Source organism: Gavia stellata, chromosome 3, assembly GCF_030936135.1.
Source record: "Gavia stellata isolate bGavSte3 chromosome 3, bGavSte3.hap2, whole genome shotgun sequence".
Classification (NCBI taxonomy): Eukaryota; Metazoa; Chordata; class Aves; order Gaviiformes; family Gaviidae; genus Gavia; species Gavia stellata.
The window spans coordinates 28,615,914-28,688,002 of NC_082596.1; the positions used below are offsets into that span (position 1 = coordinate 28,615,914).

Sequence of the window (72,089 nt, forward strand, 5' to 3'; positions counted from 1 at the left end):
GAAGGCCCTAAAGCGGGCCAGTGACAGACTAGGGACCTCGCCTAAGCCTGGCAGGCGCGGGAGCCCGCCCCGCCGCGCATGCGCGCCGCGCCGCAGCTGCCCTGGCTTCCCGCCGCCAGTAGCCGGCGCTCTCCCTTCCGCTCCGCTCCCATCACGCGGCCGCAGCCGGAGGCGTGGGCCGGGTCGCGCAGGGACGCGGCGGTCCCGGCAGCGGGCGAGGGGTTTTTTTCTCCTCTTCCCTTCCCAGCCTTGCCCCTAGCTCGCCGGGGGGCGCTGGCGGAGCCGGCCTCCAGCGCTGAGGTGCCCCTCGCTGCCCTCCGTGATGTGGAAGCTCGTGCCCGCCGCAGGAAAAGGTGAGGGAGCGCCACACCCCGCCGTCGCTCGGGCGGACTGGGCCCGGGCACCGCGGGCCCCTGGCCCTGCCCTGCCCCGCCCCAGCCTGCGCCTGCGCGGATCCCTGGGGCGGGGGCCGGCGCCGGCCCGCGGCCCGCGGAGGCCCGTGAGTGCCTGCGGCGGGTGAGGCTGGAACCGGCCGGTCCGGCCGTTACCTTCCGATGCCGAGGTGTGCCGGGGCCAGGAGCTGTAGTTTCGGCTTCCTCTGGGGTCTCCAGGCGGGCTTGCTTGCCCGTGCTTCTCGGGCAAAGCTGCGTTGGTCCGGTGTGGACAAGTGGTGACTGAAGGCCTCGTCGCTCTGGGTGCTCGTCCACGGCTGAGCCCCCGTTCTTCCCTTGAGCCCTGAGCACTGCAGACCACAGCTCCTCTTAAATTTAATAGGCCTTTTTGCTTTGATGTTTTATACATCTGGGATGTCTTCGGGTGCTGTTGCAGCCAGTGAAGCAGGTCGCAGAGTGCTGCTTTAAAATACCTGAAGAATTGAGCTTAGATGCAGAAGTCAACCTTGGGAGTCTCTCCTTTCAGAAAAGATGTCTAATTATTATATTGATGCTTTGAGGATCAAGTGTTGAATTCAGGACATCACGTTGTTTCTTGGATGCACAGTTTTGAAACTGAACTGTCACTGTACCTTTCTTCATCAGTTTCCTTATCTATAGGAGCTTTGCTACATTGATAACGGGTATCATAATATATAAATTTCTTCTTGACTTACATGTTTTCTTTTCTATATACAGGCAGTCCTATCACAACTGCATCTGCTCTTTATTTCCTAAATCATTGGGAATGAGTTTTGGATGTTTGGTTTATCTCCTAGTGGCAACAGTACCTAATCCTATTGAAATGAACTGAGTTATCTCTAACTGCCTGGAAAACTCTTGAGCAAGAGCCAAAACACTGGTGTTACGTTGTATTCAGGACAATTGTTTCTGCGCAGTTCATATTTGGAAAGTTATTTGCCCAGCGTTGATAACTAGAATTTAATCTGTAATCATTCATTTTCATTGAGAAATACTTCTGGTTTTGTTGACCAGTAGGTAACACACACTTTTTCGATGTAGTCAAGCCATTCACTGAAAAGCCACCACATGGTCTAGATGATAGATATAAAGAATGAGCTAAAGCATAGGTCAGAGACTGAACTTACTAAGTATCAGTTTGATTTACATTGTAGATCTTCTGACACTCATTAGGAGGACGTTTTCCTCTGAACCTCTTAATAAGTTTTGTAAGTAAATTATGTACCCTTAAAACTTGTGTTTTGGAAAAAGCTATCTTACATAGTAATCTTCTTTTTCTTCTATATGTAACACTTCAAGAAGTAATACAAGAGAAAAGTTAAGAAGCAAGGTATTAGTAAAAATATATTGTCCTTGAAAAAGGTGTGCTGCCACTTTTGGAACTGCTTTGTTTATCATAAAATGTATTCTTTTATAATGGACACAGCAAGGAAGAAAGAGATTTTGTCTATAAACTAAATGCATAATTCTAGTCAGCCTAATAAATAATGCATGACAAAGCTGAGTTTCAGATATACTGCAAACTTCTGAATGTTTCCTAGGTGCTTTGAGTGTTTTGGAGTTTTTTGTAAATTTATATTTTTCTGTCTCTTGTTTATTTTCAGGAGAGCCATATCGGCTTTTAAGTGGTACAGAATATGTTGTTGGACGCAAAAACTGTGCAATTTTAATTCAGGATGATCAGTCCATCAGTCGAAGTCATGCAGTTCTTACAGTAAGTCGTCCTGAAACAATCCCTGTAAGTAGCCAGCATTTTACTGTATTATCAATACACTATGTGGATAATTCAGTCTGCTATGACCGTACATACTCTCATTTTGCTCTCACTGGTGTTTTATGCCTGGAGTAGAACCATTGATCACCTGTCTTTTCTTACTCTTGACTTTTTTTTTTCTTGTCTGGGTTGCTTGCCTGTGTTGAGAAATATAGTGGCATAATTCTACTGGTCCAAGCTCCTATTTGAGCATTCCTTTTATCCTAGGGTGAAGATTCACTAGGAATTTGTATTAAAATAATCATAGCAGGAAATTGATGCCATTAAATTTCATTACATAGACAAGTTTTAGGTCTTGGTTCTCGAAAGTGCTTCAGTTGTCTTACTGCAGTCTTAGTTTGTGTTTCATTCCATATCATTAATTCTGTATTTGCTTAAGGGACTGAAAATAAAAGTGTCCTAAGGAGAATTAGCAAGGAGCAATTCACCATCACTTACGCGTTGCAATGTTTACTGACGTTTTGAAGCCAGTTAGCAGGAATTTCATTTACGTACCTGTACGTAGAGTTTGAAATGAAATACAAAAATGTATTTGTCCTTTTAATACTGCAAATAGTGTATAACTACATGGCAAAACTTCATAAAAAACAGGCTGACAGTGTTCTCATTGGCTTGTGAACCATTTGGGAAACATAACAGTGTCTAACCTCTTCTCAAGACATGTTGGTGTCACCATGCCCTGCAGTTTGTGGAAGACTAGCAGTGCTTGTGGAAGGAAGTGAGGGAAAGTGACTTGGGCACCTGTGCCAGGGCTGAATGGTAGGTAAGAGCATCAATAATAAATCAGAGCCTTGCTAAATTGCACTAGCAGAGGCTTTGGGCCAGTGAATGATTGCCTTGCACAGCCTCCAAAAAGACTGAGTGTAAGAAGCACAAAAGTTTTGAAGGCAAAAATATGTATGTTTTCTCTCATTCCTTCACAGTGAAAATCAGAAGATGAATAACTACATGTAGTCAGCCTCATTGTCTAAAGTCTTTGTTTAGGATGGTATTTTGTGGGCTTTTTATTATTTATCTACTGCTTTGATCCATAATGGTAGTAACCTGTTTCTGAAAAACTATGATGGCTTATTTGTGTTTATTTTCAGAGCCAGTCTCTCTCAGTCCCTGTATTAACAGTAACAGATACATCTAAGTATGGTACCTTTGTTAATGGATCAAAACTCAATGGCACTTCAGTGTCTTTGCAGTCTGGTGACAGAATCAACTTTGGAGTCTTTGAGAGCAAGTTTAGGTAAGTGCTTTGATTATAAAATAACAGGTAGAAAATCGCAGTTTTGGAAAAGAGTATTTTTGCACATCGTACAACTTGGCAAGCGATACAGCAATGATGAGTTTTTTAGAAAGCAAAGGAGATGAGTAGTATTTTTTCCTGTGTTCCATACCTGCTTCTGCAACAGTTTTCCATTCCATATTTTTATAAGATAATTTATTTTGGCACTAAGTGATTAAAATTGTTCATAGTAAAGCATTGGCATTTTAGAAGATGTTGTATCATGTACAGTGAATGTTTTCAGGTTATCTTAGGCAAAGAACAAAGTCCTAAAACATAAATGGTTCTAAAGAAGGGAGGGAAGTTTAGGGTAGGGAGAGAGCTTGTCTGAGCCCTTGTTAGCTGTTGATAATATAGCGAGAAAAGAACTGAGCTAGCTGGAGGATGCTTTGTGCAGCACTAGCCATTGAATGCTTGGTGCTGTGATGTATGCCTGCATTCTCATCAGTGAATCCAACTTGCTAATTTTTCAAATTTAACAGGGTAGTCAGTGCTGTCTGTTTGAGTATATGAAGCTCTCCCTGAAGTAAAGTGGCAGGTAAATAGAAGAAATTCTAATTACCATTAAAATGAACATTAAAGCAACCAGAAGTTGGCTTTGTTCCTTAAAATTTGACTCTGTTTTGTTACTGCAGCTGGTATTATTTGATAGAAAAAACGCCATTCTCGTCCACTTATTACAATAAATTATTTCTGATATTTTAGATAAACATACCTGAAATGTGGTATAGGAATCATGCTGTGAGACCAGATACATCATGACTGTTGTACCAGAAAGATTATTTAAATTTCTTTCTGCTTTGTATACTAAACCAAATCAAATCATGGAATTTGATACACTGTAATTCCATATGGAAGATGTACAAATATAAATAGGCTTGTGGCCAAGTGTAATGGCAGTGTTTTGAAAAAAAGTTACTTGAGCTTGCATTCTACGATGCTTACATTTTTTAAATACTAGTCTGTTTGTGGACTGTTCTGTTGAGTGTATTTTTGCCTTTGGAAGCACGTGCTCAGTTTCTTCTGATATTCCCTGACTTTGCAGTATTCTTGAAGCACTAATTCTATGTGATGTCTGTGAAAGACCTAAAAGTCCTTAGAAATATTTCAGACGTCAAGTCAAAATGTTGTTAATTTTTCTGAATAAAAATCAATATTTACTTTCTTCAGGAAATTTTAAAGCACAGTCTTTGATCCAGGTAAGAGTTATGTGTCTTCTCCCCTCAGATTTCCCTGAGACACAAACAAGACGGTTAAGTCAGCTCTGTTCATCGTAACAATTGGCTGAAGTAACTAAAGCAATTCTCTTTTACTTGTTCTTTTCAGAGTAGAGTACGAACCTTTGGTTGTCTGCTCCTCATGTTTAGATGTTGCTCAGAAAACTGCTTTAAATCAAGCCATCCAGCAGCTTGGAGGCCTTATAGTGAATGAATGGACAAAAGAGTGTACTCACCTTGTCATGGTATCAGTAAAAGTTACTGTTAAGGTATGTTGAGCTTTTGCATATTGATGGTGTCACTTTGTGGTTTTCCCACAAATGCAAGTTAAATTATAGACCTATTCAAGGTTTTCCTCTACAAAGCAATGAAGTCAACTCTTCCAAGTTCAGAAAGAGATGTGTGTTGATGGGAGGTTGGAGGGAAAGAAAATGAAAAAAGCCAGTTTTGAAGACCGTTACTGATTTTCATCAGTTGCCTTGTATATTTTCCTAACTATGGTCAAGACAGCAATTAAAAGCCAGGCTGTTAGAAGCAAAACTATCCTGGTTTTCAGTAGCAAAATCCAGTATTGTTCTATTTGTTTGTGTGACGTTTTCCACGTCTAAGATCTTAAAAATCTAATGTCAGTTGAACCATATTGTAGCTGAACCTTTTCCAAACAGTAAATATATATTTTCTGTCTTTTCAGACTATATGTGCTTTGATTTGTGGTCGACCAATTATAAAACCAGAGTTTTTTGTTGAATTAATCAAAGCTATTCAGTCCAGGCAACAGCTGCCAAATTATGAAAGGTAAGTATGTTTTCAGTGTCACAGAATTAAATTTATGGGATTTAATTATAAAATAACTACACATTTATCTGATGATATTTGACAGAATATGTGAATTACAGTAACTTTATTTGTGGAGGAATGCTTAATATGACACACATTTTAATATTTAGGCAATTTGTTTGCTCTCATCCCTAGAGTTATAAAATGAGCCCTTGGAATTGACTATATGCTTAGAGATGTTACTAGCTCTTAAATAAGAACTTGTTTTGTTGATATGTTTGAAGCAACATTTAAACTCTTTTGGGAGTTGATACATTAAAATAAAATTGTATTTTTATAAAAGAAATTATATCAAATATATTTTGTTACGTAGACGTATTTTCCCAGTATGCAGTTAGTTACTGAGTTTACTGTAAACTTTGGTCAAAACAGAGTTAGCCTGACCATTGAATTCTCTGAAATAGCAGGGGTTTTTAATTATCTGGTAGGAGATAAAGTGAAACTGCTGTGCATTGGTCTTCACTATGTGAGAATAAAATAATCATTGTTTTCATGGTCAAATTAACTTGAAAAGGGAATTCTTACTTTGGAATAAATAAGTACTGTAGAATAGCCTTTTCAGTTATTTTACGCTTTTCTACGTGGGGAAAATAATTCCATTACTGTATGAGAGAATTTCATCTGAGCCTGTATTGCTACTATTTTTACCTTGAAAAGGGAGACCGTTGTTTTTTGTTTGGGGTTTTTTTATGAACACGTGATTTATATATGGTGGAGATTTCTCACCTATATTTTTAAAAGGTAAACTGCATGGGTACTTGTGTTTTTATCGCTTCTACTCTTTGTATGCTTTGGAAGATACTGTGAAATGAAATACATAACGAATGGAAATAGTAAGAATACTTGGCATTTGAAAAAGAACGTGTTGAACATTTAATGTCAGTTAACAGGGAGAAAAATTTGTGAAATTACTTTAAATGCATTCAGGGCATTATGATTTTTCTGGATGTGTTGTTTTAAGCAGGTGAATGCTGGACACCAGACATTTGAGTTGGGGGAAGTAAGTGGTGAAGAAGAGAAGTCACTTTGATGCTTTTACATATGTATGGATATACATACATACATTATGTGTTAGGACATAGCAATTTAATCTATTTTCTTTAGTGGGTCTGATGATAGCCATTGGTAGAATGGTTTGAAGAACAGGGGGGGAAAAAGGGCAGCTAAATAAACCTTGGTGGTGCACATATGGTAATGGAAGCAAAGCTGCAGAGGATCCACAGTAAGCTGCACTTGCTACATCTTAAAATATATTTCACAGAATGTGACAGTACCTTGTTACAACAATACAGATGCCAATCTGGAGCAATTGGTAGTAAATACTCTTTAGTTTCTAGATGCTGTTTTACATTTGCAGGGGTTTATGTAATATGTCAAATCAGTCATCTGTGAGTGGTTTAAAGCTTATTTGGTCTTCAGTTTCAGAAGAAAGGGGGAAACTTAATGAATTGTAACTTTTTCTTCTACTTACACTTCTACATTGTTTTGTAAGGGCATGAGAAAACTAAACAAGCTATTTGGAGTCCTTTCTGAAATATTGGACATAAGGTTTTCTGGCAGATTTATTTTTTTTATTACAGGTAGTACAAGGCATGAAAAGCTAGCAGTCGGTTGTGAAATCTGAAATTTGCTTGGTCTAATGTTACCTAGCTGTAAGACTGCTGTTACCGTCTCTTACACTAACAAGCTGACAGACGTTTGGGCTCTTGAAACGAGGTGCATGTTGTCCATTCCTTTAATAGAGAAGTGACAGTATAATTGAGCTGTTAAGTGTTCCCTAAAATAGAATCGGATGGATATGTTTCCCTTTTTTTAACATTTTTGTGAACTTTTGAGACCCTCAGAGGAATTGAGTTCACTAAATGTGATTGACACTAGCAGTATATCCATTATTTAGCTTTCACAGAGAGAGTTCGGCATCAAGCAAAATGAGACAGCTGGTATAATACGCAGATCTATTTTTAAAATAATTACAGTATCTTAAATAGGTGATATTTTTAAGATGAAGCTTGTGGGAAGATACTGAAAAATTACTTAGCAACTGTTTGCATTCAGTTTTCAAAAATGCTTCTTACTTTCACAGGAACCTCTACATTGTGCACTGTAGCTAGAGCTGACCTGAGGTGGTACATCCACAAGACACTAAACAACCTGGATATGAAATAAGTTTGGGTATGAAATAAGAAAGGCATGTTGATGTGTTAGTACAGGGTGACACTGTTAATTAATTAGATCTACTGTAGATCTGATTAAAAAAAAAATCGTAGGGAAGTAAAATCTTAAAGTTAAAATAAATTATTTCTTTTTGTTTATACTAAGACTTCATAGAATTGCAAACCTGCAGTTCACATAATGAATGTGGCTTCTTACTTGAAGCTTTTTATGCAAGGAAGAAAAATAACTGAAGACTTCACTAATAGTTGCATAAGTGCAGCCCTATTTTAAGTAACATGTTTTATTACAGCAGTCCAGTGTAAATAGTGCAGGGCTTTGAAAAAGAAGGAAAGTAACTGAGCCTTTAACAGAAATCTATCAAGAATCAAAATCTATTTATGGAAAGATTCAAGACTGTATAAGGTCTTTTCTGGATAATGGTGTTACTGTTCAAAGCTTATGGGAAGAGACTACAAGGAGCGCTTCAGAATCATAAAATGGAAGAAGATTATGTTGCCTTTGAGCTTACATCAGGATTGGGTAGGAGTTTCAAAGGAAGATCAAAGGTTTCTTTGAGGATGAAATGATCAGTTGAAGGTTCCTGATGAAATTAAAAAATGTAGATTTGAAACGTATTTCTAGAGAAACTATAGTCCAGTTCTGAAGTAATGGAAACTGTCGTTTCTCCCTTTCTACTCATCCTTTGGTTTTTAAAAATAACTTTGTCCCCTGTATTTATCTTAGGTTAGTAACTGTCTCTGTGGGGCTCAGTATCAGAAGTCTTTTGGCTTGGTAACTAAAATCTGAGTTGCCCTATTTCTTAAAATTAGTAGAATTTATAATATTTATTTCAACTTCAGTGGAATGGTATTTTTGTAAACAGACTTGAACAGGTTGCTGAAACTTATCAAGTACTCATTTTTTTGAAACCTGATGGGTTTATGCTGGTTAATTTCCATTGCATACATAAAACTTCAGGAACTGATTGTGAAGAACACAAAAGAACAAAGATTATTTAAAATTAACTGTAACTGTATAGTACGTTTTAGACTATCATAATTGAATTATATATTTGGATGCAGTAGGAAATGTACATCCTTATCTTTGTGTTCAGTTGTAAGTATGTGAATACTTGAAGTGTCTGAAGAATGTTTGTATGTTTACAGATGGTGAAATTACCTATGTAATAAATGCATTTTTTTCAGAAACTTCAATATGTCAGCATTTCATGGAGTATGTTTCTTGATTAGAATCTGCTAATCTTTGCATAAATGAAGAAAAAAATAATTAAAAAGCATATCCATGTGTATGTATGTATATATGTAATGTATTGGGCTGTTAAATCAGATTTTGGGAGTGTGTTTCAGCATCTTTTTCTTCCTGCGTAGTAGTATGAGAAGGATGTATAATCTGCAGTCAAAATAAAGATAGGTAGTTCTTTGTTCAGCCAGAGTACATACATAAACTGCTGTTTAGGTACAGACATAGTATAGCACAGTTGAAATCAACCTATAGTTTCCCTCCTTTCTAGCATGTGCTTTCACCTTGCTCTGTCGGAACTGCTGTAGTAGTGAATATGTGGCTCGAAGATCCTGTAAATACTATTCTGAAATTATCAGTTAGATGCTTGTCTTAACTCTAGAGGCTTTTTATGACGTGGCCATGCTCTCATTAACTAGAGCTGGCATCACAAGCCATCACAAAAATTAGAGCTTCAGGATACAGTTTCACTTCTATCTTATCTGTACCCCAGCTGAACTCTTGCTCACTTTTCTTGTATTGGACAAAACAATTGAGAATCTGCAGGGTGAATCAGTTCAGTTCTCTAGCCCACCAGCAAGAAAAGTGTACTTATTTGCTGTCATCTAGTGTGGTGGTACACAATTTCTTGATCCACTAGAAGAGAAGGAGGGGTGATTGTCCCCACCTGAAGGGTAGAGGAAGCAAGATGGCTAACTTTGTGTGGAGTTTGACTATTAGCTAGAGCAAGTATAGAATGAGATTGAAGACTCATTTGTCGGTATTGTTAGTGGAGAATGTAGATATGTGTCCAGCAGATGCTTAGAGTGAATAGGTTGAATACATTCCTAAAAGTGTTGTGCTCTTAGTTACTGAGGTTGAAACTCTTGATCTTAGCTTAGATATTGAGAAATTAGAGGCTCTGTTTCTTCTTAACACTCTCTTGAAAAAATATTTATATAAATAGTTTTAAGAGAGCAATACAGTATTTTAACTTCAGAGCTTTACTCTAAACCAGAAAGGACTATGACTCAGTACTGATAGGTAAATCTCAATTTTGTAACTTTAATTTTCTGTTCTTGCAGCTTTTATCCTCCAGTTGATGAGCCTTCCATTGGTACTGAAAAACTGGATTTATCTGAGCATCATGAAAGGAAAAAAATATTCACTGGAAAAACTTTTGTATTTCTAACTGCCAAGCAGGTAATTAGGCTTTACATTGCAAAAATGTTGCAGGGGTACGTAAGCACGGATTCTGTTCCCTGTGAATTCGTACTCATTCTGGGTTCATCAGGAAAGAAGCATTTCTGTGTGTTTATCTTCTTACGATACGATGGCCTAAGCAAGATGAAATACAGGGGGAGAAACAGAACACATCACATCTGCATTAGTGGATCAGTGATAAGCATTATGCTGACAGTTTGTTATGCTGATACTTCTAAACTGACTGTATTTTAAGATTTTTTTTATTTTTTTTTAATTTGCATTCTCTTTTTAGCACAAGAAACTGGGTCCAGCAGTTATTCTTGGAGGAGGGGAAGCAAAATTGATGACGGAGGAAAGAAAAGAAACATCTTTACTGGTTTCTCCTGAAGTTTGTGTTGTTGATGCAGGGTTGACAAACTCTCAAATCCCAGGATCTGACTCCATCAGAAACTGGACTGATTCTATTCTGACTGTCTTGCAAAGGTGCAGCATTGTTCTCTTGTAATGCGGTATGGTAATTTCAGAATTTCTGCAGAGAATTGGTCATGGTGTTTGCATACATATTTAAGCAGTAGAATGCTTATAAAGAGGCTATTTTCGTCATTTCTCTAAGTATTTAGCATAGTAACTAAAATTTCTTAAAGCAGGAAAGAAAGGGATTGGCAGTTCTGTGGGGATTTGGTGGGGTTTTTCTTTGGGTGGGTGTGGTTTGGGTTTTTTTGTTGTGTTTTTTTTTTTTTTCTGAAGGATCCAATTCAGTGTAATGAAGCTGCTTTGAAATTACAGACAGCAAGTGTTTTTTCTTCTACTATTTAAAAGAAGTTGCAAATTAGTATATTCTAAGAATGGAAAATAGATCATCTATGATTTTCCAGTAAATATACGTATTTATTTAATGGAAAACAGGTGAGATGGCACTTTGAGGTCATGTGGTTCATTGCCATCTAGTTATTTGCATACGTTTTGAAGAGCAGCTTCTGTTTGATAAAAATCAGTTTTTGTTTGGATGGTGGGTTTTTTTGTTTCAGAAGGCAGATTGCATATTTTTATAGATGTCAGGATTTTCATGATGCTAAACAATTAAAACAATGAAAGAAAACAAAATCCCAGCCCTTCACCTAATACTTAAACCTAGTTCCTCTGAATTTTCCTGCTAAACAGAGAAAACTGTATTCAAGCTCTTATGGCTGTAGTACAGAAGAGGGGTGGGGGTGTGTGTGCGCGCCTTACTGACTTGTAAGAAGTGTTCAAATCTTTCAAGTCACTTTCCATTCACACACATTTTTTTAATCAGAGGTAGTGCACAGTTGGTTGAACACCAAGAAATCAGGTAGGGAGAGATGCATTGGCCATATTACTGGGACTATACAATGGCTAAAGCAGTAGGAAACATGGAAGTTCATATGTATGGAACATGGGTATAATGATGAATAATTATGCTGACTTACTGTGTTGTGAAAAATTGTAGTCTAGACTGGTGTTTTTTGGAAGGACCGGAACATTTTGTACTTTGTCATATCTGTGCCCATTCCTCTATTCACCTTTGAATCTGTATTGAGAAACATTTTTTATTTTTTCGTCTTTATTTTATTTGTATATTAACAGCAAGGATCTCAGGGCTATTCCCGAAGCAGAAATTGGATTGGCAGTTATCTTCATGTCTACGGAAAAATATTGCAACCCTCAAAAGCAGCCTGGTAACAAAGGTAATTGGAAGAAGGGTAGTAATAAGTTAACAGCATTAAAGAGGCAGTGTTTCTTTTTGTACAGGGGCATCAATGGCTAATGTTCAAGTTCTTTTGTTTTGCAAGACCACTAAAATAGAATGACACTGTATGAAAAATGTATACAAGTCTGAAGAGCTAATTGTTTTTAATGGTCTTGCAGTAAACTGCAATGAAAATTATATGACTGTTAGATGTAAATAAAAAAGTAGCAGATCTAAAATTAGCATGAAGATCAATGTACTATGTGTCTGCTTTTTAAAGGAAACGTAATTTAAAATAATCTTCTGAAGTTTGCATTTTTAGTGGCTAAAGTAATAGTTTGGGGGTGGACATTTCAAGTCTCAACTTGAAACTTAACTTGTATTTGCTAATACAATAGTAATAAAAATATTTTGAGAGACAGAGTTTTTGTTTGTCTAATTCTCTTTTCATGCTTCTTCCAAAATTGTCAGTCTATATTTTGTTTCTATAAAATTTTCAGAGTTATATGTATAATTCTAGGGTCTATTATGTTCTACAAAGTGTTGTATTAGGTAGCAAATCCTACAATTTTTAAAAAAATTAAAAACCCCATAAATTTGTCTTTACATATAGGAACATTACTTATTCAAAAATGTGTTTTGAAGAGAGAAAGATACACATGCAGTACTAGCAGAGGTCTTAAAAATATTTTGGTTGACTGGTATTCTTACATGATTAACTTGTATGTGATCTGTTGTTTATTCAGTTTAGAAAACAATACAAAATAATTTGGTTCTCAGATTAAATTTAAAGATACTGACCCTGCAGGCAACTGGATAAATCAGAAATGCTGATTCTTGTTTCCAGTCTGGATGATTCAATTAGATAAAAATTAAATTGTCTCATTGAATTGTATAAAAGGACTGTATATCAGGCTTTTAAAGGTAGCTATGTTTACAGTTTGTTTGCTGAGAGGGAACAAATGCTGTTGTTTGGGAGTTACAAAAAACTTTCGTGTGTGTTGTGAATCAAAGGGATTGTTAACAAGACTTCTTCCTCTAATCTTGTCTCAGAACAATGAATAACAACATACATAACATGGTAGTTGCTCAAGGAGGAGACCTAGGTGTCTTTATAGGTTATTCCTATCTAGGTTACAGTGGTAGGAAAAAATGAATGAATGAATGAATGTATAAAGAAGGGGTTATCTGAAAGGATAACGCTGTCATCGTATTCTCAATTTGAATGAGATGCAGGATGAATGTAAAGGGCTGAGATATGAGTAGTAATTAAAAAAAGTATCTAGAAGCACGATGAGGCGTATGTTAAAATAACAAATGTTAGTATCCATTGACTTGGAGAAGACATAAGTATATGAAGACAAGGACAAGTGAAAGGGCAGACAATATAAAAGATGTTGTGTATGCTGTTCTTTCTGTTTTACAGAGAAATAATGTGAGTAACTAAATAGAGAGCAGCAAATGATATTTTAAGCCAATCCCCTGACTATGGGGATTATGAAAAATTGGCTGTAGAAGACATTTATTCTAAGGTTTTTTGATAGCAAATATTGGTTCTGTATTAATAGAAATAATCCCCAATATAATAATCACATTAGAGATAATCATAAAGCAGTAAATGTAAGGAATTTTGTGTTCTGACAGTTTTGCATAAAATGTAATTAATAATTCATACAATATATATTATGTCCATATTAATATATGATTTCCCATTGTTCTTAATTTTTATTTAAGCAAAATTCCATTACTTAATTTAGTGGAATATTTAACTAAAACTGAGTCCCAGAATATGATATTTTAGAACTGTTTCTTTCAGATTTTTTTAATTATTAAATCTGCTTATTTTTTTGATTAAAATTGCATTAAGACCATTTTACAGAAATTTCACCTGATCAGTTACCGATGTGTGATAACACATGCAAAGAAACACAGATTTGATATTAACCTTTTAATTCTTCTCTTGTGTTGATCTTGCAGCTGTAACTAAGAGTAGTCCTGCATCAGCTATTGTAGGGCGAGCCATTTCTCAGAGTTTGGCTGTGGATGAAACTGTAATGCCAACTGCTGCAGATAACAGCACAGTATATGTAGCTGATACAGAAATAGAAGAGCAGACATGGTAAAGTATTAATGGAAATAGCTTTATTTGCGAGTATTAGCTTAGAAACTATCTTTTGTGGCAGAGGAACTGTGTCATTGCCATGGACAAAGATATACAGTGTTTGAAATGGTACTTACTAAGTTGCTGTCACTTGTCTGCAGTGAGATAATTTCTGCTTTTGAGGGGTAGATTATAGAAAACATCACATAGGACTTATAACTCTTTCAGATACAAATGTGCTGCATATTTGATTTGACTGTCTTAACTATTAAAAATTTTCAAGCCATTTCACAGTTACAAAAATACATTTGTCGTAGTGGAATTTACAATTTGTTTTTAGCACACCTACATTGTTTATAAGTATGTTCAAAGTACAGGTACAGCTTTTTTAAAAAGTGGTATTCTACAGTGTATCTCTGTGGTAATTTCTTGTGTGTTCACTTAATGTTTTTTCTTTCTATTATAGTATGGAGATAGAGAACACTCCCCAGATGGACAGAAGAGGGAAAATGGCTTTCCAGGATATAACCACTGTAAAGAAAAACCCTAGCACAAGTGGCAATGTAAATGCAGGAACATCAATATCTAGAGTGAACAGAATGTCTGGGTTTAGTCAAAAAAGTCATGCTGTCTCACCATCTAAAATTTCAGAAGCTGGTAAACCTAGTGAGTGCGCTTCACGTCACCAGTCTAACTCAATTACAAATTACTTCCAGGTAGCTAGAAAAAGGTATGTTGAAATGTTCTTGATATGACTTCCCTTACTGTTATGTTGGTGCTGTTTCTGGAAAATAATTTTAACTCAAGGGGTGTACATTTAATTCAAAACATACTTAAAAAGGTAATTTTTAGATCACCTTCCTAGAACGGCAAGTTTTTTCTCAAGGGTGCTTAACGTTCAAATTTCACAGCGCAGTCACTAAAACCCCAGGAAGCTGTTATGTTGCAGATGCAGCTAGTCAAATCACAAAAGCATTTTTTAACATATTTCTTTTGTAATTACTTTCTGGCTAAGGGAAAGAGATGAAGAAGAAGAAAAAACCTCTATACCCAAACTAGCAAAACTGGAGGAAAGGTCATCGCCTGTTTCCAAATGCACCGAACCCACAGCTTCATCAGTGCAGAACAGTGAAGCAGAACAGCATCAAAAGGAAAATAACATCCTGGACCCAAACCCAAATTTTGCATTAGAAGATATGGGTATAAAGCTTATGAGGGAAAGTGGTAAACTAGTAAGTGATAAAACAGACACTAAAATTACTTCTAGTGAAAAGCATGCGCCAAAGAAGAGAAAGAAGTTAGATGATTTATCTGAAGATACAGAGGCTCTAGAAATTGTGTTTGGAAGCAGAGACCTAGACTGGGAAGATCAAATGGTAGATCATGACCAGGAAGCTCAAGGAAATACACGCAAAAAAAGATGTTCAGAAGCCAAAGGAAGCCAGATTCAAGAAGTAAATGTAAAGCAGAGAGAGGAGAATAAAATATTGGTAAGTTATATTCTTCTCGTGTGCCTGATCTTGAAATTTACAGCTGTGTTAGAAGGATGCAGATAGCTTCTTTAAGGATGAGGCTGCCTGCATACAGAAAGTGGCTTTGTAAAGTTTGTTTGCTTCAACCTCTCAAATCACTCTAAAAATTGATATGATGTATCTATTACATGTGAACATTGCAGTGTTACACCTATCTAAACATTTTTTTCATTCTTCAGGACATTGTTTCGTTGTGAATTGAAAGCTGCTTGTATTCTGAAAGTTTTTCTCTCTTTTTGCTTGAAGTACTGTAGGTAGAACAGCGGAATATATCCCTGGTCCAAGAAAAACTTCTCATATTGTATGTCGTTGTGTTAATTATAATGTTGATATTTATACTAAAATAATACTATCTTTATGTAATGAATTTTCTGAAGAAACCTTTAGTTGACGTCTTCTGTTGAATACCACAATAGTGTTCAATGTTTTTCAGGTCAGAATCTCTAGATGTCATGTGAAAGATTATTACAATTCCTGTATAAGGCAAATCAAATCACTAATGTCCTCTTAAAAAAAAAAACCCTAAACAAAAAAACCCCAACAAAAAAGCAACCCACAGCTTGTGATTAGTTTTCTTGATTATTTCTCTTGGTTTTGTTTTTGAGAATAAGGCAATTTTCTAAGAGAAATAAAGAAAACAATGGATTTTGAGTTAACAGTAGCCACTTCATTGGAAAAAAACAAAAGCAGGTCTGTAGAGGAAAACTATGTTGAGAGCTCTAGCAAAGTAGACTATTAATAGTGAAGAGAAGGAACAGGATTAATTTTTGTTTATTTAAAAATATATATATATTAAAGCTTACTGTCCAGTCAATTCTTATACAGTGTAGGCACTGTTTAAATGCTGTAATAATAAAGTTTGAATGTATGATGGAGTAACTGGAATTTGCAAGATCCCTTGGATCAGATGAGAATTAGTAATTGTCTGTGCATCCTTAGCTCAGACCAGCTTAACACTCTTCTGTTGATACTTTACTGGAGCTTGCTTCTGACAAAGTGCAAATTTTGAACTCCATTATAATGCTTTTTTTCTTTGTGTTAGTAACAGGGAAGTTTTAAAAGACAAGTAAGTCTTGTAATTGTAGAGAATCTTTGTTTCTTGCTCTTTATACTATCAGAGAGGAGGTACTTTCTATGAGGTCTAACTGTACTGAGATACTAAAATGGCTGCTTGGAATAGTCTTTCAAATTTTGTCATGGCTTGGGAAATTTTGTTAGTCTAACTTCTTGTCAGGATCATGAAAACAAATTCTTATATAAAACTAAATTGTTATTTTATCAGATGATCACTTAGAAGACTTTTTGTGAGCAGAAATCTTTAATAGTTTAATAATGACCTATTTTATTAATGTAAATTTTATTTCCAGTGGGATAGGAAGGAGATTTCATGATAAAGCTCCACAAGCATATTTATGTTACCTATTTTCTTTTAAGTACAGATGCACCTTGTGTATCTGGCAAAATGGAGAATGTGAGTAATTGACTCAAAATCTACAGGGTGCATAAAGCTGATCTGATTTTTTTTTTTTTTTTTCCCCAACCATTGAAAATAATTTATTAAAGGCAAATATAGTTTTAAACTATGGGAGGAAAGCAACGTGCACAATACTTTCCTATCCTAGTAACGAAATGTCCATTCTGCACACATGCACACGTATATGAAATTGAAAATGCTACTTTTTATATTTAAAAGCTTTTACAGTATTTTCCAGAACCTGGCAGGATTTTGAAGATTGTACACATGGACAAAACTTGCTACTGGTATAAGAAAAAAAAAAAAAAGTGAGAAAATAATGGTGATTTTTTTTAACAGAAAAAAACCCAACAATTGTTACAGTGTACATAAAATCACATAAATTTAAAAGTACAGTGCAGTTTCTGTCTAAATACTTCTATTGATTTGAAAATGCTTATTCCACTGTAAAGAGCAGAAAACAATTTTATGTAATTAAATTTGCATTTAATTTCAGTGTTACATTTTAAATAATTTTTAAACAAATAGAAAGAAGATGAACTTGGATCAGTTCTAACTTCAGAAATGAAAAGTGAGATCAAGCAAGAGTCGCCATTCTTGGTAAGAAACCAGTTAATTGTAAGCTTGAACAGCAAACTTTGAAATAGGATCCACAAATACTATGTTCTTAAAAGCAGAATTTTGATGCATTTTCTTAATGCTTCTCAGAGTAAAGGAGGTTCTGAAGATTGTATTTGTTAAAATAATCACGTGTAAATTTGAATAGTACAGTCCAACTTGCTGACTGTGAAAAGACGGAACTGTAGTTCATCTGCATGCTTTTGTAATGGCATTTGGATGGATACTTAAGATAATTAAACTACAGAAACCTAATGTAACTGTATTAACCCTTCAATGCGATTAATACTTGTACTGATATTTTCATTAGGTTACTGCTTAAAGACCAGACACGTAATCTCCTTGTCTGCTCTAAGGAGATCACAACTAGGATGGAAGAGATGGACCATTGAGAAAATAGATGTAACATACACTGATTAACAGTAAATAGCATGCTAACTTTGTTATAGGCGAGGTGAGGGAAGGAAGGGGGGGAGAAATTCTGGGAATGGTAGTGAAGCAGAGGAAAAGGAGATGAGGCTAAATGAAACTGAAATGGAAAGATTCTGAAGAGATTAAGGAGAATGTAGCCAGTCAACAAGGGGCGGGATAAAACCTTTTCACAATCGTATAGGAAAGAGTCCAAGAAGAGGGAACACTGTGCAGGTGTACCAAAGTGCAGGGTCAGCTCAGATTAAGGGACTTTTAATTTATACTTTGCTATAAAACAACCGTACTCCATGTGGCCTGGAGCTGTCCATGAAGAAAGTTTAATGTTCCTCGTGAACTTGTCATGCACATAGACTTCCTTTTTAATCCACATAGGTCTAGTCTCAAGCAACAAAGTATGCATGCAAACTTTCTGACACATGAGCATTCTCGTGTACAAGAAAAAGTTGCTTCATTGATCAGATCCAGCTTACAGCTGTAAAATTAACCTAAATGGTAAATCTGTAGGCTAGAATTGAGCTGAAGATGCTCAACTTTGTCTTCCTTGGAGTTAACTGGAGTTTCTATTAGAGTAAGCATGCTTGATTAAATTAGTTCTGGTAAGAGGCAAGGTGGAGGAGAGGAGAGAAGTAATTCTTAAATATTAGCTATACTGAAAAAAAAAATTTACTTGAAGTTTCATCTTGAAGTAAAATCCTAGTGAAATGAGGTACACTGACTTAATTGTTATTACTGCAGTTCTTAAATGATCCTGTCTTTTCAACAGATGTAAATACCAGCTCTATTGGTAGTGGAGGCCGAGAAGTATGTCCATCTTCTTGGCTTCTAGCACTGCTTCTGCTTCCCCTCTCCCTTTCGTAATCCTAACTTTTGACTTGGCTGTGCTCATGATAATTTCTTTCTCCGAAGTTTATGCTGTTATATATACTGTATGTCTGTTTACACTTGAAGTGCTCCTTCCTTTTTCTTCCACATAAGAACCACAACAAACTTCAAGGTGACTCCAGCAATCTTCCTAGCAGACTTCTGTTGACTGAGTTTAGATCGTTGGTTGTCAGCCATCCAAGACCGAACAGTCAGCTTACTGGAAATACCAGCTCCGGGGGAAAGAAAAATTTCAAAATGTTCAAAAAGGTTAGTGTGTATTTGAAATGGTCACAAGATGGCACTGTTTAAAAATACTAAAAAATACTGCCTTAAGATTGTAGAAATATGTTATGAATTATTTTTTTAAATTGATAGTAACTACAGAAAGAAACAATTTAAATGCCATAATATACTGTTAACAAATATTTTGCTAATTGACTAAAGAAGTACCAGGCTGACAAAGGCTTACCTCGTGCTAGGTTATTTAGATGCTTGTACTTTCTATTCCAAGCTGTTACTTGGAATAAGTCGTTAAGTGAGCCTACCATAACTTCCAGTTGTATCTCCAAAAGCTAGCAATTTGACTTCTCCAAAGACCTATGTATAAAGCATATGCTGATTCAGAATCTTGCATTTTATCTAGTATCTTAAAAAGTAAAATAATTGCTGAGGATAATTGCTGAGGGTCCTGAGGATAATTTCAAGAAGATTCTTAGTGTTCAGTGTAAAAATACCACTTCAGCTTATATTAAAAAGATACATATATGGTGTAAGATTACTAGAAATGTATTTCAGTAAAATATTATGTAGAGAATGCGAGTCACATAATGCAACTTCCAGCTTTCTGGGAGTATACTCTCACTTTTAGATAACATTTAAAATTTCTGGCAGTATTTTCTTTTCCACTGTTTTGTAATAGATTCTTATGCATTCTGATGATAAAATAGATTCTATCAATAAAAATCTGTTTATAGTGTTTTCAAACTCCATTTAAAGTACTGTTGGATTTATTTAGCATATGTAACTTCTCAGCTTTTTTTTTTGTTTGTTTCCTTTGGTAAAAGGAGGAAGTTAATAGCTTTCTGTAAATGTTTTTTTCACTTCAATCTCTTTTAAATATGAACTCTGATAAATGTTATTCAAAGAAAGCCTGACTGACTTTCTTCTGTGATATCTGAGTAGACTTTTCTGAATTTGTTAAAACAGACCTTTTACTTGCAGTGTGCTTGCCTTGTATTGTAATTGTAGGAATTTATTGTCTGATAGGTAGCTTATCTAGGGGCAGGACAACTTCCATACATTATTGGAGGATCAGATTTGATTGCTCACCATGCTAAAAAGAATTCAGAATTAGAAGACTGGTTAAGGCAAGAAATGGAGGTAAGGAATTCTTTCTCAAAGACGAGCAAACAGAAACTTGATTCATGTAAGTGGTCATACCAACCTGCGGTCATTTCTGAGATACTTCAGCATTTTATTTTTAAAATAAAACCTCAGCCAATTACCTGTCCACACATGCTCAGAGGAACATACACATTAGGGAAGTTACTGGAATTCAGAGGTCAGTGGTAAGGCTCTTCTTTTTTTTTGCTGATTATTTGCATTCATTTCACATACAACATTCATGTAATCAGAAACTGATTTAAAAAAAATCAATAACCTAAAACAGAATGATGTTTTTTTAATAAGCAAAAGAAGCATTATGGACATTTGTGACTTCTAAAAATGTGACAGAGAACTCGGAAGAACTTCTGTGTGGTAATCTGTGTTCAAATTGTTATGCGGTACAATTGATATTCTACCTTGAACAGAACAGAAAATACCTGAGTAAAATTCTGTTGCAGTAGACTGAAGAGAGAGAGTAAAAATAAATTCAGGTTTTTTTCTATTATAAAAATCTTCACCTTTGTATGTAAAAGTTCTAAAAAATATTATATTTTATCATAGCCATTCTCTAGCACTTTCATTTTCCAGTAATTTCTTTAAAAATACATGCTAATGAGCCATATTCTGTTTCCACAGCCTGATCGAGATCCTGTTACATCAACGTTTTTTGATTATCTCTTTCTTTTTTTTTTTTTTGTCCCTTGGTATAGATAATGCAAATTAAAATTCCCTTTACACACTAATAATCAGATAAAAATGTCCCCATTTCTATAATGATGCTTAAAAACAAAAAACATATTTCTGACCAAAATTGATATCTTGCACAAATTAATCTATTCTGTTGGTTGGTAGCAGTAGCCAAACTTGAGTAGTGCAATATGTTACCTAGTGTGAATATGCACTGAATGGAGAACTTAAAGAAAACTTATTTCTTTGGGGAAAAACTGTGTTAGTGCAGGAATATATTATTCTTCTGTATTGTTTATTAGCTTCACCCTTAACATCAAATATTGAATAAACTTACTTTCTCAGGAACAGAACCGACATGCAAGAGAAGAATCGCTTGCTGATGATCTCTTTAGGTAAGAGTTTTATGTTTGGACTTAAAAAATGTGTATAACTTGCATCACATCTTTTTTTTTTTTTGACAAATTCCAATTTTGTAGAAAGACTTCTTTGACATTCTTTTGAAAATTCCATGTATTCCCATGTATGGAATATACCCCAAATGACTCATCAACTTCTCTCAAATTTTTTTATGCCTTAAACTTTCAATTTAGTTCAGACGTGCGACAATTTTTAATAAGAACATTCTCAAACAAAAATATTGCTATTTCCTGTTTCATATGCACAAGCTTGATTGTTCACAAAGGCTGGAAGAGATTCTGCAGTCAGGCTTTGTGCCATTAGTGGTTGCTAGAGCCTAATGAAGTGTTTTGGTCTTACAGTTAAGTCAGTCATCTGAACTCCCAAGAAAAAGTGATGGGGTCTGCTACTTTTTCATTCTGGCCATAGCACTTGTTTGTCCCTGTGCTGAGTCACTTGAGGGAGGTAAAGCAACAGAGTACTAATTCCGTGAAAAAGTGATTGGCAGGACTGGTTTCTTTTTTTATCTTTGAAGTAATAATTCCCAGAATTTAAAACAAAAATTAAAAAAAAAAAAAAAGCTCAGTAAATCCTTCAGTGTAGCCCCTCTTTGTCCCTTATCTTTGAGACCTTAAGCTGCTTTCAAGCCCATTCACAATGAAAGAGCTTCTACCTTTTTTTGTTAGAATCTCCCTACCGTCTTTCCAGTTCTCAGACTGAGGACAGGAGGCATTTTCACACCAATCATTCTATGCTCCTGACAGTGTAGTAGAGTCATTAATTTCTGCCTCAAACAGTGCTTTTGTCACAGGAGTTTGGGAGATTTCTTTGGTAGGTCCAGGTTCACCTTGGCTGTTTGTCATTGCTTTTTGCCATAACTCGTTACATTTGCCTACAAACTATGGTCTGTTTCAGCAGTTTTCTTCAATAACCCTCACTTCATCTGTCTACCACTTCCCCTAATCTCTTTTTTGAAAGAGAGAATCATCCTATTCAGTTGGCTTCCTGTCCAGTTACTTTCAGCTGTAATCCTAATTTAATGATTTATAACCACGTTCTAATTAAAAGAAGTTCTAAGCCAAATTTGCCATTTTATCCAGTTTTTATATACAACCTTTAAATGTATGTCAATTATGAAGACATTTACAAAAACATGGTGCAGCTTGATTACTGTGCTGGAATATTAACTGGTCCAAAATATCTTGATTAATTTTAGCCTTTCAAAACACAGCAATGGAAACTTAGATAATTCGCATGCATTCATGCTTAGAAAAGTTTTTACCTCCACTCCAATTTATTTAGGATAGTTGTACTTAAAGAAGTTTTCACAGTCAAAAATATTAAAACACGCAATTTAATGTTCAGCAGTTTGTAACCTACTTCTAATTTTGTCCTTAATCCTGACTAAAGCTACTTGGCATAATGCTAACATTAACAGCTGCAATTTCCCATGAAAATTGCATTTGAAGATGTCATTAGAAAAAGTCATGCAGTGCTCCAAGGTAAAGATGAGCTGGAAAGAAGAGCTGTACCCTCAACTGCTGCTGTACATACTAAGATACAGGAGGAAGGGAAGGCGTATCATACTATCTACTAAGACTACAGATAAATGGATTATGTTCATTAATAGCCCTTTGTATCCTTCACTCCCTGTTCCCAGCAAGGTCTTTTGTTTCTTTGTGCATTCACTCGCAGTAGTGGAATCTCTGTAATCCTTTTTCCATTTCAGGCCACAGGCACTGTACAGTTTCCTTTCATTGATAATGTTGTTTGATTGCTTTCTGTCTGGAAAGCATCATCCAGGCTTCATTTAACATGGAAAATGGCTGGAGGTGAGGTGGGGGAGATTGCATAAAAAGATGTTCATGACTGTCAGTGTCAGCATCTCCATAGACAGTCATAGACAGGGTTGAAGCTGTTGGTGTCCTGATGGCAGGCTTCCATCATGTTTCATCCCCTTCTCCTATCTGCTATCTCCTGTCTTCCCTCCCTCTCCATCCCCACCCCACCCCCAAAATAGGATTTGGTGTCCAGGACATATTTAAATGTTAGAAGTGATGTGTTACAATGCTATAGCAATAAATTCAAAGAAATGCTTCGAGATTTAATATAAGGATCTCATTTTGTTTAGCAAAGATTTCATTATTTTCTTAGTTTTTATGTGAAGAAACAAGCAACCACTGTTTGACTTCTCACCTGCCATGTGTTTGACTAAGACTAAAAATTGTACATTTAGGTAGAAAAACGTGTATGGTGAAGAAGTATGTTTTTTGTCCAAATCACTATCAAAGAAACATGATACCGCATATCAACATGTGTTAAGAGTAATTCAGAAAATCTTACTTCATTAACAGCTTGTGTTGTTAATTAACAGTTAATAATAGAGCATTTCTTTCAAAGGGTACACATTTCATTTTTGCCAGAAGTCTAAGTTGTATAGCAACAGCAGTGACTTCTCATACCTTTCTAGTTATGTGGTGATGTAATTTGGCTCACAAATTGCCACGTTTTCCTGTCTAAGCAAAAAAAAAAGTCTTGATGAATGAGGACAGAATTAGTGGAAGTAAAACTGCCTGATCATTCAGTTGTGTCCATAAGTTATTCATGCATGAATACAAAACACATCAGAATTTCAAAGAAGTGATATGGGATTTTGGGAGATGAAGCACAAATGGACAGAAAGAGAAGGCCAAGGGATAGCGGTGTCAAGCAAAGGCAAACTAGAAGCATATTGCAGTAAATCAGGTAACTGTTCAGTATATACAGAAAGTAGATATAAATTAAAAATCAATCAGAAGCTATGTAAACGGGAAAGTAGGGCAAGGAACTGCTTTATGTGGGAGCAGGATGCACCAAAAGCATTTTGTCCAAGTGAGTTGTGGCCAAATGTACGTTGCTGTGAATATACAGTACCCCTTTCCCCTCCCTCGTTTTTGTTTGGTTTTGGGACATTAAAGGCTTGGGTTCATGCATCAGATTTAAAGATTTTATTTTTTTTTTATTGCAGATATGATCCTAATGTGAAAAGGAGAAGATAAATTGTGACCTGAATTTACAGTGATCCTCTAGCAAAATTTGCTTTCTGTTCCTTAGGTTTGCTAGTTACAGCAATATATACCTACGTATGACATCTTGAGCTGTCTGTTATTGTAAGACTTGTTTTTAAGTCTTGCTTTTAGTAAAGGAAAATAAAAGTTTCTTTCACTGCTTGGTACTTACAGATTGCACATTTTCAAGACCTTAACATTATTTGCTTCAGAGTAATGCTGAGTAAAATACCATAGATAATTACGATTTCATTTTAGGCTGTTTATTTCTAATGTTTGCTTGTCAGTACTATTTTGGGGAAAAAAGGAAATTAGCATCAGGCTTTTTTCTTTTCAGAAAGGCTTTGTTAATTAGATTTTTGTATATTGTCAATTTTGTCTTGAGGTGGAGGTTCTTGAAGACTTTGTAAATAAGTTAGACCAAACTTTAAATTTGTATCTGAGTAAACAAAGTATTTAATATTGATAAGGTCAAGCTTCTTCCTATTTTTGAAGTTGGTGACATCAAATTATCTGTAGCCAACCACCAATTTTGTGTGATGGCAGATTTGAAACAAATGTTTAAATTCTGAAATTCAGTGATTCTTGCCCTATTATGTCTTCAAATCTTCGATATTTGTTTGAACAGCCTACAGTTAGACTAGAAACACTCTTATAAACTCAGAAAAAGATACCAAAAAATTTTGCAGCAGCAACAAGCAGTTTAATTTTGGTTTCTGGGAAGAGAGAGGGAGGCAAGTGCAGTTTCTTTTTCTGCACATTTCCTTTCCTTTGCAGATAGGAGAGAGCAGTGTTTGAAAATTGCTGTTTAAGGAAAAAAGTTGTATATGGAAAGCCCAAAAGCTGCATGATGAGAACCATCAGGTTATGAGAGTCTGTGCACTTTGCTGTAGTATTAAATGAGAAATAACCTTGTACATTTCTCAGAAGTGTAAATTCTAATGATGTCTCATATTCTGTAATTTGTTTTTATTTGTAATGAGACTCAAGGTAGAGGGTGAGAAGACTGAATTTGATAGTTTCCAGAAGTTGGAGGGGGAACACCCCAAAAATAAGACTTAAAAAGAAAAACTGGTTGCGGGGTGGGGGGAGTTTCCCTGGAAAATAAAGAAAGAGAAACTTCAAAGCTCCTTATCAGGGAGTGGCAGAGAAGCCAAATGAATCCCCTTGCTATTGGAAATAATGTTTGTTATCTGTGCCTTTACTTTTTTCAATCACTGTGTAAAAACTCTGCCTTTCAAAATGATTCCATCATCTATATCAACAGTGGAAGCTATGAAACAGCTACCTCATTTTGGGTTAGGAGAGCTCATTTTAATGATTTGGCATTTGAAGGATTACCCTGGAAGTACAGTGAGAAAAGCCTTCCAGATTTTCTGCTCAGCTGTATGAAGCCATCACATACAGATGAAGATGGACAGTAGCTCCATCATATCATGTTTCAAGAGGCAGGATGGTGGTAGGATCTCCTTCCTTATGTGAGGAAGTAATTTGTTTGATATAACTGGATTTAAGTACTCGGTAAGAAAGCTACTTCCTCTGGTGAGAGCTCAAAACATGCAAGCAAGATGAGCTGAGCTGTTTCAAGCCACTTTGTCATACCGGATTTGAAGAACAGCATCCTGAGATCTATGTATATCAAGATAACAGATATGCTGAAGTCAACATAGTTGCGTGGACTCAGAAAATACTTGGTTTTCAAAAACCAGTCTTCCCTCTGGTCTATTTTGGCATCATCTTGATCAGTTGGTCAGGGCTGTCCAGAGTGAACACAGGGTGCAAGACTAGTACCTCTGAATTCAGCAACAGAATAGCCATGAGAGTGGTTTGGTATTGTAACTTGCGTCTGGGCACATCAAGTCTTGTCTACCAAATACCTTTAAAAAGACTGTTCTTCAGCAGCTGAAATATTTCTGGGAGGAGATGTACTGACTGCTGTTTGTTGCACCCTCAGGTGAATTTTGCTACGGTCACAATGAGAATCACCAGGTTTTCCTGTTGAAGACCCACTGGTCCAGTGGGGCAGCTCTTGTAGACTGTTGAGGATCACCTTTTTGATTGTTACTGAATTCAAGCAAATAGCTTCGATAGCAGACTATCAATGGACAAGATCCTTCAGAAGGGTTGTGTTTACAGTTGTAAAAAACAAACATCATTTCACCTTAGAAATTCTCAAAAGATACAATGTACAGGGGGCCTTTCACAAGAGAGTAAAGGCTGACTCCTTTGCTGCTCAGACTGCAGTTTGCTAGGTTCAAGCAACCCTGGTGACACATCTGAGACCACTCTTCTATTCACATGATATGACTAAGGACTCTTCAAACCCAATTCTCCAGACAGTTGAATTTAGCAGCTTTGATACTGGGGGAGCACCCACAAACACTGGGAGATTTCTTTATAGATCTTGTTTGAGATACCTGTATCAGCACTTCCAACATCATCTTCAGATTTCTTTGTAGTCTTTCACAGGCAGCTGTGTGCTTTCAAGAGGAGAGGGTATTGTGGGGATTTCCACACTAGTGCTGAGAAAAAAAAAAGTTAGGATCAGCACTTGGCTAAAGATACACCCAGTGTATGTTCCTGTTTTGGGTCTAACTTGAGGGTGCCTAATAGGTGATAGTTTGGTTTCTAATTCAGTTGCATCTGCTGTCTGGTTGATGAGATTAGTGAACCTGAGCCTTTTGCTGTTTCAACATGAAGTTATGCTTGCATTAAAACAGAATCGTAGACATCTAAACCTCCACCCCTTACCCATGGGTTGAATTACAATTCGAAACTCATGTCACATGAAACTTTTCTTCCATTTTAGCATAATTTTGTCATGATTTTCAGCTCCAGACATTAGAGGAAACATGCTTGTTGGCTTACTGTTTTGGACCTTCTGTTACTGAAGTTTCTGAGGTAGATGATAAAGAACATGATTCCCTGATCCAAGTTTTGAGAGCCTGAGCATCCAGTAAATGACATCAGTATTTGCCTTACCCCTGGAACTATGACATTAACTTGATCTGAAGTTTCCTTTATTTTAGGAAGGATACTATTGTGGGATAACCCCAGAGGCAGCTAAGCCCTCTGCAGCTGCTCACTTGCCTGCCCCCTACCAGCCCCCACCCAGCAGGATGGGGGAGAGAGAATCAGGGTAAAAGCAGGAAAACTTACAGGTTGAGATAAAGACAGTTTTACAGGTAAAGCAAAAGCTGTGAGCACAAGCAAAGGCAACTTCACATTCTGCAGTTAGAACTTTTGCTGCATGCTCCATTTTCATTCTGTGGGTCTTCCGCCCTGTGGTTTCAACGTGCAGTTCACCAGTTTTCTGAGTGTGGTATTGATTTTCTTTAGAAGGTTAAAAAAAGTTCAGTAACTCAGACATGACATCTAAGGTTTCTCTTATCTGCTTCAACCCACAATCTGGCAAGCATACCCACCTTTTTGATAAAATGCTGCTCTTCACCTAAAAATAAATCTAAGTGGAAACTTATCTTCAGATCTTGGTTCTTGCATTTTTCTGTGTAACACAAAGTTTGTTTAAGAGTTTGTTAGACTTGCTTTTTTATAGCATGCATTGTTTTTGTTCACACTGCTCACAGGAAGGAGATGCACACAATACATAAACTAAATATACTTTTTATTAGCAAGGCTTTTAAAATACAGTCTTGCATTCAGCAGCTTAGCTGAACACAGTTTAAAGCAGATTGAATTACTTCATGCACCACTAAAATAGAAGATGAGTGCTGTATCCCTGCAGGAACAACATGCTGTTTTCAGTTTACCAGTTTCAGCTGATTTCCCATCTTTCCTACATCAGCTGGGAAAGCCACTGCCTTTTTTGGCAAAACTACCAAGATATTCTTACTGTTGAAGTTTGTTTTCGATTTACATCCATTCACATCTGTGACTGTCTGCCCCTTTTTCTCCTACCCTTACTCCCCATTTCCTCCCAGAATGCAGGGGCTGGTGCAGCAAGGCTGGCCTCTCCGGTGTCATTCCACCAGTTCCTATATTCCGAAAGTGTGTTTGCAGTCAGCTTCAGCTTCCTCCCTCCACTGACCTCCCCATCAACTTCCTCCAGAGTACTAAGCCACCTTCATTACCTTCATTCCTGATGTGTCTGAGAGGCTCTATTCCACGTGTTTACCATCAAACAACAGTTCTTAACTGATACGCCAGCTGAAGTCTCTGCTATAGACCTACCTCCAACCCACTCCTATTACCAGTTTGTTTTGTACAGGTGTTTTCTCAGTCCTCATTCTCATCCTGTCTTTTCCCCCCTGCCCATGCAACCAGCCCTTCTCTTGCTGTGTTCCATTTCTTGAATCTATACACAGTCACATTTGGTCACATCTGGTGTTTGATTCACAAATTAGCTACTTCCGATTGTGTTCTGGTATCTCCTTAGAACTTAAGCCAAACATGGCAAAACCTGAACTGTCTTGCTTACCATTATTCCTCACTCTTCCTCTTGCAATGTTTTGATAACCACCATCACCACATTCCAGTGAGATAGTTATAAGAATGCTAGACAAAATCAGATCTCCCTAAGTAGCAACTTTCCCTGCTATTTGCTTTAGCACTCTGCTCGTATTGCTCTATCCCAGCTTTGACTATCAGAATCTCTCTCAAGCATCAGCTGCAGCACCCGATCCACGCAAAACAATGCCTTTTCCCTCTTCCTGAACACTACAGCTCTCCAAATGCCTCTTCCTTCCTAGTTTGTTTTTTGCTCTGATTTAAGAGTTCCCCACTTCTCCAAACCAAAATAATTCGCTTCTAGGTGAAACTGGTTTAGTATTATTCCTTTAGCCTTCCGTCATCCGTTTTCAAACATGAAACTAAAACAAGCTTTGCATGCAAGCCTCAGGTAGGTTTATCATCTAATCATAGCTGAGGTTTTGCTCACAAGTTGCCTGCAGCTCAGAAGAAGAATATATTTCAGCTGACAGCAGATGTTCTATACACGTTTACATTGCTCATCTAAAAAAAATAAAGATTATGACCCAAGTATACTCCAGCAAAAGCAGAAATACTGAGGAATCACACATAGAAGCTGGTCCTAGAATCCAAACTGATGAAAAATGAAACATTTCCCTCTCCTCAGAGTATCCCCTGGATACACCTTGTCTCTAGCTTTAGATTTGTGGACAACTATTTTTTCTTTATATACCTAGTTTAAAAAGGATGTAAAAATGCCAGGATTCTATAATATTTTGTGAATACTGAACAAACCTAGCTGTTAATTTTCTTTATGCTGGCATGTAAGTCTACAGAGGGTGTCCAGGAACACGAAGCTGAATTTATCGAAGCATCCACTGCAGGCAATGTACGCTGATACCTGCACATTGCCAGTGATCTCAGAACGAAGAGATGGAGGAGGAAAGTGCAAATTAGGTTAACTTAGTCTCCAGAACAAGTTGTTTCAAAAGGATAGGAGAGCTAAGAATACAAAGTATATTTTTTTCCTGGTTTTGATGACTACTGATGACCACTAGGTTATAAAAGTTGGCTTAATATGCCCTTAAGTACAAAATTATCATTGTTAGAAAATCAGCTAGCATGCAGACAGGTGTAATGTCAACTCGAGTTCAGGGTTTGTTTAAGCTGAAATGTTCCATAGTGTCGGCAAAGACAAAACCATCCTTAAAACAGTGCTTAGCTTTACTATAATTACTAAATTATACTGTAACACTTTTTTCCCCATAATCTTTGTTCCTTACACCAAATTCATCCCTGTCCTCACACTTCCTTGTGTAATTCAAGCTTCAAAAATTAGCTAAATTCAAACACCTTAAGTGTATCATATTCCCTAAAATATAGTCTTTTCAGAAAGAAAGAGGTGTTTATAATTCAATATCCTAGCTCCAAATTTGTACCCCTAATGTCACCAAAGCCTTCCTTTCTCTGTCAAAGAATGTTTCAGTTTCCATTGTTTTTGCTAAATAGAATCAGGTATTATGGTTATTTCAAACAAAGCATGACTTTTCCTTCAGGCTGGGCAAGGGGGGGAAGGGGGAAGTAAATGTCTAAAAAGCCATCAGTTGGGGTACTGGGCTCCCATCTTGCTCTCACGTCAAAAAAATAATCCAAAATTATGACAAAACATTGTTATTGTAAGGTTCTAAAACACTACCTAAATTAAAATCTAACAGTATAAACCTTCTAGCATTTTTTGTTCCATAACTTCTTCAAAATGAAATCATTACTATACGGACAATAAGAAAATCAAAAAACCAGATGCCTAAAGCATATGTGTGTTACCTCTTGTTGTTTAGAAACATTTGGGAGCTAGCACTGTTACAACACAGATTCTGCTATTACATGAAAATACCTTCTTGTCTTCTCAGAAGTAGAAATATGGTACCAGAGCAACCAAGCCTCATCTCTTGGCACATCACCTTACTGATCCAGTTCTACAGCTTCTGGAGCAAATACAATTGCTTCTAGTTCATACGTATGTGTTGCACTTCAGTGTAACTTCAGTTAATAGCCAATTAAAAAAATATGGCAACATGTTAGACTAACAGCTCCAGCACAGAACTCTAAAGTTACAGTATTCAGTTCTTGACACAACACGATGGGAGACCACCAGCCTGTCAACGCTGCAAAAAGAAAATACAGTATACCTCAATAGTTCCCCAAGTGCTGAGGACTAGGAACCTACAGCTATGGGATGCACTTTGGTGTCCCTTACTCAGTGTATAGGCGCTGTTTCTGGGACCTATACTCCGGGACCTATACTGGGACCTATACATGCATTCACTGGCAAGCCCAGGTTGCCAGCCCAAGGGAATGCATTTTCCTAAGAGACAGAAGAATCCAATGATCCAATGTTATTGTCACCACCCTCTCTGGATTACTTGCAGAAAGGATTTCTGCATTTACTCACCAGGGTAAAACTTAGCCTTACTCTTTTGTGGAAAATGTTTTAAGTGGAAGTCTATTATCTACTGGAACCCAAAAGAAAGGCTGTGCTGTTTCCTATCACCCCATCAGGTGCCTTCATTAACAAACACCTATTGTTAAATACTCACTTAAGAGGCAGATTGTTAGGGAAATCTATTATGACAAATCTTAATCACAGTTCAACAGCTGCATACTACTTAAAATAATCTTAGCAATAATTTAGCTAGGAGACACATTCAGCATCAAGAATCAAACCCAAATGTAAGAGACATTTTTCCACTAGCCTATTAGAAAATACACAGCATGGGTTAACAGACCTTTACAAATTCTATAAACCCAAATTAAATTCTTTTAGCCAAAAACTGTGTTTTTCCTGTCTGTATTTTAGTAATAAAGCTTAAGTAGTAAGCATCCTTTTTAAATCCATGATGTCTAAAAGCTTATCTTTCTCACAGAAAGAAGAGCTGAAAGAAGCAAACAGTATCTCTTCTGGGAACTATTAAAACATAGAGGAAATTCAAATGGTGGGGTTTTTTTTACATCTGAGAAACAAAAGTATCTCCCCAAAAGACAACTATTCAGTGCCAACATCTAATCCACAATAAATGCAGTAAGTATGATATAATGCTTCAGGTAAAACTGTCCTAAAGCAAAGCTTGAATTTTTACATCTCTTAATTGTCTCAAAATACCAAAGAGGAAACAGAAACTTCTTTCAAAACCAGAAACCCAAAAATGAGAAAGTCCAGCTACAACTTTAAAACTAGCAATTCCTAGAAGAAACAGGATTACTTTTTAGTAAAGCTTTGGTTGAAAAAAGTATTTCTATACTGACTTAATAAAAATGACCACTGAGAAAAATTCTCTGCCCGACTAAGGGGTCTCATATGCGATTTTTAATCTCAAAAATACTGGCAAGATTGATAAAAGAAAAAAGCAGTTAAAGCTCAAGGTGCTGTAATACTGCAGTGAAAGACACCTGTGCAATAACACGATAAAAATCTCTGCTACGAATTTGTCACTACAACACACACAGCCTGTAAGCCGCTGCAGCAGCTGAGGCTAGAGATTTGGCTGTTTGAAGCTTTTCTCCCCTTTTTGCAAAACAACTGTTCAAGTAAATTGCCTCCTTTGTTTTGCTGGCATTTTAAAAGTTTCTCGTGGCAAATGAAAATGCAGTAACATGCCATGATCTGTTGTATTTGGACATTTATATTGACACAAAACTGAAGGAATGTGATCACAGTGCAGATGTATTCCCAATATATTAACTGCAATAAAGTTCTATAATCAAGTATTTAGCACTTCTAACACTGATTCTCAGTTAAAATTATTAGGTATCACAGGTTTAGGATAGATCTATATATACACAATTTCTACCAAAGAAGGCAAATTATAGAATCTCAATTCAATTATGAAGAAAATAAGCCTAGAATTTAGCATAATTAAAAACAGCTCAGATACAAGTATAAAAAAGTTTTTTAACTAGTATTGACAATGCATGGTTAAATCCAACCATGTAGGCAATGCAGAAATAAACACAAATGAGGCAAAATTTATGTTAACTTTTATGCAATTAAGTTGGCTCTAAACTAAAATTTGTTATTATTAGTAGCATCATTTCATAAATTACTTTGGACTTCCACTGAAAATACTGTCATTTTAATCCTTGCATACTTTACCTTTTCAACTTCTATGTCCAAAGTCTGAGTAACTTACTCAGATGCATAAAGGCCTGCAGTAGCCACAGAACCCCATAATTCAGTAGGCACAGAAAACAGGCATTTATTGCATATAGGTATCTGCGACTTACTTAAAAAATTAGACAGCTGGGACACCAGCAAGCATTAGCAGTTTCACAAAGTCTAAGCCTAAATTCCTTTTTAAAATCTGTTCAAGTTCTAATATGGAGATTTTAATCATGCAAATGCAATACCTTAAACTAACATGACGTTCTTCAACACAACAAAAGCCCCAAACAAAAAATTAATTAACATCTATTCCATCACACTGGACCTGAATTAAAATGTTTGGTAATAAATCAGTTAAAACCAAGCACTTGGTCTATTGAGAGTTCTGGAAGATAACTTAAGTTTTCTAACTAGCTGTTGCTTACCTCACTATGGTGAATAACCCATGAGTGTGTTTAGGTAAACTAACTACTCTAAAACGCAGCAAATGAAATCTAGGTCTTACTTTATGGAGCAGAAAGGTGAAACTTCAATTCAGAGGTAGGTACAAGTTAAGTCTTTGTCTTTTATAACAAGTTTAAGATTTATAGGAACTACGGCATGTTTGTTTTGGGTTTGGTTTGTTTATTTTTTAGCTGGCTGTGAGATTTAAGCCTTTTTCAAGTTTCAGAAACTGCAGGCTAAAATAGTTTTAGTGTTATGTGCTGCTCTAGAAAAAAAAAAAGAGAAGTAACCAATACTTGGTCAAATGGGAGATGAGAATATCTATCACCCACCTTCATCAGTCAAGTGATCCCATTCAGTCTTCCTGAGCTAGGAAGCAAAAAACTTTGTTTTCTCCTGTACTTAATTTTTCAGTAGTACACTAGATATTCATTATATTGACACTGTAATAAGAGCACTTATATCAGTACTTTATTGTTTATGTTAATGAGTATTCTCAGAATGTACATATCACTGTAGGGGAACATCTCAGGTTAGTCTTTCTGCGCTCACCCAACTCTAGGCATAGTGTGAAAAAACATTAATGGATTGTGTCAAATCATGCGTTAAAGATTAAATGGGAATGCTTATTCTTTTATTGCAATTATCAAATAGGATAATTTATAACTGTTGAGGAATACTTCTTGCTTACAGAAATCCTTCCTATAGTAAAAACCATTCTACTAAGTGCTCATTCCAAGTATTACTGTATTACTATGGCAAATAAATAAAATCCTTGTTTCAAGCAGAAGGCTACAAATTTGCTTTGCGACCAAGAATCACTTTGTGTCTAAGCAACCTTTCTGCTTTTAAAAGTTATTTTAATTCATGGTAAAAATATTTTGTCACATTTGACACTAAAATGTAAAGCCACTCTGGTAGGCATTGCTTTTCCCAGAGGAAGTCTGCTCTATTAGCTGAGCAAGAGATGACAGGCAGGTCAATGTAAGTTAGTCTCATTTTCTGTTTATCTGGAAGTAATTCCAGTTGAGTAGAGATCCGTTGTAATAGTAGATCAATTTTTTGTATTTTGAAAAGGTGAAGTATTGTAGTATCAGCATCCTTTACCAAGCAATACAAGCGCAGGTTACTTGTATACAACAGAAATGGGACTGCTATCAACTTTCGCTGTCAGTGAGTGTTCTGTTAGACTACATCTGTAATCCTATATGTGAAAGTTTCTGATGTCTCATTTATGGTACCCCATCACCTCCTCCATCTCCACTTTCAATCAATTCATGTTTCTTCTTTTGTCTTATTGCCAAGCATCGTGCAATGCCCAATGCACCTCCTTTTAAAAACCGTACAAAGTTGTCTCCCACCAGAGGACCTAAAGCAAAGAGGTTAGCTTCTTTAGTGCATTCGTAAGTGTATGGATCAATCTCTATAGGATTCCCCTTGCATGTGATGGGCTGATTAGAGTGATGACCTATGCTATGTCCTTGGTCCTTTAGAAAGAACAGATTTGGGTGAGAACCTATCAGAACTAAGGCTACAGAAAACTTCAAAATTTTCTTCAGTCCAGAGGCACTCTGAAGAACACACTTCATTTCAGGCTTGAAGGAAAGTACATTGTGTTCAGGGAAACTAGTGTAAGCAGAATGTAGATTAGAGTCCACAGTATGAGACTGAGTACACATCATATGATAGACCTTATGGTATTCAGGGTAAAGCTTTTTAGGTAACTGTTTGAAAATTAGACTTGTATCGGTAACTCTTCTACGAAACACATGGATTACTGGGATGTTGTTGTTGTAGGCACACAGTACTGCATCAGCTGCTGTAAGTCCAGCACCCACAATTAACACAGGGTCTGCCTTCCCACGTAACTTTCCTTTGCTGATAGCAGCTCCGAAGTCAGACATGGAATGAAGCACGAAAGGAAAGTCTTCTCCTTCAACTTGTAGTCGTCCAGGAGAATCAAAGGTTCCTGTGGCAAGAGCCACATTCTCAGCGAAGAGGCAGAAGGGCACATGAGAACCATCCGTTGCTCGGTGATAACCTCTGACTTCCCAGTTTCTCTTAATCAATGATTTCTGTCCATCTTCCATTTCCAAATGCTGTGTTGAAATATTTTCATTTAGTCGACTTCTATCTTCATCGTCCTTTCCTCGGTAAAGCCTGGATACTGATGTTATATAAACATTGTCTCTGAAATTCTTTTGGAGGCCCATGACTTTAACATAGTGTTTATAATAACAAGCTATTTCCTCTGGCATTACTCGATCACTCTTTATATTTCTGAAACAAAATTGAATGATTCCAGTTAGTATTTAGACCTTATCGGTAATGTGAATATCATGTATGACATACCACATGACAGTCAAATTTAAGAGGATTGAATCTGCTCGGTGTAACTGACACTTTAAATGCACTCAATTTGTTTTATTTGTTCTCTTGATTTCTGATATACAAGACAAGCTAGCTTTTTTTTTTAATAGTTGTAAATCTTTACAGTGTAAAGTGCTACGGTGATTAACAAATCAAGCATAACAAAACTCTGCAGTATCACAGTAGGTCTGTATGGAAGTGTTTTACAAAGCCAGTTTAGCATCACAACTGTCAACAATACAATACTGGCTAAACTTGTACTCAGTAAGAATACACTTACTTAGGTATAATTAAATATCATAGTGATTGTTAAGTGCTTATTTTGAGACTCTAGGTTCGATATATTACTTGAGTCGTATTCTTCATTATACTTTGCAAAAGATGTCTCCCTTGGGTACAGGTAAGTTCAGTAAGTATCAAATTAAGTAGTTCCATATCACAGGAATGAACAAAGCAAGTATGACACAGAACTTTAATCCAACTATGTAAATAGGATCATGATGTCCAATTGTCCAATAAAAAACATTTTTGCACTGCAATCCTGATATTACATCTATGCTTTTTTCATGTTTATTGCATTCTCCTTTATAAAAAACATAAGCTGAAAATGTAATTATTTTGAACAGGTGCATGAATTTTACTGCTTTTTTAGAAGCAAGCTCTAGGAAGAAGGCAAAAGAAACAGTAGTGAACTTCAGGATTGACACTGCTTAAAAGCATATTTACAAGAAATTGGGCGACTCATTCTCATAGATTAACAAGATAATAGCATATGTACTTTTAAATGTTCAGGTTACTACTCTGAAAATACTGATGAGATATTTATTGATGAGGATAATGCAACAGTGTGACACCTCTTACAAGGAAACTTAGGAAACTATTTTACATGACTACAAGTCTTCATTATCATAAATACTTTTAAATATGTTTGTTTAATTGTAGTATAACATGTCAGCATTTCTGTTTTTAGTATTGTTGAAAACTGTAATATAAACAAATTAGCTTCAGATAATAAGCAGCTTATGGGATTTCAGTTAATAAGGAGGTAAGATTACTGTGGTTATCTAAGAAAGCGATTAAATAACAAAGGTACAGTTTCTTCACTGTAAGTGCTGTTTTGAAACGAGTAACCGTCTGTCCTTAAAGACATATGCCCAAGTAATTCTACTTCTTCTTTTGCCATATGTGGTAGAACAACAACTTCCTTTAATTTTGCTAAAACAAAGTCAGGAAAATTAAAGTTTTAGAAAAAGCTTATGTAGAGCATTCCTAGGTTCATCTGCTGACACAGACCTTTGTGAACTCGTTGTATAATGAAGTAAAAACAGTGAGCTTGTACAAGACAGTAATTTTTCTTCTCTAAAATTTTTCCAGGAAACTTACTACTAGAAAATAACATAGGGAAATACTGAATTATGCTCTTAAAATTAAAATTCATAGATAGCAACATTTCAGATGCTGCAGTTTTGCCTGTAAAAACAAATACTGAAATATATAACTTCCTGATTTACAAGAAAGCTACTGTGCACAGCAACTTAAGTTGCACCCATGCTGAAAGAGGAACTTCCAATACTTCCGCAGATTTTAAATACTTCCCTCAATCTTCCTTCAAATCTGATCAAAACTGCTTATAGTAACAGCGCTTCTTTGTGAAATACTGCTAAAACACACCACTGCTTGTATGTATGCTTTCGATACACTCAAAGCAATTACTCCATCCATTCTTTTCCATCAGAGTACACACAGCAAAATAATTTCCAGTGCCATCAGGCACTTTAATAAAGAAAACAAGGAGCCGTCTTGTGAACAATGAACTTTGAATGTTTTCCAGTTCTTAAAATAATGTTACCTGGATTCTTACAGCAACTACATTTCCCAAATACATTATGCAATAACTTTACCTGCGTTTGCTAGCTGCCCACTCCTTAAAGGTGAGGCCAGGTAATTCCATCCAGTCTCCAAAACTGATTGTTAGCATAGAGCCTTCCATGGACTATGGAGAAAAAAAACCAAGATGCATGACCAGATACATTTCAAATGGATACATTTATGTAAAACATTGTGAAGTTCTTCTCATTGTACTCATTTAGAGCAATAAAATACCAGAACATAACATAATATCAGGACATTACATGAAGTGCTGATGAACTGCTTTTCATGTTACAGTTAGGTACTATTTTAAGGAGCAACTACATGATCTAATAAAGCAGAAGGTGAAGAGAGAACAAGTGAAAGGGAAACTAAAAGCAAGTTATTTTAAATACAAAACAAGAAGAAAAAAAGTCTGAAACCAACAGGATATGAACACTAAGATTTAAGATTTTGTATGAACAGCACCTGGAAACAATGCAAAGACAGGAGAAAAAAGTAATAGAAAATATTCTTCATTATAATTCATTAAATTAAACCTAATAAAAAACCACATAAGACAGCAGCCATGGTCACAAATCCCCAAATTAAGGACAACTTTTTCCTTCCTTTCACATCTCTCTACTGTATTTAGGCTTTGGTACCTGACCAGTTGAAACTGCAATTGCCATTACTATCTAAACTAACCTTAGATAGTAAGAAAACCCCCAAACCACAAAATTATCAAGTTACCCCAGCAGTGATACGAAATTTTTACTCACATGCCAAGCCCCACCAGGGGGTCCTTTACCAAGCACTATATGGGGAATATAATTATGTTGTTCTAGCTTCCAGTGCAAAACCGGTGGGTAGTCATACCCAAAGTCAGCATCAGGATGAAGCAGTGTATCAAAAAGCACTGCAACGGGGTTTGAAGAGCGTCCTTCGAGGCCTTCAGACAGGTACTCCAGATCCTAAAGTATGAAAGAAAGTTTGATTTGTTCATGCAGCTTTTACTGTTCATCATGCTGTTCTGATATAGAGAAGTTGAATTTCAAAAGAAAAGACAATTAGTTCAAGTTGCATTTAAGTAGAGGTACATATTTAATGTAGAGATTCAATCACAACACTTTTCAGAAGTAACTGCCATGATTCAGTTCTTCTGTAACTCTGAATAATACTTTTCACTCATTTAAAAATTGCATGTTAATAACACAGTAATACCGGGGCAGTATTTGAAATTCATTGTAGAAAAAGAAATATAGGGACAAATATTCAGAGATCAGAGCAACTTAGTAACATTTATGTTTATAGATAGCGGACTGCTTTTAACGAAGAATTGCTAATATGTCTAGGAGCCACATTTTGATAAAGCAAAATTGGAATCTAAAAACATAAAGTTTTAAAAATTAAGTAAAAAAGCTCCTTTGACAGCTCTTACATAGTTCCAACACTAACCTTATTACGTTTTGAAATAATGGAGGTATTATAAGTATTATTTTTAAAAATGAATTAAAACTAGCTTAATTTTACAATGTTAATGTCGAGAACTTTTAAAAATGTTCACATTTCAGCATCTATTAACCAGCTGTATTCTAAAAACTTTGCGATGCAATGGCAAATCTTTGAAGACAGAATAGAGATCCGAAGAAAGAATTGGCCACAAGGTCAAATTTTTGCTGACCAAGACAGGACGGTTTAGCTTCCTAAATTGGGAAAACCTCAGGGGGTCGGGGGAGGATGTAGTACATGAAACATCTGTAGCCAAAAGCTTAGGCAACTTACTCTCCTGCAAAAAAAATAAACCTTGAGTCTTGAGGTCAACATTACATGCAAAGAGCACAGAACTAAAACAAACAAACAAAAAAACCCCAAACAACCCTACTTTGCACTACAAACACATATGCATGTTTGTATTTCAAATAAATTAGTCACACAGGCAATACAGTTAGTGATAGTATTGTAAGTAATCCATCAGGAGTATAGTTCAGTGAAAACAATGATAACGTGGCAAACAAATGGACAAGTGAAGAGAAAAATAATGGAGAAGATTTAACTAATCAAATGAGACAGAAAAATTGGATTTATATAAGGATAACAAATACAGCACAAAAGCAATTGTGGGTGCAACACAAACACTGAAGGATGCATACTGTTCAGAAAAGAAAAACAGGCCGTGTTTATAGAGGATATACATCCCTAATGTTACTAAAAAATGAAGTCTTAATGAGAATTGTGGTATTTAGGAAGATTTTAACCTGAAGTATGTGTACTTGAAGTATGTTAGTAGCATGTGTTCTTTTACGATAGTACCCAAACATCCTAGGACATGAAAGCTGGAATTCCTGCATCAGCTACTCCCTGACCAAGTGATGCTTTAGACACTTTTGGCAAGTAGTAAGAACACAACAAAGGGCAAACTGTAAAACTAAAAAACATCACAAAAACCACCACACGTCCCAGGATTGGATCTAATGGTTATGAGCTAATTCTATTTAAATAAACAGAGTAACAAAAAATTATTAATACATTAGAAATATGATTAGGTAAGCGGGCTGGTTGTTCACAATGCGATCTGCATAATTGTTTTGGATAAGCAGTTCTTAAAATGCACTGCTTTTCATCTGAAGTGCCCTATATATAATTTGTTACAAGCCACCGAAAGGTATGTATGTACTGCTCTTTAATTTACAGGTAGGAAAAACAGAGGCCAAGAGATAAAGCTGGTTGTTTGAGGCCACACAGTTACTGAGCTTTACTGTGGTCTAATTCTTTGTGGGGTGAGAATATTAACTCTTTTTTTGTCTATGGCACTACTTATGTAAGTTGCAAAAGCATTTTAAACAGGATCATTAAAGAAAGCCTACTGTTTCATAATCCAGCTTGCAGTAGGAAAAAAGCTAGACAAGATGGCAACCAAAACTTACTTGATCAACAATGGAAAGATGTCGAGCTTCTTCTAATTTCGTATGTAGAACGGGGTTCGGGTGTATAGCTTCAGGCGATAAATATGGCCTGTATCCAGAGAGCAGGTAAGAAAGACAAATTCCTGAGGGCCCATTTCCTATCAAAGAAAGAAGTTACTGCTTTAGTAAAAATGTCAAAACCTAAAGTTTGTAAGTCCCTAAATAAGCAGCAACAAAATCATACTGAAGTAGTATAATGTGATACTGTCCTGATTCAAAGCAGCTTATAAACTTCACAGTAAAATAAAGCCTACCACAGGAACTTCCTGCAAGTAAACTGAGCAAAGTGTTTTTCAGGTAACAAGAAATGAATGACTGTTTACAGCATGAAATAAAATGCATATAAAGGAATTTCATAATTGAGTATGTCAAATTCACTATTCTTGTGTGAAAATGATCTGATGGAGAAGATCTAGTCTGCCTGTCAATTACAGTGATATCTAAATATTATTGCCATCTTACAACTTTGTGTTCCCACTTACACTGGGTGCTGTAAAACACAAAACAGAAAGACAACCTAGAGTATATGCTCTTCAGATCTGGTCGTAAAATAAAAAGGAAGAAAGAGACAAGCAGAAAGCTAAGACTGTGCAAGTTAGATGAGAAGCTACAGACACAACACAACAGCAATGTAAAAGCTGAGTGAAGACAGATACAGTAGGTAAGCTGTAAAGTACAAGAACCTCATGTAAGACAACATTCATCATTCAGCAATAGTATCCATTCAAACATCCTTCTATATGCTTTTTGTAACATTTTATAACTCATTTATGTGCATTATTGCAATTTTAATAGACTAACTTATTTTCAACTTGTTATTAAAGGGGCGAAACGGATGGGACCAAAACATTACCGTAAGGTAATTATTTCTATTTGTTTGACTAGGATTAAACAAAGTAGGGGACCATATTTATAACATGCAAATACAGCAGTAGTGCTCATGTTGCAAAGTCAGATATTGCAAGCTAGGGAAAGCTGAAGTCAGAAAAGTATGTCCTATGATACAGAATTTAACCATGTCATTAACTGAATGAAGAGCACAGTGTTCTCCTAATGTATTTTGTCTTTGTTTTCCATCTAGAGTGCCACATGTGGTATTTACCACACACTATTCAAATTCTGGGCTAAAGATAAAGTTACTAATTCATTTATGTTTTTATATAGCACTCATTGTTAGGATGTTAGCTCTTCCTACAATTTCAACTCGATCTCAAAAGTTCACTCGTCGTTTCCTGTTCCCCATCAACTTTGCACATAGTATTTCTATCACCTGTTTCCAGTCCCACTTCTCCAATGCTTCTGTCTTCTCCTTTTTCCGACTTCCCAGTCCCTAAATCCCCCATCAGTTTGCTCAGACCCTGCTCATTCCCAGTCTCTTCATACATCAAATCTCTTGTTTTAGCTCCTCCACCAGGCTACACTCATCACTCTGGTCCCCAGTAGCATTATATCCCATACTTCATTACAATGCTGAGTGAGTAGACCAATCACAGCCATGGGCTACAAGAAAATCCTGTAGGCTCACTACAGATGAGCCCTTCAAAGGCTGAGACTTCTAAGTTGTAAAACATCTTCAACCAGCACGTTTTCTCCAAAAGACTAGAACCTGAACAAGTATGTAATACTGCACAATGAGTCCCTTAAAGGCTTTTACCAAACAATCTGGGTTTTGCACCAGAATACAGAGGCAAAAATAAAGGCATTAGAGTGTCTACTGTAAGGACCACACAGCACTGGAAAAAGACTGTCTAGGAAAGCCATGGATTTCCATCACTGGGATCTCCAAGACAGTTAAATCAAAAGTCTGTAACAAAAGGTTTATATATCGGTGATCCTGCCTATATTATTTCCCAAACCACTTCCATTCTTATTTTTCCACTTACAAGAAAGACCATAAAGAGTCTTTCAGACAGCAAAAATGCTCTTCCTTACTCTCACACTGTTCTACCCTCCCACAAACAGACCAGCATGAGATAGCCGGGTGCACTTCAGTCCAGGAGTTAATTTAAAGCTTAAGCCAGATGCAAGCCCTTCCAGTCACCCACTGGCCATGCTGGAGATGGATGTGAGAGCACCTTAGCAATACATTGAAACCACCCGTAACAAAATCGTATGAAGTTGTTAAAACACTTTCATTATACCTATAGTTCACAAGCATTACCATGACTGAGTAAATTCTTAACTATTTTTAGAATTGTATCTACCTCGTGCATAGTAAAAAAAAAAATTGTTTCTTTTTAGAAGTGCATAGCTAGATATTTTTTGTCCTACTGGGGTGTAAAGGCAGCTAGTCCATGACAGAAAGAGAAAAATGTGTACCATATCCAAGGGTGCCACACTAAAGATTATTCCTACTGGGTAAGACTAAAAAGAACCAAATGGATAACAAAAGTTGCCAAAACAAAGGCTGGCAAGGGCCAAGGAAATTACTGAGGACGGGATTATGTTAAGGTGAATTTCTGTCACTGAGCTCCCCAGCCCCTCCCCCGGGAGCATCCGGAGAGCTGAACCCAGTTCCTATTCTTTGAGCAGACTGAGTCCAAGGGAAAGAAATTCCCTCGTGGATATGCTCTTAAAAACACACAAGATTAAGGTTCAGCTGCAAGGTCTGCAATTAGACTTGGGAAAAAAAAAATCTTTTTGAAATGAGAAATTTATACCTGAGGAGTTTGCTCTTGATTTACATACAATGCCTCCAATTACAGCTCTGATTGCAACTGAGACACATACTACTGTTATACAAACTTTAGATGTACAATCAATATATCCCAAAACCCCATGGCCCTGTTCATTTAAGCAGCAGTTAATATTTTGATTGAATAGTGGCAAAAGCCTCTCCTGATCAACAGTAAACTACAGTACAATCATCTTTACATTGTGTGTCTAAATTCAAAGCAAATAATCATTTTCAAACATCATAACAGCCTTGTTATTTGGATGAAAATTTAAAACATTGTGTTTACACAGTAATGATCAAAACTAGTGCAGAAGATGAAACACAGAACATCCTCTAGACTTAGAGCTCCAGCATGAGATTCTTCAATCCCAACTCATTCAAATGGAATGTATCTGTTTCTTCCCAAATTCTCGAAGAAGACAGGTACAGCACAGAAGTTACTTAATAATACCACAGTAGCTCAGTACTCTATGCAGAACTGCAATGCCATATGCAGCACAAGATTAGAATAAAACCTTAAACTGGGCACCATGCAAGGGAAAAAGGGGATGGGCAAGTTAAAGAAAGGGCAATATATGTTATTGTTTCATCATTAAGTTAACTGCTTACACATGTGCCACCTTTTTCTTTCTGATTAATAAAATAGTGCAATGAGAAGAAGATGGCACTAGGAAGCTAAAAGAATGTTTAACTCCAGCTATACAGAAATCACACAGAGAAGATTAAACCAGTAGACAGTGTGTGTGCATGCGTATATGGGGGGATGATAACTATTTCTGTATTCTTCCACTACATTATTAAATCATTTTAGATCCCTTCTAAGGCTCTTCAAACAGCCACTGAATTAGTGATAATAGGCTGCCAATGGAGACTGTCAGCTTGTGAAGTGTCCCAAATGTATCTATGAAAAAGCATTTGGGCAACTTATTTGTTTTTCCAAGGAGAAAGAGTCAAGGCAGCTGTGTTTGGTGTCAGCACATAGAAAGGTGTTCTAGACAAAATAAGTATTGAGCACAGGTATTTGCATAATGCATATACGCAAAACTAAACAGTGAAAACTGAGTCATTAACCATATGGCAAACCTATACTAAGGTTGGCAAAATGCCAGAAAACCGTTGCTCTTCAACTATGATACAGAACTCAGCAAGTGATTCATGTCTGTCACATCCACGTAAGTGTATTACACGAGCATTATTTTAAGCTATCACAAAGAGAGCTTTCAGAAGAGGCACTGTACAAACACCAATCTTTCAAAGTTGTGGAGATTTACTGTGGGCACATTATGCTGAAACACCATTCTCTGGAATCTCTCCTTGTTTGCAGGTACAATTAAAGCTGTTGGTTTGCTGTAGTCCCAACAGCTTTGGACTAGATTAATGAAAACCTCCTTTACTCCAGATCTTTTACTTATCCCCTCATCAAGTCATGGCGGTAAGGAGCCGGTGACCACCTGTTGCTGAAAAACCCTGGCCCAATACAAATCACCCTGGCACTCTCAATTAAGATATATACCTAAGGAGCCTGCTCCCGCTGCTGCCCTGTCATTCAGCAAGATTTTACAAGTACAAGCCTTTAACTATTTAGTCAAGACTACAATATATTGTTTTAAACTGGTTGAATTGACTTGGAATAATTTTGGAAAAGATGGGGCGATATTCAGATATTAGTGATGGATGCAACAAAGAAAAAGGCAATTAATGAGAGAGGTTAGCATCTAACGAACATACAGCGCAGATTTTACATTATGCTTTTCACTGTCCCATCTGACCCCACAAATTTCTACCAGCGCACCACCAATAACCTCCATGCAACCTGAAGTAGACATATCACATTAAACTCTATGTGATCAACGTTAGAATCAAAACAGTTCTTCCCTTAAGATTCACGTATCTGCTGCCAAATAATGCAGCGCATTTTGTCAAACCACCATTTGAATTCAAATATACTCCGATAGCAAGTCTTTTAACATAATTTTATGATACTGTTCTTAATCATAAAACTGTATTACTCTAATAAACATCTCTGTAAGGATGCTAACCATTAGTTATTTAATGATAAGTGACTTGATGCAGCCAGTCTATAAAGGCAATGGCAGTGACAGAGAATCTTACAATAGTGAAAGAACTCACCTATTATTACTACAGGCAGAGTAAGGAGGGAGTCCCCAGGCAGAACAGTTTCTTCAATTAAAGGCATTCTTTTAATCTTCCTCCCAAGGCTGTCACCAAAATACTGGACGAAGGAATTCAAAAGCTGTCCTTCGGCTTCAGGGCCACTGTAACTTCTAATTAAGATGGATAGATGGGAGAAAACTAAAATGAAACAGTTGAATTGTCATCCGAACAGCCTCTTAAAGAACAAAGTTGCTTTTTATGCTTTACTTTAAGAGCTATGGAATTGGCAAAACCGAGACCAAAACAGATATGCTTCATCCATTCTACAAAATTTTACTCTTCAACACAGCTTTTCCAATATAAGATTTTTAAAAAAGTCCACTTTCTCCTAGGAAGTCTACAGAACAATAACAAAAAGGCACAGATGGCTCTGCAGAGATGCAGATTTCTAATTTCAATTTATACAAAGCCAAAGTATAACCAACAAGCATTATTTTGATCCCTCACACAGCAGAACTCATTCCTCATTATCCTTATCAAAAGAGGAGAGATACACACTGCCTAGCCAATTAACAACATTAAGGCCAGCCAAAGGCTGAAGGAGCAGCTAAGATACAACAGCAGCCGTTCGCATCCCTTTCCACCTACTGAGCAGCACAGAGGACCTTGCCTCAACAGATTTCTGTTCAGGTAGAAGTAAGGCTGGTTAAAACTGGCAGTGGTGTGAAGATGGAGAAAAGTGTGATCCCTGTAAGCCCTAGACACAGTCCTTTCTACCCCTGTTAGAAGAGAACTTTTTATATTGCATGCAGACAGGTCAGCTACTGTGCAGCAGAATGCTTTCACCCCTAGTCATTTTCCTAGATTTCTCAGTTCTTTCTCTGCAACATCCACTTAGGTTCCTCTCATAACTCTTCAGGGTCTAGATGTACTTCTAGACTACGAAGACTTGTTTTATATTGTTTGCTGCTTAATTATTTAGGAACCCTTTCTGAAGCCTTTCCCGGCCATTGAAGAAGCACGCGCTATCTGTTTAGCTAGAAAGGCAGGGGCAAATTAAAAATAGTCTCTTATTGGCAGTTATTTTATTAAGTCTTCAAAATAAAGACTTAACAACTTCTTAATTAAAAATAAACATTTTTCTCTTTAAAAACACAGTTTTAAAAATTAGCTTAATAAATAAAAGTACTCTTTTTTATTTCCTAAGAATCTGCATATCTTAAAGCTATTCTAGTATTTCAGGAATTATTTTCTACATGAGACCAAAAGTGTAAGACACTGATCCCATTCCCACGGCCTTCAAGAAGCCACGTACGTTACGCGCCGCCTCAGCTCCCACAACACTGGAGGTTCTGCTACGTATTTCGAAAGCCTTTCCTCAGTGGGGAAGTCTGAAGTGACACTAGAGACCGTGCTGTACAGTAATAACAGCACTGGTGCACAGTGTAATATAGCTGATGGTTATTTCTTTGTTAAAAAGGGTAGGGAGCTATTCTAAGGTTGTATTTATTTCAGAAAGCAAGTACTTTATATCTGTATTTCCCACACTACAACAAAAAAAGTTTGCAAATTACGTGCTTGCTGTTTGATTACAGCTGCGCATTAGCTATTTGTGATCTTGGAGATGCATAACATACAAACAGCGTGAGTTAGATGAAGACGAGTAGAAGGCAGAGAGAGGATATCTAATTATCATACTGCTTTTTTTAGATAGGCACAGGCAGACTATATTATTTTCCAGCCTTTGCTCAAAGTTAACTAAGGCAATACTACACTATGCTTTGTAAAAGCCTTAAAGAGAGCATGCATGTTCTAGTGGGGTTTTAATATACTTGCTGTGCTAGATGGAAGATAAAAAACAAAAGAAACATTTTCAAACCTCTTTTATGGGATATATGCACAGTGCTGTAGGCTACAAAAGAATCTTTAACAATAAAAATGTTGCTTCTGTGCAGCTTAGATAGTGTATCACACACTGCCCAATTGGTATAGAGCAGAATCTAATTTTGCATAGAAATGTCCGCATACAACGCGCAGTTTCTCAGCTATTGTGCACATGAAGCAGACGAAGGGCTGTTGTCAGGAGCACACACTTCCTTTGCAAGACCATCATACCAGAACTCAGTAAGATCTTAAGTGAGGGGCCATTAACCCCACCATCTTCCTAACCTTTGAACAGCACTGAAAGCCATCGAGTACCAGAAGTTTTTATATTGATAAAAACTCATGGTAGACACCTTTGCCGTGGTGGGGATTTGGTAAAAATATCTATGGCTCTAGTCCTGCAGAGGTGCAAGTGGGCAAAAAGATGAGTCAGTTCCAAAGCTAGTGCTTAGTTTACCTTATGCTGGTCATACCAAATAACCTCGAGAATGACATTCTGTCAAACACATACATTCCACAACTGTTAATAATGTTTTTTTTTTCTTTTTAGTCAATTACTTTTGTTTTTATTTGATGTGAAAAACCCATTAAGAGAAAAAACACAGCATATACCTAAACGTTTTTCTTCCTTTAAAAAAAAAAAAGTAATTTTTTCACAATAACTGTCTTAATTTACTGTAAGTTATTAAAATAAGAGGTGCCTTTTTCAGGTAGCAGTTTTGCAGGATCCTAGAATTCCCTACGTACTTTTAGCAAAAAATTAAGTAAACTGACTGTAGTGGGCAGTCAACAGAAAACTCGTTATATAAAAGGAATTTAAATTTGGTCTCAAGCTGACACTTGGGAAGCGAATTTAACACCGTCAGACTGCTGAGGTTTTTCGAGTAACCGAGAAGAGCGATGCCCACCAAGACTGGGATCCTCGACGGTGCAGCATCAAACCGAGCAGCAGCAGGCGTCGATTTCCTCCCAGCCCAGGCTGCGCTTCAGCGTTGCCCAAGGTCACAGCGCGCCTTCCCGGGGCGCCACCTCCATCCCCTCACCGCCGCCCCGCGCTTCACCCGCCAAGCGCCTCTGCCCGCCGGCGCACCGAGGGAGCGGCGCAGCAGAGGAGGCGTGCGGGGCCGCGGAGCGCCGCGGCCGCCCGGCGACACGCAGCAGCCCCGCGGAGGCCGCAGCACCGGGGCGGCGGCGGCGGCGGCTGCTGCGCTCCCCGCCCGCCGGTGTCCACGTCTTCCCCCCCAGCCCGCTCACCCCACTCCCCCGGCGGTCCGGCTCCCGCGCCGGGGAGGGGGCGGCGGGCAGCCGCCCTGACCCACCGTCCGCTCTCCCCCGCCGCCTCACCTGAAGTGACCGGCCAAGGAGCATCGGCAGCACCACACGGGCATGGGGGGCGCCGGCGGGCTCGGGGCGCCGGCGGGGCCCAGCGATGAGGCTGCGGGGGGACACCGCGCCGCGGCTCCCGCTCCTCCTGTCGCTGCTGCCGCCGCCGCCACCACACTGGGGCCCGCGCGGCGCCGTCCCTCCTCCCCGCTCACATGCGGCAGCCGGTCACAGGCGGGAGGAGGAGCCGCCGCCAGCGCCGTGAGGGAGGGAGGGACGGGCGGGGTAAGGAGGGAGGGGAGGGAAAGGCGCTGCTTCCTCCTCCCAGCCCCGCCGCGTTCCCGTGCGCCGAGGCGGGGGGGAGCGCCGCGCCGCGCCCGCTCCCCTCAGGAGGCTGCGGGATGCGCCGCCTCCCCCTGGCACCGGCGCGGGGGAAGGTTGTGCGGGCAAGGCGGAGCAGCGGCGGGGAGGTACCGCCTTGGGCCGGGGGTGAGGAGGGCGGCAGCAGGAGGGGCCGCCCGAGCCTGCCGCGGCTCCCCGCGCACAAGCCCCCCAGAGAAAGGCGAGGGCCCCTCCGACGCGGGGCCTCTCCGCACAGGCCGCGCCGTCTTCCCGCCGCCGGCAGAGGCACACCTGCGGCCTCGCCTCGCCTCGCCCGGCGACGCGGCGCGGCGGGGGGCTCCGGTTCCTGAGGTGAATGACACCAGGCTGCGGTGCCAACGGCAGTGGGTAGTCGCCCAGCCTTCCACCCGGCCCGGGGTTTCCTGCTGTGCCGTCAGGTTTCACGTCTGAAATGCACATGAGGAAACTATCAGAAATCCGGCTAGATCAAGGTGTTTCAAGGCACTGTTGGATTAATATCCACGTATTAGAAATACTACTTCATATATGTTATTTTAGGTACTTTAAATTGTGTTTTATCATAAATATTTTGCAGGTTTGCTTAGTTGGGAGAAATCATTTCCTTCCTAGTCTTTCCCTAGTCAAAGAGAGCTTGGGGTTGGCAGGACCTCTGGAGCTCATCTGGTCCAACTCCTGCTCAAGCAAGGCCTCCTACAGCAGGCTGTCCAGAAACAAGGCCAGTTGGGTTTTGAGTATCTCCAAGGATGGAGCCTCCACGACCTCCTGGGGCAACCCGCTTGGGTGTTTGGCCACCCTCACAATGAAAACCTGTTTTCTTATGTTCAAGGGGAAATTACTTACTTCAGTTTGTGCCTGTTGCCTCTTGTCCTGTCCCAGGGCACCGCTGAAAAGAGCCTAGCTCTGTCTACTTCATTCTCTCCCATCAGGTATTTATACACACAGATCAGATTACCCCAACCCTTCTCTTCCACAGGCTGAACAGTCCCTGCTCTCTCAGCCTCTGCTCATGGTAGTCAGCCTGCTATCTGAGACACCCATGTCTTACGCTGATTTTCTCTCTATTAAGAAGCAATAAGGGAAAATGCCAATAAAATATCACTGTTTATTTGTTGAACAATTATAGCCTTTCATACTGAGTCAAACTTGATGTTAATCTGTTCCATAAATCAACAATACCAAGACCCTACAAGGCTGTAGAGTTACTGTGTCTGAAGTGGCTGGCGGTAGCCGACAGTCCGGTTTACCTCTAGGTTGTTCGTTCAACAGACTGTCATGACTGTAGTCAGCAAATAATTACTGTTTAATAGCATCAGTCTGGTTCCCACTAGAAAGGATGGTTTTATATTTGTTAGACACGTGCACTATAAAAACCTAAGGCAAAACAACACATGAGCTGAGTTGTACCACCGAGGAAATACAGAATATTGAAATAAAATCTCCATTTAGAAAAGATGAAACACAACTTAAACACATTGTTCTTCAAGTATACCCAACACTGGGTGTAATGTGTCTTTAGACCAGAACCAACAAGCTGAAACTGCTTTTAGTTTGCTCTTTTATTGCCTAAAAAGATTTAACATGGAGACTATCCCCAAAAACATTGTCTTCAGTTCAGGAAAGTACATGTATGTTGACCAGATATGTTGACCAGCCTACTTGAATATTCATACCATTGTATTAAAATCGTGTTTTCCTTCAAAATGAGTTACAGAAAAATACAACAGAAACTGAAAGGCAATGTTAAGTTTTTTCACAGAATATTTTGCTCATAGTCAGGGCTCAGCCTCTTCCCAGGTACAAAGCTCCAGGTCTGCAGGACCTCATGCTTCAAGGACACTAGCTATGGCCAAGAAAATGTTTCCCAGGTTTCACTAGCTATTTGATGGTAGAGTCAGTTAACAACAACTTCAAAATCAACACATTAAGGACATTCAGCTGTAAGTACCATGCAGCCTTTGGTCACAGCCTCTTCTTTATTTGCCCTCATCAGCAAATATAGTTGCCCAGAATATAACACAGAACCTCAGCTATACTGGCACTATTACTAGTTTGTGCCCTTATCTTTGTGGACATAACCTTGAGTAGAAGAGAAAAACAACCACACCTGTGTCCACACCTATGATCAGGACACGTCTTTCCCCAGCACAATTTTACATTTAAAATTGAGTAAGTTATACCGGACCTTAAGTTTGTGATACAAAGGAGGTAGTTGGAAAAATGGTATTTTATAAACCTAAGAAATACTCATGAGGCTTCTCTGGAAATAGTAATCTGGGTAGATGGCCTAAATTATAATTAATTATATGCTTCTCCTAGAAACAAAATTTTACATTCCCTTGAAATTCTACATGTTAGTCCGAGTTTTTCAAGTGTCTTGTTTTTTTGTTGGGGATTTATTTCAAATCCTTGGGTCAGGATAAAACATATTGTCTTCAGATGTACCTTTGCCGTATTGAAAAGGGATTTACCACTAAGGAATCAACAAGTGAGAGGGAAATAAAACACACTCAAGCCATAGCAAACATTTCTTCCCATATGCAAACAGTAATCACATTTTAAAGGGATTTGTATTTCCTGTTCTGTTCATTTCTGTTAACATATTCAGGCAGTTATTGGCTGCTAGGTGTATTCCAGATCCTTACATTTAAATCATGCCAACCAATCAGTCAATTTAGATTTCCTCTATTTCACTAACACTTATTATACTATTTTAGGTATAAAATTGAGCATTTGTTCAAGAAATATTTTTTTTAAACTCAATTGAATTTTAGAAGTTTTTCTTCCCCAAATATTCAGTAAATCATTATCTCAGCCAATAATGTTGGAAAATAGGTGAAACAGTTTTTGTGAATTCCAAAGGTCTTTTTAACAACATTTGTATCATAATCTTTCTCCTGATTAACTGAGTGATAACTAAATATGTTTAGTACTAGCTTGACACTGCAGAATTCCTAAAAATCCTGTTGACACGTAAGGTGGGCGCACGAGAGCAGAGGATTGTTGTCTCAAGCCATGATACACAGCATGGGAAAAAAAAGGCTTCATCCTCTTCCGTAGAAGCAGTATGGTCAGTGAGTAACTGGAGAAAAACAACAACTGCATGCTGAATACAACCTGCATGTTGTAATACAGCATGGGAAACAAGGAAAATGACTGCAACATTTTGGTAACATTCCCGTGCCCCCACCCACTGCAATATGAGATTAAAGTACAAACTAAGTAGAAAATAGACCTTTAAGGCTTCAAATGTCACTACAGGACTATGATCAACTCTGTCTGGATACATAATGCAGTATCTCAGTACTGGAGTTTACCCAGGACAGATGTCTTGTCAATAACAAACTTGTTCCCTGTAACATTAAATGACTCTGAAAGATGTATGAACTGCAAGGCCCAGTAAGCGACAGGGTAGTGAAAGTTTTTCTGAGATGAGCAAACAAAGTTTGCCACAAGCCCGTGGCACTCAGCCTGAAGTACGAGGTGCTGAAGAAAGGCCAGGAGAGATTAGGAAAACTTGCAGTTAATTACTCTCAATACTGTTAGGCAAGATGGCAACTAGGAAATCTAGCTGCAAAACAACTTTCGGCCTAGCCAAGGAAAAAAGATGATAAAGATGGGGGAATCTCAGTCGAGAAGTTCTGTTGCAAACATAACAAATCCTGCCAAAAAGTCAAGCTACTTGCCAAGAGGGACAAAGACAAGACACTTACAGAACAACTGTGAAGGTGCAAGTCTGCCAGGTTCCTGGGATCTTTTCATTGCCTGTCAAATACAAGTCTTTTAAATGGTTCTCTTCAGATGTTTCAAAGTGCTAATGAAATAATACTTGCTTGGAGAATAAAGATGCAGCAATTTCTGTGCCAAAGAATTATCTTAATAGTATAGAAGGATTGACAGGAGGGTCTTTACTGGCTTTCTGCACTTTAGAGAGAGATTGAATATCTCAAAAGGGGTCTATGTAGTAGTCTGTGATGATAGGATACAAGAAGAATTCTGTCGATGGAAGGTCAAAACTCCCAGCCAGTGGTATACTGCACAGGAGTGATAACATCATTAGCACATAGCAGGAAACGGTGTTTCTTAACACCATGCTGGACTGCTTTGACAGGTGGATAAAGTCAGATAGAAGAAAGCCTGAAAGATCATGACATGAGAGATGGGTAGAGGCATAAATGATCTCTGGAAAACAGTGCACATGGAAGGGATTAACCACTTGGAGTCTGCTGATGGTGCCAGTCTTCTAGACATTTAGGATAAGAGTTTATAGATCCAACCCTCCATGGGAGTAGTTAATATGTTCTTCTGTGTATGAGTGGAAATATGTCAATCACGACTGTCTTTTGCAAGATAGAGGAAGAGAATTCTAAAGAGGCATTAGATGGTGGTAAGGTAATTGGGGGTTTGTGCTACTTGACTTTAGAAGAAATAGAAGGAGTGATGCAGAACCTTCCTGGAGCTGCTTGACTATCAGGGAGTGTTGAGACAACAGTTTCCTGAAGCATTTAAAGGTGTGAATACTGGCATGAAAACCTGCTAGTACAGACGATTGTAAAAATCTGTTAACTTATTAAAAACATTCAGATTACAAATACCTAGAGAGAAGGATGAACAAAAATGCAGAGAGAGCGCTTCATTGTGAAATTAACTCCAGATTTTCTGATTACAGGCAGTACAACTTTGTCAGTCTCCTTTTGCGCTTAACCAAATGGCAGCTATCGCTGCCTTCTCATGGCCAGTGCTGAAATGCACGGGAGGAGTTGGCTGCAGTTGTGGGGTAGGGAGGAGTGGGACCACTCCAGCCTGTCAAATCACCCACAATCAGACTCTGCAATAATTGTCACGGAAAGATGGACATTCTTTATCGTCTTTGAGTATTCGGAGGTTTTTGTTAATTGTTTTGCCACAATGTGAAGTACACCCGCAGTATGTTTGAAAGTTGATATTGCTGGGAAAGAGAATAGCTGGCTGGGATCTAGTTACCATGAAGTGAGACTGGGAAGGGGCTAGGTGCCAGAAAAGAGGATGTAAAGGAGCAAGCAGCTTCCAGTGCTTAAGACTTGTGAAAAGTGGTAGGACCAGAAGTTACAGACTCTGGAAACTGGAGAATTTGGTGGCTCCAACAAATGCATGGGAGTAAGCATGTTGCAAGGCATGAAACAACCTTTATGACATATCCCTGGGTAAGGCAAAAGGCATATATTCAAAATTGCCATAGATTTGTTTGCAAGAATAAGTATGTATGTGTAGGAAGATTTGGGTGAGGACATATCCTATGGCATACACTAGACCTGTTCTGTAAACTTAATCAATTTTATCCCTGAAGCAACTGTTTCAGCAGTAGCACAAATGAACCTCTTGGACAGTTTGTATTTAGCTTTGGATTTGTGAACTGCTCTTGTGTTAGTGTACAAAATTATCCACGGTACAGTAATACGAGTAAGAGCAAGTGTCCAGGGAAGTAAAGATTGTGTTCTGCTGTGTCTTTAATGGTGCATACATTTAACTAGCTACAGCCTTTAATGAATATGAGGTTTTATTTAGAGAATTTTCTCTTACTGAGCAAGATCGTTACCTCCTCTCTAATTATAATAACTAATACACTGTAGATAAAATATACAAATGGTATTTTGGCAATAAAATTAGTCTGGAAGTTCTGTTTCCTTTTGCAGTTCTACAATTCTGTAGTGTGACCTTTGAAGGAGCCGTTAGAACTATCTGCCTGTATAAAAACAACAAGCATTTGTGGAAAATATACTTGGAAAATATATGAAAATTATTTTGAATTGCTCTATGAAAAGACACTGTCAGTTTGTTGCATAATATTGCATCTCTATTTTGTTTATTTGACCAGTACCGACTGTATGTTCCAAACCTAAAATATAATAAATTATCAGTTCATGCAAATCTGCCTTAGTTCTTATAAATATCACCTTTGTGTGTCCTCTCTATTTTTTATGTGAGTTATTTTGCCTGGATATATTTCATTTATGCTTTTAAGAGTTCTAATATAAAACTAGGCCTAGTTGGCTACAAAAGAATTAGTAGAAAATATTCAATATATGGATTATCTACTAATACAAGCACACTATTTCTGGTAGGCAGTCAGGCAGCTCTGAATCTTTCCTAGATGGAGCTGTAACTTTAGTCGCCTTTGGTAATAAGCACAAGATACTTACTGTTTGCAAGAATAAAAACAGAGGCATGCCAGTGCTTACATACACGGATAAACATCTGCCCTTCCAATTCTAGTTTATTTTTGTATTATGTTAAGGAAAAATAACAATGACAAAACATTCTGCACAAAGACATGAATTATTCAAAAACATTCTGTGTCTGATCTGAAATACAAAATGCAGTGCAGGAGCAGATTCAAAAACGACAGAGCAGAGTGAAAGTGGTTGTGGATCCCTGTTATTTGAACTTGGACCGGTGACTTGCTTTTAATCAATTTCCTATCAAACAATCTTTACATGTTTACAACTATGCCAAAAATTGCGAACCGTGGCACCGTCCTTCTAGGCCACTGAAGCATGGTGAAGCAGGGCTCTTATGGTATCATCCCACTGATAAATCTGCAGTAGTGTTCTTCAAATAGGTATTATAGAGAATATATATTTGCTCCTCATTTGATAGATTTTTCTTCATCTGTGTCTTTTTGCACAGCATGTTTTACTTTGTTCCAAGAGCAACATGATACTGAATGGCCGTTCTGTAAAAACTAGATAGTCCATGAAAAACCAAAATATTTAATAGACTTGACCCTCACTATTGTAAACTGCCTTCACTCAACCAACTGAAGTGCTGTGCTAGGGTAATGTCTTTAAGCCAATCTGTGGAGGCACCAGGAGGGATGGAGTTCAGTACCTGACCTGAACAAAGTGAAAGCATACTTCCAGCGTGTGACAAAATTCCCGTAAAGACATCCTCCACATACATTTAATAGTTATTGTTTATTTAAAAAGTCTTACTCTGTAAATAATCCTGTCTAAGCTTAATGATAATATTAATGTTAACAACAATGCAACTTTATATCATATGTAACTATCCAGATGTACATTCATTCTTGGAGAAGCAATTCTACAATTTTTAAGTAGGAAAGGCTTCATATTATCTCAGAGATTTTCCTATAGAAAGAGTTTAGGACCTGAGGTTTGATTTATAAATAAGTATTTTTTAAAAGAGAAGAATGTTCCCCTCCCCAGTACTGACAGCTCTTTCTCTGTGCTCGTTATTTTACCAAAGTCCAGCTTCTGGAGACAAATTATTATATAGGCTGCATTTAATCCTCTGTCCCCCAAAAATCTGGAAAATATGTCTCAATCATAGTTCTGATAGCACAAAAACTTTGTCAAAAGTAACTCCTTAAATATATATTAATTTCAACTCCATATATTTTGTAGGTCTGATTCATAATTTGTGAAATACTTGGGGCTAGTTCTATTGTGTTGCTTTAATTTCTTTTAGATATAACACCATGATGCAAACAGCATTTTGACAGAAATGTAAGAATATACAGCTTGTTCCTGACAGCATCCAGTGCCCTCTTCATGCTGCCTTGTCAGAGTCAGCAGTGTGCAGTGTGTAGGGGACTGAGGCTCGTTATAGGACATGTTGGAAAAAGAGTAACATAATTCTAAAGACGTCAAAATTGCAACTGAACTCATGTTTCTCAGTTCTTCTGTTATGAAACACAGATTGTTCCCAGTCACTCCTGAACCTGCCTGTTATGAAAGTCAGGTTGCACCTCTTAGGGACAGTGACAGATCCATGGGGAAGCTTTGTGTACTCACACCAATGTTTGAAAAGGGTGAGGAGAGGATTGTGTGTGAAGCAAACTGATCAAGGCTGGCATATATGAAGGCACAAGGGATTTGACGAATAATACAAAGAACAACAATGGTTTTCAAAACAAGGATGAAACCCCATGAGTTGAAACAGCTGAAATTCTTCAATTACAATAGGTTGCAGCATATTGTACTCCAACCTACTTTTTTTGCTGTGGCTTCTGCATTCCTTCCTCCTTTAATCTATTCAAAATCCAGCTGTCACAAGCATCCTATTGCTTTTGCTGCTTCACACATTTCTTTGAATCCCACTTTTGTTGTGTTGCCCAAGTGGGAAGTGAAGGAGAGAGTGGGAAAGAAACATCAAAACAAGGGTGTCAAGTAGTTGAAGCTGGAGCATTCAGGAATAGCTCTTAAAGGTATTTAATTAAAAAGGAAAATAAAAGCTTTCAGTCATTGAACTGGTCAAGGTAATTACTTTTGGGGTCTTAGAATCACAGTTGATTTTTCTTTGCTGTTTTTCCTATTATCTGCCACAGCTATTTGTAGCATTTTATTTCTGATTACATTCTTAGGAGAGCGATGCGTGCTTGTGTGTTTGGGTGGGCTCTGCCATCCTGGAGCCTTGCTTCTGATTAGGCCTTTCAACTTGTGCTGTAAACCAAATTCTGTAAGTCAGAATGAAAAAAAAAAAAGACTAGATGATCAAAATATTTTGGTGAAAAGTACAGTTACTGCTGATTTGCCATTTCACTGATCCTTGTAACTACTTATGCAGCAGTCAACCTCACTTTTAGTGAAGTTGAGACCATCAGTGCTTTTTTTGATTCTGTTGCAAGATGACTAAAATATTAGTTTCTATTTTTATTCTGACACTCTCATTTCCTAAAGCTGACCGATAATAATTAAAAGTGACAAATAAAGGGATTTTTTTGCTCTGTTGCCAGTGACTTGCAACTTTGTCACAGAATGGGAGATGCAATTGCTGAAAATTAAAGGAAGTCACTTTTCACAGTACCCAAAGCCCACCTTATTTGAAACCTTCTGCCTTTCTTTCCATTAGGCACCAAAGGAAACCAAAAGAAGAGCAATACAAAAGGTTTTATCCCTTTAAATGTTAGATTTCTAAATTTTAAGAGTACAGTACTCACTGACAGTTTGGTTATAGCTGCTCCTCCATAGCAACAACACTTCAACCACACTTTGCAGTTGTATATGAACAACTTATTATTTTAAGTCACGCTATTTTAATTGTCACACCTGTTAACTGCTTCATGTCTGCAAAAGGCAGAAGACTGCAAGGATCTTGGAATTTAAATAGTGAAACAAGAGGTCTGAGCAGTCTGGAATGGGATAAGTGGTTGGAAAGCAGAGGCTGCAGGTTACAGGAGAGGGAACCAAAAAGGAGTTCACATCGTCTATGTGCATGTGTGTGTGCTTTAACTACCCATAGATGTCCTAAAAAAATTACAAAATCCAGTCCAAAAAGGAAACCAGCCAATTAACAAATATTGGAGAAAGCTTCGGGAACAACAGGATTTGCTGTTATGAAGGAATTATATTATCAAGCCTCTCATAACCTTGCCTAATCATAACTTTCCTCACTCTTTTGTAACTCAATCTTTTGTTTTGTGTCCTGTCTTGTTTTTCAGATCAGAGGAGTGGTCTGCAGCTTGTACTTGGTTTTACATGTGTTTGAGGACAGAATGAGATTTGACTTGGGTGGTGACTTAGCAAAATTTTTGGAAGCATTTGCCAGTAATAACTGTGCTCATAGCTTGTTTGTTTTTCTAAAGAAAGTATGTAGTGGATTAGATGAGCATTTTTAAGGACCGATTTGAGAAAACATGTAGCTAAAAGCACATAAATAAGTGAGTACTGACTATATGTTTTCCTATCTGAGAATAAATGGATTATTCCACAATCCACTGAGGTACAGTTTATCTTTTTCCTTTTTTTTAAACTCTTTCTCTGTTTGATTTCATTGTACATGGACTAAAGGATTATTTGTCTGAATGCATGATTATTCCTCTCTCATTGCTGTAAATACAACGGCAGTTTGCATAAGATGTGGTGTATTTAGTGGATTCCAATGCAGTTGTTCCTCTACCTCAAGTTAGAGAAAATGCAGAATGTATTACGACTTCAAGGACACATTTTGAGAGTAAACACAGACCTTTCAGTGTGAAATGCTAAGGGCCACAATTTCTTTCATGCAGTTTTGCTCCTTAGGAACTGTAACTTAAAGCAAAATTTGCATCCAAATATTCTCAGGTTCCCTCCTTAGATTCATATGGTAAAATGTTCCATCACAATTTCTAAAAGAGGAGTCCTACATATTTTTTTAAGTCACGAATACATCTTATGTGTTTTGGTATAGATATGTTTTTGATTATTTTTTTAATTTGCATTAAAGCCTTCACATTTTAAAGCAGCATTATATGGCCTGTTAAAACCAAGCAAATTACCTTACCCAATATCATATGTTCTTTTATCAAAGGTGAGGAGTGGCAAATGCAGCTAAACTAGAGAATCCATAAGACAAAAGAAAAATAGAGTAGTAGAAAATATTCGCTAAGCTCATATGCTTTTGGAACAGAAGACAGACCACGACAGAGACCACCTGCAATAGCTGTGATAAATTAAAAAAAAAAAAAAAAGCCTGGAAAAAGCTGCTTGTTAGAAACTTTAAGGTCAGTATTACATAAGGACATTTGTTCCTTGAAGAGAACTCCAATCTGTCAAAATTAGCAGTTTCACCGCTGAAAATCTTTGGGTTTTTTCTGCAGGCTGTAGACCAAAGTTAAACATTTGGCCACCTCCTACTCATGTTTTGTGACTGAAACCTGTGATTTTAATGGTGCAGTTCTTATGGCTTTAGGGAGTCTTCAACTGTGGAAGTGCAGACAACTTGGGAAGAAGAGGATGAGAGAAAAACCCCACCCTGAATGGGCTATCTGATTTTTGCATTAAATCTGCATCAGTAACACAGTGATGGTGAAATTAGATAAGAAAATCAAAATCATCAAAATGAACCGTGAAGCATTACATGCGCCCAACAGTAAGACTTGCTTCGCCTTAGCAGTTGCGTCTGAAGGAAAACAACAGCAATTAGTTTGATGGAACTAAAATCTAATGGTTATTTAATAATAATGCTTTAAAAATTATTATGACAAGTATTATATATTTTTCTAATGCTTACAGGATGACCTTCATCACTCTGTCCTTTGTTTTGTCATGACTACTAAATTCTACAGACTTTGAGGGAGAAGTCAAGTTTTCTCCTTTGTTTCTACAACATCTAGTAGTATTATAACTTAGTCTGGATCGTAATCGTGTGGGATACTACAATGCAAAGACATACTTAAAATTGTATTTTAAATAAATAAGCAGCATTCAGTACCAGATAAAAGCAGATGCTGTTATATCCCCCAGACTGTATTTATCTCAGTAGTCAAATATAGTCTGCTGGTGACCAGTTGTACTGATCTGCATTTTCAAAGAATATTTTGGGATGAATGCATGATGGAAATAAAGTCATCTAGCTCCTCATGGGGATTGCATGAAAATCCGTTGGGACAAGTTAATGGGAACAATTGGCACAGAAGTAGACAAGGCTCTTAATTTTGCATGTTCTTAAGTGGCTTAGTGTTTCTGGTACAACTTTGTTTTGGGCTCAGGGCTCAGTAATACGCATAGGTCTCTGCATTTGCTTAAAAAGCCCCATGCTATTTTGCTGAAACAACAGATGAAACACTCACTGATAATAGCTTTATTCAACCTTGCTGAAAATGTTAAGTCTAGTAACAATAAAGGCTTAACTGTTCTACATGCCGGCCAACTGGCCTTTGCATATTACAGCAAACAATTGCAAGCATTTAGCATTTCAGTACACATGAAACAGAGCTACTTGGGAATGCAGGATTTGAATACATACCCCTGACGTATCCACACTGTGGAATGGCAGAAATACACATTGCTGTAATCGGTATTGGTAACCTCATCTTTGGAAAACTACGTGTCATACATATTTCAATTTTGCTTTCACACATTCAGATGAAACTGAAGAGATTGTTTCAAGTTTTCTGAAACTCCAGGGACTCAGACAGAATTTAGGCTTGCTCATTTTGCACGGACCTGGCAGAGTAAGGAAGGTACGAGGGCTCTCTGCAGCTGCTGTAACCCACCTGGGACTGGAATCAGGAATGATTTCCATCTGCTGCATGTAGAGCCCAGTTAGGTGCAGCCTGCATCAATGGAGCTGCCAGTCGGGTTTGCTTGCCACAGCTGTATCAGCTCTTGTAATGAAAAGCATCATCTTTCCTATAAAGTGTTGCCTTATGCAGCTCTTTTGGGGAACAAAGACATTGGTAAATGAGCAAAGGATTTTTAGCAAATTGTGACATAAATAGTGTAGAGTCTGTTTATTTGCACTTGTAGTCATTTTGGGTCTCTGACCTGCTCATGCTTGTAAAGTCTATGTTTCAAAGCTGGTGTAAAATAAATCAGAGACAGGAGAAGGAGAAAAGCAGTGCTTTATCTGTTTTGAATTTCATCTTCGTGATTTTTTTTCCCTGAGTTTGAATCACTAGTTACAATTGAAATTATTCATGTTGATAATTCTTAGTATGAAAAGCAGTGTTTTTTGGTGTATTTAGCTGCTTGATTGTATGGTTATTATATGGTACTTGTATTTTTATTTTCCAAAAACTGCTTTATCTGATACAGGCTATTCTATTTTCATTTTTAAGCTACGTTCTTTATGAAAAAATAGTTTCCACTCAGCCTCAGCTGTTCATGACTTTGGTTTAAATACTTGAAGATACTTGTGACACTTTTAATTTTAGATGTCAGATATACCCACCTCCTCCTTTCTGCTTTGAAACTTTTTTTATTTCTCCAATGCCTTTCTCTGACCCTTATTGCCTCAGACCACCAGCATATAAACATCTGTGTTCAGGTCACTTTTACTAAACTCTTACTTTTCCTGCAGGAGTTCTTCTTCCCTCTTGTTCGTGTTAATACCTTTCCTTTATTTGCTTTTATTCATCATGATTTATCTAACATACAGTTTAGAAATACTTCAACTGAGAACAACAAAACTTTGTCACATTAGGAAATTATCTCTTTATCTTAGCAGAATATAACTGTGCCCATCATTTCAACTACAATCAAAACCTACAGGACTCTCTTCATTTGTGCTTAGACTCTTCATGGGAAGTTTAAAATCAATCTTGGAGATCCACCAGCCAAAATTTTGCCTTTTCTACTGTGGCGTTACTGATGGCAGCAATGGGTTATCGTGCTCAGTATGAAATAATGACAGAAAGGTCTCATCACAGGCGTTGGCAGATAATGACTGAGCTTTTTGAATGAAAGATAACTATAGCTTCTAATACAGGAAAAGCAATGTACTTCCATAATCTTCCTCTCACAAATTGCTGAGCTATAGTCTATGTATCTTGTTCTGGCATTCACTCGCAAAATCTACTGACTTCATAATTTCTTGGCATCGCTTACAGACTAAGGCCCTGTGGCTGTGGCCATCTATTATTTCCACAGTGCGTGATACCAGTGCCCTGAAAGTCAGAGCACTGTGCTCATAGCATTCCCAATATTTTCAGACTAGCAATTCTGAAGTTATTTTAACAAGCTTTCAGTTGTGATACAAGGATAACGTTATGTCAGCAAGTAGCTTGCATGGTTGCCTTTAGAATAATTTTTGAACATGCGGTAACAATCTCTTTTTGGAATATGTGGCTCTTTTTTCTCTGGATTATAAGAATTCTCTGCTGCATATTTAGGGAACTAATTTAGGGTCTTTGGAGTCTTTTATGTGGTTTGATTTCTTTTTTTTTGCTTTGAGAAAACCAAGAGGGCTCCTGTTACTAGCTTGTGTTGCATTTCTGATTAAAAGCTTTCCATTATGTGAGAGAAAAAAGTATTGCAGATGCCCAGGCTAGATTCATCTAATCTCCTAGGAAAAATCACTCCATAGCTGTATCCCAAAGAGAAAGAATGCTTTGCTGAGGCTGGGATCACATGCTCTGTACTGCCAGTGTCCTAATCCAAGGCAAACTGAAATGTTTCATAGCATCCATGAAAGACATCACAGTGCTTGGGGCGATGGGGCATCCAGCCAATACCTCTAGAATCACTTTTTCTATGGCAATCTCTTTGTGTTAGAATAAAAGCATTTCTACTTTTAGAGGGATATGGCAATATTTTCAGAGATGTCCTTGTTGGTCACTTTATTTTTGAAAAATGAGCTGCAGATAAACAGTAAGACCACCAACAGTATTCCCTTAAATGCCACCTATTTGTAGTGTTTGGGACACATCCTGAACAGCTCAGCTGCCTTGTCACATCAAATGATTGGAAGGCATTTTGACATCATTTAGCCTCTGACCTTAAATTTCACTCTCAATAAGCAGAAACCAAAACATACCCCACAAAACACTGAGAAAATAGAAACTGCGACTGTGTCATTCCAAAATGAATCCCTATCACTACAGATGAGATATTTCCCCGCTTTCACACAATAGATGCTTTTATTTATTACTATCAAGACTGGAGCCAAACCGAACAATCTCTCTTTGTATACAGATACTTCTTTTAATTTGTTAGTGGGTTGATCCTTTTAAAATTGCTAATTAGCTGAGCTGTTATTAATGTGACTCAAATAACTGGAAAATCTCATAGTCTTATGATCACAGGGCTTTTCAACTGACTGGTCCACAAGTACCATTTATTCACCTCATAAGTAAAGAGGTGTTTAGCCCAGAAAGAAAAAAATAAAGTAATATGTACTGTTCAAATTGACAATAAAAGGTGTGTTCTCAATATTGGATTTTAACACTTCCTATACTTGCTGATTAAAGGCTCCATTAGTTTCTTCAGCAAAAAAATACACTCATTGCAAAATTAATTTTTAACCAGCAGAGACCTTTTTCATTTCCAAGTTTCTCAGGACATACTGAAGCATCTTATTTGCAATGGAGGTCCTACAAGAACGAACATCCTTGTCTGTGTTTTGTGTACTCTATTACACAAGTAAGTCCTTCAGTTCCCTGGTGTAGGTCAGCATACCTTTGTTTTCAGTGTGTAGTCATTGTTATCAAACCTAGGTTCATGTTATGCATTGTCTGTAATAATTTACAAATAAATAGTAGCATACTTTGCTCCAATTACTAGTCCTCTGTATGTTAAATCTCTGTTTTCTTTTTGGAGGCTTATACTAAAAAAATACTAACATTCCTTCTCCTTTTCCTTCCCTCTTCCTCCTCTGAAGAGACAAACCAAACTGTTGACTCTACTTCAGTTGCTAACCAGCCAGCTGGGGAGTGGGGAGTTGTGAGAAGTCTTTCTTGCCCATAAGTCAATTTGTTGTTTCATACAAGAAAGCTGAGTTCAACTGAAGTTACCAAATCTGCAGGTGATAGTAACTGGTGTTTAGTAAACACCTTTTTTCTTTGAATCCAGACCTTCTTTTGGTAGAAACAGTTGGAATCTGGTTGTTTTCTAGAAACACCATCTGCTGAGAAGAGCTATCAAATTGGAGCAGAGGGCAATGGGAAAAATATGACATGCAAGTGCCGCTTAGTGGAAAATTACAGCTTCATACCAAAACTAACTACCACTAGGATATAACTTAATCTGTGTAATTCAATTGGATGACAAGTGTGCATGATACAAAGTATGTGCTTAAGGTGATAAAAGTCACCATGGCTAGACAGATCAAGTGAACAGTATTGCCAAAACTTCATTTGCTTGTGTAAAACTGAGGGATGTTACAAAAACTGTGTCTATATCAGATTTGCTGGTCTAAGTAACTACATTTTTGCAAGGATTCTCAGTCTTATCAGCCTTATCAGCCTCTGAGTCTTACTTTTTATTATGCTTGCAAAAGATGTCCTTATTCAAGCTACTACAATATTATTTTACTGATTCTCTGTTTTAATGCTTTGTCAACTGGAAAAAACACCGCATGCATGTGACATAAGGCATCTCCTGTCACTATAGAAAAATAAAATGGTACATCCAGATAGGCAGGTGGAAACTGGTGTGTGTTTGCTCTGCTCATAGTCCATGGTGGCCAGATTTTAATTCTGCTCTGGTCTGAAAGCAGGACAGCTGTATAAACGAAAAGTTGTGTCTAAGCACTGCTCTCCAGAAGACATTTTTAGCAGAAGCACAAGACTCCTTTAATGAAAAATTTACATACAGCCTGGTAGGAACAAGATAACGATGAACTGTCTGTACCCATCAACAGAACCTAATCATAAGTTATATTTTAAATAAGAAATATAATCTAATTAATTGGTGGATGCATTGTTGCACAGTCTGCTCATGGTCAGAAACAGGAATGAGATGGCAACTGTGGAAATATCCATACCTAAATCTGCTGTTGGTACAAGTGTTTTCAGATTTTAGTCCACAAGTCTTATTTATGCAAGGCTCCTGTTCATACTAACAGATTGATCAAAATGAAGGTAGCAAAAGGCGTAACTTAGAAGTATCTTCTGCAAGTATTACTAATTTTGAGGTTGGGGCCATATTCCACTGCAGGACACTTTTTCGTTGTCTTTGCAGTAGGCTTCCAGTGCAAATCTCAGAATTGGTTTAATGTTCATTTCATCAGGTGCCACATTATGACATGACTGTTTGAACAGACACTACTTGCAAAAAAGCAAAAATCTTAATTTGTTTTTTTTGTAAAAACAGAGGGAATTCATTATTATGGCTCAGTTACCTAAGAGAGAGTGGCACAGTAGTCTTGTTACAGACTTGCATTTCAGTGAGCAAGGAGAAATCCTCTTGTACATTAATTGCTTTAATGCGTGTCAATCGAGAAAGACCTCATATATAAACAGATTTTAGCTAATAAAGGAGAGCTAAATTTTGTCATGTTGCCTGACTTGAACTAATTAGATTGTATTTCACAGTTTAAAGATAGAAAAGATCATAAAAAGTTTATTATATTGGCAGAACTATTAAGATTTTAATTTTATTTCTACAAACATTGAATTACAAGACTGTTCAACTTGTGGATGTTCAGCATTAAGAATATAACTTTGAAATACTAAAAAGCAAAAATGTTGATTTTTTTTGCTTATCTTTCTTTTTTCAGAGCACCTATAATGAAATCTTTGTTAAAATTGTCTGAATTTGAATACAAAAATTACCAAAATAGTTTTGTTTTAAATTGACATCATACATTTGCAATCAGACTTTCCATTACTGTAATAAGCTTATACAATTGCTGAATTCTGGAAGTCATTTTGAATACAAGACTTTGGAATTTTAATACAGCATTTTTTAAGCTTGGTTGCTAAGTGGACATATTTCAGATTACAAATGACCCTACCTGACACTTCATTCTTGAGAAGGAAAGCTGCTACCCGAGCAATTCATTGATATGATTTCATGAACAGAAAATGAAAAGCAGGACCAGAAAACCCAACAGGTATTCTTATGAAAAAACCTCTTTTGAGTTTTCTGGAGGCCATATCTTCTGCTCACAGACTGGCCAATGAATTAGCTAAATGTAATTTTTTTTTTTTCAAACCTTCAGAAAATGACTCTGGCCATTCTGCATTCTTAAAGGTGGTGAAATAAAATCATGTCTTCTACCTGTCTGATTTGACGCTGGATTCCTTAGGCCAGCAGAGGTCCTTCTGAAGCCTGCGGTAGTCTTGTCCAGCACAGGCTACCTGGGGACACCAATAAGGGCTACCTAGGGACACCTCCTAAACTGAAAACAAGTCCATAGAAGCTTAAAGAAGGAGTCTGCCTTTAGCAAAGCTTTTTTGATGCATTTCCATGGCAATATAGATTTTTTTTTCATGCCTTAACTTTATAGATCTCGGGTAAGCATAAGATGTTTCAAGAGATGAGATTTCTTGAGTTTCTTTGGAAGTTTCAGAAAGGTACAGCACAAAAGTTGTTCAATATTAAAAAGGTGAGAGATTTAGGATGGAGTTTTCAGAGGCACCCAAAGGACTTTTCTTTTGTTCTGAGCCCATTATTTGCTTAGAGACATCTGAGGACACTGTGTGTAGACTATGGTTTTGTATGATGTGCTTTGTTGTGGCATCATGTAGTTTTGAGAGACATGTGTAAATGACCTGAGGATATGTATATTCATGTAATACACCATTCAAAAAAAGTCTTATTGAAGCAATTTTAAAATTACCTAAATGTGAAATTCACGTAAGATATATCAGTAGAGAAACAGGCCACAAAACAAGAAATAGCAGTGTTATTCTAGGAAATTAGATATTTTTCTGTAACATGTTAGTATCTTCAGTAATTGTTGAGCCTCTCGAGAAAAAGCTGAACTGTTTATATTAACCCACTGGTGTAGTCAGCTCAGTACTCTGTGGGGGTGTGTGAGACTTACTAATAAGCACAGAAAAAATGACTGTACACACAGTAGGGTTTCAGCAGGCCCTCTCTTGACGATTATCCATGCCCAAGGGGTATAAAACTCAGGCTCAGTAGTCACAGAGGCTGCTGAGGCTTCATAAGGCGAGACTGTGGTTAAAGTTCATAGTTTCATATTAACAACAATACTTAAAAAATTTCAAATCCACAAAGTTTACATTGTGGGGGACTCTCAGTATATGGTTTTAGACTGAGGTAGGCATTGCAGTTGCTTGTAGGTGGTGTGAAAATTGGACAGGTGAAACAAAAGGAATTAGACTGGTGACATCAAGGCTGAGGTATTCTGTATGTTTTTAATGTGGTTATCTTACAGGAAAACTGCAAACTTTAAAAAAGTAAATGGGATGCTAAAGAGTTAGCAAGCATGAGTGTGGTAGAGTGTATAAAAACTTTGAAATATAAATGAGAAATGAAAATGAGCTCCTGGCAGTTCAAAGCAATATGTGAGGAGGAACAAGATCAAAGACAAGGGTTACTGTACCTGAGACAGAGAAAATAAACCTGTACAAGGCAGTTGAGGGGAATTACTTTGTGGAGAAAAACTAATGCAGAAAATCTAGTGATCATACTGTGTTCTCACTGATCAGTTCAGTGCCTTTTTCAAGACATGCACCGTCCCTGCTGCTCAGATGGTGTTGGGGAGCTCAGGACTGATGTCTCAAATACCCTGAGGAAGAGCGCAAAATAGTCTTTCAAATACAATAGGTAATGCACATCTCAAAGTTTTTCTTTTGAGTTCTATGTCTTTATGGAGTGGAGCACTGAAACAGGCATTCTTGATCCTTTCGACTAATCTTCTTTTTATAACACTGATAACGCTGTGAAATTGCTTCTCTCTTCTCATTCGAATACACCTGCATCTAGGTAAAAGATGATGCTCGATACAGATATGAGCTTATGCTGGAATTCAGATGTCTGGTCATGATGACTGTCGCACAGAATCACGCAGAATCACTAAGGTTGGAAAAGACCTGTAAGATCATCAAGTCCAACCATCAACCAAACACCCCCATGCCCACTAAACCATGTCCCACAATGCCATATCCACACGTTCTTTGAACACCTCCAGTGATGGTGACTCCACCACCTCCCTGGGCAGCCTGTTCCAGTGTCTCACCACTCTCTCAGTAAAGAAATTTTTCCTAATATCCAGCCTAAACCTCCCCGGCGCAACTTGAGGCCTTTTCCTTTTGTCCTGTCGCTAGTCACTTGGGAGAAGAGACCAACACCCACCTCTCTGCAACCCCCTTATCAGGTAGTTGTAGAGAGCGATAAGGTCTCCCCTCAGCCTCCTCTTCTCCAGGCTAAACAACCCCAGCTCCCTCAGCCGCTCCTCACAAGACTTGTGCTCCAGACCCCTCACCAGCTTCGTCGCCCTTCTCTGGACGCACTCCAGCACCTCAATGTCCTTCTTGTAGTGAGGGGCCCAAAACTGAACACAGTATTCGAGGTGTGGCCTCACCAGAGCCGAGTACAGGGGCACAATCACCTCCCTGCTCCTGCTGGCCACACTATTTCTGATACAGGCCAGGATGCCGTTGGCCTTCTTGGCCACCTGGGCACACTGCTGGCTCATATTCAGCTGGCTGTCAATCAACAACCCCAGATCCTTTTCTGCCGGGCAGCTTTCCAGCCACTTGTCCCCAAGTCTGTAGCGTTGCCTGGGGTTGTTGTGACCCAAGTGCAGGACCCGGCACTTGGCCTTGTTGAACCTCATACAATTGGCCTGGGCCCATCGATCCAGCCTGTCCAGATCCCTCTGCAGAGCCCTCCTATCCTCCAGCAGATCAACACTCCCTCCCAACTTGGTGTCATCTGCAAACTTGCTGAGGGAGCACTCGATCCCCTCATCCAGATCATCGATAAAGATATTAAACAGGACCGGTCCCAAAACTGAGCCGTGGGGGACTCCGCTTTATAAATTAATTTTAAATTTATAAATTTATAAATTTATATAATTTATATATAAATTTATAAATTTAAATTTATAAATTCAGTTTAATTCAACAGTATAATAATTTTCCCACAAGTAATACTGATTTAATTCATGAGTTTATTTGACATTTAGATGTCATTGGTTGAAAATATCTCTGTTCTCACCTTATTCTGCTTCTGAATTTAGTTTTTTAATTCAAGTGTTTGTATATGTCTTTTGAAACCACAAGTTCTCCCACCCCTGCCCCTTCAATGTCCACATGCACTTTCTGTCTGAATTACGGCTCTGCTGGTTGGACTACTATTTGTAGTGCTCTCTCCTTCTCTCTCTGAGCCATCAGTCTAAAAAAAACAGTGCCTGGTTTATTTTAGCTTTATGCATCACTATGGAAAAACAAAAAATAAAGTATCTACTGATTGACTGTGTCACATGAAGAATAATGGTGGTGGTGCTGTTGTTATGACAGCCTAAAGACATAATCAAGACAGATTTTGTTGGTGGAAGCAATATCTTTAATTAGACCAGCTTGTATCCCTGGCAAAATTAGACAAATTTTTGGGCATATGAGTCCTTCTTCAGGTCTGAAATAGAAGGAGCAGACTTCAAAGCTAAGTACACGTTGAGAGCATTCTCTTACAGTTATTACATCAGTTGTATCTCAGACCATCTCAAAGAGAAAGTAGCTGATGTTTTTGAAGTTAAGACAATGTTGGAGGAAGGAACAGAGAGAGGACGAGGAGTCTGAGAAGAGAGACATCAGGGGGGTGGTGGGAGATTTTAATCTCACAAAAGCACTGTCTGTTAATTCATGGTTTTCGGTATCTAGCGAATTTGTGAAAGCACCCAAGTTTTTCTTTGGAAAATGTTGGAGGATTCCTTGAGGCTTAGGCCTTATACATTCAAAACGCAGTGTTTGTTTTCTAAGAAATGTTCCCTCCCTGACAACTGGACACTTCTGTCCTTTACAGCTTGTATGTGCTTGTTCTTTGTGGTGCACAGTAGTTGGTTAGTTTTCCCTGCATGGTTACCCTGAGAGCAGTTGGTGCACTTGGTGAAATGTATTATGTCCCCAGAAGTACAGACACAGGAGTTGATTGTTCTGTGTTAAGGGGTATTTATTGTGTTGGTAGTGGAGAGATGTTGGTTACATTTGGTACTTGGGAAGGACCTAAATATATTTTGTTTGTTTTGGCCACAGGCAGCTTGCTTCTCATAACGGGTTCAGTGAGATTGGGGCCTGCGTAATTAGAAGGGTGGTTCTGGAGAGCCCTATTTCAAAACAGGATTGTCTTCTAATAAATTTTTCAATGATTGTATGTGTGTAGGTTCCAGTACATTAAATTGCAAGTGGGAAGCATGTGTAAAAGCTTGATGATATTTTGCTACCACTACACTATTTCAATATTGTGTGTATCTGACAGTTTGTCTTTCTTTTCTGCTTGTGGCAGTCAATCTGATAAAATACATTATTAATACATACAAACAAAAAGAATATGCCCTTGCCTTTTAAAAAACAGGTCCTAACGGCAAGAAAAGAGGATAAATGATGCTAACGTTAGCTTTTGTACGGTCTGCGTCACCATGTGTTGAGTACGTTGATTGCACTATAGTTAAAACAACATTTACGCAACCGATTGAATCAGCCTGTGGGGGAGGATTTGCTAATAGTGTTATATTTAACCTAGTCCCTAAATCTTCTTGTTTAGTTAGGAGCCCAACATGATGATCAGTGTATCATCATTGTTAACATTTGTTAACCTCATCTACATCTTGACCTTTTTCACTTCTGCTACAGATGGTCATTCTTGGTGACTAGTGGCAATGCTGAAATACAGTGTCGTTTAAGTGAACGTTTAAGCCCACACTGTCCTGTTCACTGTAGGGAGTCCAATCTGTGTCTAAATAACCAGACAACTGTATATAGTACTTTGGCCTTTTCCAAGAAATGCCTCCGCTATTTGGGTAACAATTTATAATCCAGTTCTCTGGTTTCTCATAAAGCTGTCTCATGATGTCTTCTCTTTCAGCCAAAAGTTTTCCTCAAATCCTTGTTCCCTGGATCTCCAGATGTATATTCTGCCCTTACATGACCAAGTTCTCCACATGAGGGAAGTCTTTAGAGTTTCATCCAGTACATAGTACAGGTAGGTAGTTTGCCTATGTGATGCTTGTAACATCAGTATTAAACTGATTAATATTAACAATATTATTTAGTATTAAACTTTGGAAGATTTACTGAAGTGGTGCTACGAGCACTTGTAATTCTTCAGGGTTGGGGGATGACAGTGCTTTGTAGGAGAACTTCCACAAAACTGTCGTATTTCTTAGAGGAACACCAGAGAAAAGAGCTGGTAGTTATTTTGCAAATGGCAGTGAAACTGGTCTCACTGTGTCACATCTGAAAGAAGGACCTCTGCAGCCTTTGGTTACTTCAAGTTTGGGCCTAAGTTTGCGCAGCACTTTTTCTGAGGGTTGGTTGGTTAAAAACTCAGAGTGGTCTGGGCAGACCATGGATTTTGGGAAGATAAAGACATAACTTCTCCACAGGAAAATAATAATATTAATAATGTAGCATAGGGAGTTGCAGCAGTTCTTAATCTCTAGTGCTTCCTGACCTTGAAGTTGTGTCACTCTACTTCTCACCAGAAGTCAGACACATCCAAATCAGTTTATACCATGGAACTTTCTTATCTCCAGCTGGGACAATATGTTTCCAAAATGTCTTTCCTTTTTTTCCATCCTACAACAACAAGAGAAACATGGAAAAGCCAAAGGTATTTAATTATGGTATTGTGGTACGCTGCTGTTCTCAGCATTTAGGGAATACTCATTTAAGAATAAAAGCTCTTGTGACCTGTACTTTATAGTCTGATTTCAAAATACTGAGCAGAAATGTTTTGTTTTAAAATTACGTCTTCTTTCACGACAAAACTTCCCACAGTATCTTCTATATTTTCCATCTGGTTCTAGCAGAGTCTTTCCATT

General features: G+C 37.7%; 2 protein-coding genes across 3 annotated transcripts; one reads left to right on the forward strand and one right to left on the reverse strand.

Moving 5' to 3' along the window:
• Positions 1–286: 286 nt before the first annotated feature.
• Positions 287–24,605, forward strand: NBN (nibrin). Of its 2 annotated transcripts, none has more exons than XM_059836247.1 (16): positions 287–353; positions 2,018–2,151; positions 3,276–3,421; positions 4,787–4,946; positions 5,369–5,472; positions 9,993–10,110; positions 10,406–10,596; positions 11,719–11,819; positions 13,799–13,940; positions 14,389–14,652; positions 14,938–15,412; positions 17,457–17,528; positions 18,954–19,109; positions 20,109–20,222; positions 21,261–21,310; positions 24,322–24,605. In XM_059836247.1, the coding sequence occupies exons 1-16, from the start codon at positions 323–325 to the stop codon at positions 24,350–24,352; spliced, it is 2,289 nt and encodes a 762-aa protein (XP_059692230.1). In that variant the 5' UTR covers positions 287–322; the 3' UTR covers positions 24,353–24,605. The 2 variants fall into 2 exon arrangements, with proteins under 2 accessions (XP_059692230.1, XP_059692231.1); XM_059836248.1 differs by having other exon boundaries at positions 2,018–2,127.
• A 10,019-nt stretch (positions 24,606–34,624) lies between these two features.
• OSGIN2 (oxidative stress induced growth inhibitor family member 2) lies at positions 34,625–48,640 on the reverse strand. Its single transcript, XM_059815673.1, has 6 exons — positions 48,597–48,640; positions 45,384–45,538; positions 40,538–40,674; positions 38,393–38,584; positions 37,664–37,755; positions 34,625–35,672 (listed from the first exon to the last, which is right to left on the reverse strand). Exons 1-6 carry the CDS (start codon positions 48,638–48,640, stop codon positions 34,625–34,627), a joined length of 1,668 nt encoding a protein of 555 aa, XP_059671656.1.
• Positions 48,641–72,089: the final 23,449 nt, after the last annotated feature.

What these genes read in the sequence shown, in the direction of transcription:
- NBN (XM_059836247.1), top strand. Translation starts at nt 323, where the DNA reads ATGTGGAAGCTCGTGCCCGCCGCAGGAAAAG. An exon ending in GTCTTTGAGAGCAAGTTTAG is followed by an intron (nt 3,422 to 4,786) that starts GTAAGTGCTTTG and finishes TGTTCTTTTCAG; the next exon opens with AGTAGAGTACGAACCTTTGG. An exon ending in TTCCAGGTAGCTAGAAAAAG is followed by an intron (nt 14,653 to 14,937) that starts GTATGTTGAAAT and finishes TTTCTGGCTAAG; the next exon opens with GGAAAGAGATGAAGAAGAAG.
- OSGIN2 (XM_059815673.1), bottom strand. Translation starts at nt 48,640, where the DNA reads ATGCCCGTGTGGTGCTGCCGATGCTCCTTGGCCGGTCACTTCAG. An exon ending in ATCTTTCCATTGTTGATCAA is followed by an intron (nt 38,585 to 40,537) that starts GTAAGTTTTGGT and finishes TTCATACTTTAG; the next exon opens with GATCTGGAGTACCTGTCTGA. An exon ending in TGGGCAGCTAGCAAACGCAG is followed by an intron (nt 35,673 to 37,663) that starts GTAAAGTTATTG and finishes ATTTTGTTTCAG; the next exon opens with AAATATAAAGAGTGATCGAG.